The 72,089-nt window shown below is 33.3% G+C and overlaps 1 protein-coding gene across 1 annotated transcript; it reads left to right on the forward strand.

Moving 5' to 3' along the window:
* The first annotated feature begins 28,497 nt into the window (after positions 1-28,497).
* Positions 28,498-52,766, forward strand: LOC140433291 (protein Wnt-4-like). The gene is made up of 5 exons (XM_072521323.1): positions 28,498-28,611; positions 39,976-40,191; positions 43,261-43,520; positions 47,443-47,541; positions 52,392-52,766. The coding sequence occupies exons 1-5, from the start codon at positions 28,514-28,516 to the stop codon at positions 52,751-52,753; spliced, it is 1,035 nt and encodes a 344-aa protein (XP_072377424.1). The 5' UTR covers positions 28,498-28,513; the 3' UTR covers positions 52,754-52,766.
* The last annotated feature ends 19,323 nt before the right edge of the window (positions 52,767-72,089 follow it).

Genomic DNA, 72,089 nt, shown 5'->3' on the forward strand with positions numbered 1-72,089 from the left:
CTCAGTGCCGCCGGCCGACGGGTAGTTTAATGACAACAAATACATTATTCTCCATTCAAAATTAGTTTTAACACGAACTAACTGACCGTACGTTCATGAGATTTGACGTCACGAAGGCGATAACGATGAAACTAAGCGCCAATGATAAGTAACACGTTTCACTATTAGATTTCAGTATTTTTTAGCAATTTTCTTTAAAGTTGAAACACGCTTTTCTCGATTATTACTGGACACAGAAAGGTGAAACAAAAATCAACGATTACAGAAAAAAAAACTCTTTCGAGTGATGGGCGTAAAAAGTTTGGTTATAATAGAACGTTAAACAGTATATTCCAATTTTTCAACAGAAGTTTAAAAAAAATAAAAAAAGTAAAACCATCAGTTTAAAGGCAACATAATTTCGAATAACGTGTCCAAATTTCGAGACATTTTGTCAATAAATAACAGAGAAAACACTGTCCCTAGGTTTTGGTGCACCGATAAAACAGCCTTCAGAAACATGTTTTAGTAATTATATTTTTCAAACTTCTATAATACATTTTTTGAACACGATAACTCTTTATACTGCATGATTTTCGTCTTTGTTATGAAAGTCTAAATAAACGCTTATTTTATTACTCATCATTGTCAAAATATCCCCTTTCCTAAATTACTTCATTACCCATTTAGTTCCTACTCCTTTATCTAGAACTATTACTCATGTATTGGCCATGAAATCACCATCATTGTGATTTCAGGGTCTGAAGGACAACAGTATCTAACTGAACATCTTAAATTATAATCATTTCTTATCCACTCATTAAAATTCTGTAGCATATATATCCATATATTATACACTTGAGTGCAAAATAATCGACTCAAAAGCGATATTTGAGATTACACATTCTGTTTCAATGCAAGAAGTATGAAAATAAAAAAATGTTATGTGCAAACAATAACTTTATTATTGAACTTACGAAAACTGCTATTGCATTATTTGGAAGACGCATTATTAAAACAATACGCAATAGAAACAGAGTTTTCTAAATATTCATCAATCGATTTCTCATGGATCGGATGACTTTTCTAATAAATTCTTGAGACATTGTTTCCCATTCATCATTAAGCGCAGCTCTCAATTCTATTATGCTCCTTGGTGCATGATTTCTGTCCCGGACCCTTCGTTTAAGCTCATCCCAAATATTCTCTATTGGATTTATGTCCGAGCTTAACGCAGGCCAATTTATTGTAGGTATACCGATCTCAGATAGATAGGTGGTGGTGACTCGTGCATTAAAATAAAGGCATCACCAATAAATCCCGCGTATAAAACCACATGTTCCTCCAAAATGTCTCTGATGTTACGATCTGCCGTTAAACCTCCCCCACGTCCTCCACCAGACACGAAAGTCAACTCGGTTTTCCCATTCATAGAACTGCCTGCCCAAAACATACACGTATATGACACAATTTCTCATATAAAAAATTGAGTAAATCGCTCTCCTGGCCTTCCATAGACTCGACGCCTCTTGTCGTTGCCATGTTGGCAGATCGTACTTTCATTGGAGAATAATACCTGACTCCATTGATAGTCGTCCCAATCCAGATGTTCGCGAGCAAATTCTAATCACCTTTGCTGCAGTTAGCTTGAGACCCATAGCTGACCTTTTTGGTGTCAGGTTAGCTGCCGTTAGTCTCCTTCTGACTGTCTAAATGCTGGTCATCACACCTTGGACCTATCTAAGCTCTTCTTTGAGTTTAGCACCACTCAAATGTCGATTTCTCAGGGATTCCGATACAAGAAATCGATCATCTCTCTCCGTTGTTTTTCGTTTACGGCCTCCTCCTTGTCGACGGATATAATCAGCAATATCTTGGTACCGACGATACACTCGGAAGATAGCAGATTGGCTTAAATTTAGTCGATTTGCCACGGCCCTCTGGCTCAGGCCTTCTCTTAATAATGCTACTGCTTTAGTTGCGATGACGGATGTGGTATCCATTTTTAATGCAGTTGCAAACTTAAGTGACTGATGTATTAGTGGGTTGCTATGGAAATTTATGCGTACGATGTTAACCGAACGCGTTAAGTCGGTGCATGTCGATTTCAATGAGTCAAATTCTGATCCCCTCTCTACGTGTTGCATTATTTATTTGTAATGCGTCATCCAATTCACCAAAAAACAATTTATTTTTAAACTCAATAATGAGGTTAATGATTGTACACTAAATATTTTTACATTTTCACTTTTTAGATTGAAGCAGAAGACGTACTTTCGCAAAATAATTGTGGGTCGATTATTTTGCACTCAAGTGTATTTCAATTATAGATCTTTAAAACTATTGATTTTCACAATAATAGAAACAGGAAAACTTATGATACTTCTGTTTAAAAATCTATTTTTAGTAAGAAAATAATTTCATTACCGCTCAGGAATAAATCCTTGGTTATTTACCTTGCGTATTTGTTGAAGCTCTGCTTCGTTTGGTGGGTTTTTACAGAAGGAGATTGTCAGCAATTAATTTCGAAATGCATACAAATCTAGAAAATGTGTTTTTCTACACCTCAATTTAGCAAAGGCTTATCAATAGCATAAAATATCATTGTTATGGTCTATTTATTGGATCTTACATAAGATGCATTAGAAGCAAAACCAGAAAATGTCTATGTAATTCGGGTATATATGCCTATGACAGATGATTCAGATGAAGACATTGACGACATTTACAACAACGTACAAAACATCTTGAAGAAAATCCCACAAAAAGAGCCAATATATTTTATTGGAGACTTTTTTGCCAAAGTGGGAAAAACTGGAAACTAACCACATTTGAAAGATATTGTCGGGACACTTGGTTTGGGCCTTAGAAACAACAGAGGAGAACATCTTCTACTGTTTACCAGTGAAAACAATCTAGCAATAACAAATCCACTAAATAAACACCACCCAAAAAGGCTCTCAACATGGACTAGTCCAAATAAAGAACACAAAAATCAACTCGACTACATACTAGTGCGGAAGAGATGGAAAACCTTAGTATTTAATATAAAAGCTATGCCTGGAGTATACTGTGGATCAGATCATAAACTGCTAAAACTGAACTGCAGGTTCAAATTACACACAACTAGAAAAATACATCAGGAAAAACAGCTAAGGGTAAATAATACAGAAGAATTCCAGATGAAAGTAATAAACAAAGAAAAATTCACAGATATTAGAAGAAATAAATAAAACGTGAAAACAAAAAAGAACAAACATTGGAAGTCAGCGAAAACCTTAGAATTAGTGGAAAACATAAGAGTTATGCTAAAACATGCCACAAAAACAGGAAGTATCACTCAAGAAATAGCGGAACTGAGCAGAAAAATAAAAAATATGTGCACAAGAGAAAAAAGCAACCAAATAAATTACGTGTGTAAAGAACTCGAGCCATGCAAACTGCCAGGTAAGTCATGAACTCAAGACCATAAGTGAGAAGTAAAATACGACATAGAGAGCATTGCGGAGACATAGAAAAATTATTGCTCAGAATTATACAAAAATACTTCAAAAGATGCATCAGTCTCAGAATACAAGCTACATGCAATCAGCAAGGTAGAACTAATAATTTTACAAGCAAAAGTAGAGAAGACTCTCAACCAACTAAGAAATAAAACATCCCCAGGGATCAATGGCATACCAGCGGCGACTCAAAAAGTAAAGGGCGAGATTGGCGTAGATGTAATACTGGATATGTGCAACATGACATGGATCACAGGTGAATGGCCCGATGAGTGATGCGAATCAAACTTTATCCCTATCCATCAAAAAAATCACTAACGGTTTGCGGATAACAAGGCGGATTCGTTTCAGGAAAAGGAACGTGGGAGCAGATATTGGACACTAAACAGATACTAGAAAAAGCGAGGTAACAACAAACCAATGCTGCTTTATGTCGTAGATTACACAAAGATTTTCGATTCAGTAAAATGGAATCTCCTTGAGGTATAATAGAAAATATGAGGTTACCTAGTTAACCTAATAAGAAATCTGTAAAATAAACACTCAGCCAAAGTTAAAATACAAGGAATATGTCAAAGAAAGGAGCTAGACCGGGCTGCATACTATCACCATTATTATACAACATATATTCTGAATATATATTGAGAAAAGTCATAGACGAATCAGGTGGAGGAATCAATATAGAAGGCAGAAAAATCAGTAACCTACAATACGCAGATGACACACTTATACTAGTAGCAAATGAAGTCGAAATGATTACCATCATCATCGAACGAACCATACACCAAGTGGTAGACAAATTTGTATAGTTAGGCTTCCTGATAACTATCAATATCGATTTCTCCTCAGAAATTAAGCGGAGACTAACAATGGCCCGAACGGTAATAGCTAAATTAATTAAAATATGGAAATACCGAACAATAACAGGGAATACTAAGCTCAGGTTGATCAGTGCTTTTATTTTTCTCATTGCTACATACGCAGCTAAAACATGGACTCTCAAAAAATCCATAGGAGTAAGATCAAAGCCCTCGAAATGTGGGTATATAGAAGAATTCTACACATGGACAGAACATACAGGCTATTAAAAGAAAACGAGCATACCTAATTTACTTCACCCACATAGCTAGAAGAACAAGGACCATGGAACTATTGGTAGTAGAAGGAAAGGTAGAAAGCCGAAGACCAATAGAAAGATTTTCAAGACGAGGGGTAGATGAAATGAAGACTCTAGTAGGAAAATCCGTACATGAAGCCGTCCGTATGGCAAAGGATCTCATCCAATGGAGGCATCAAGCAAACAATATTTAGGTTGTCATCATGCCCTGACAAGGGCTCAAGGAATGAAGAGAACATAAGATCTATAAATACTAAACAAAAATCATATTTGTTCACACGTCTTATGTTTTCATTTTAAATTCTGATTGACCCTGGTCTCGAGAATTGTATATAGTTTTTTTCCCATCTACGAGAATTGTCTTTGTTCCCGTTTCCAAAAAAATTAGAACCAACTATTCTTTTTCTTAAGGTGCCCTCTCCATTATTGAAGGTTGGCTATAACTACAGTAAAATTCTCTTTATCTTGAGCTGTTCTTGGCAATGGCCATTAAGAGTAAAGTGCTGGAATAGCTTGGGAAAACAGATACGGTAAATGACTACAGTAAAGTGAGAAGCCAACAGTAAAGTTTTGGTGCAAGTTGGAGAGGGAGTACTAGGAAAAACATCTGGTAAAGGTCCTCCTAGAGACAAAGAAACTTGGTGGTGGAACGATGAGGTGCAACAGAAGGTTAGACAGAAAAAAGAGGCTTGAAAGAGGTATGGCAGTTTTAAAACAGAGGTAGATAAGGATATATACAAAGTGAAAGTGAGGTAAGCAAAGTGCGCTGAAGGTACTGCAAAGGAAATATCGTCTTCATAGCTGTATGAAGAGTTGTAAACACCCGAAGGGATAAAAAGGTTATACAGCATTGCTAAAGCAAGAGACAAGTCATCAAAGGACTTGTGTTTGGAAGAGTGTTAAGAACCGATATTGAAATAAAGTAAAGATGGTATAAGCACTTTAGTAAGTTAATAAATGAAGAACACCAGAGGAAAGACAGAGGATGCGGGATCCCAAATAAGAATTTAATACCACGGATCGAGAGAATAAGTTGTCGATGCGTTAAATAGGACGAATAACGGTAAGGCAGTAGGACCTGATATTTTGTTACAAATGATGAGAAAATTTGGTCAACATCGTGAAGAGCCGTAAGCTGCAGTACTTGGGACATATAATAAGAAATCAAGGCAGATACAAGCTACTTCAATGCATTTTGCAAGGTAAAATTAAAGGAAAAAGGGCCCCAGGACGAAGAAGAATATCCTGACTTGCTAACCAGAGAGCATAGTATAGAAAGATCTCAACACAGCTATTTCGTATAGCAACCAACAAAGTCATCATAGCCAGAATGATCGCCAACGATCGGAACGGACAGGCACCCTAAGAAGAAGAAGATAATTAGGATATATGAGAAAGAAAGGATGCCCAATGCATGAGAGAGTATGATGATATCATTGTATAAAGATAAAAAAAAAATTAATGTAAGAACTGTAGAGGGCTAAAGTAAATGTCGCATACAATGAAAATTTGGGAGACAACTGTAGAGCAAAGGTTTAGGAGAGAGACATCGATACGAGAAGAATAGTTTGAGTTTATGTCAGAAAGGAGGACAACGGATGCCTTGTGTGTGTTGAGGCAGTTAATAGAAAAATACAACGGGAAGGAAAAAAGACTATATTTAATATTTATACATCTTAAGAAGGCCTATACGTTTACAAGAGCTATGGAAATAGTACAAAAAAAATGTATAAAATTAAATTAAATGTACTTCCTGAGAAGTACGTAAGGCTCGTGAAGAATATGTATGTGGGAACGTACACCAAAGTAACGACTGCTGTCGAAATGACCGAAAGTTTTCCAGTGACGGTTGGTTTGCATCAAAGCTCTTCACTGAGGCCTTAACTTTTTAATCTTGTTGTGGATGTACTGACAGAGAAACTAATGGAGGGCCTCCTTGGTCAATGCTCTTACTAATGATATCGTGTTCGTAGAAGAAAACAAAAAATGTTGGAGGAGAAGTTGGAGTGTTGGAGAAGGGTTATTGAAGGGGGAGGACTTAAAGTTAGCAAGTCGAAAAAGGAGTATACATGGTTGGGAGGAAGCGGAATGGTTGGAGACGTAGAATTGCTTGGAGAAAATCTAGGGAGAGTAGGAGAATTTAAATAATTTAGTTCCTACATAACGGAAAATGGGACACTAGATCAAGAAATTTCCCACAGCATTTGATGGGTTAACTGGAAGCAAATGAGAAGGGTACTTTGTGATCGAAAAATCGGAGAAGGGCTGAAAGAAACGATATACAATAATGTAGTGAGACCTGCGTTGGTGTACGGCGGTGAAGTGCAGTCTCTAAAGAAAATCCAGGAAAAGAAGAAGGACGTAGCTGAAATGAAAATGTTAGGGTGTATGTTGGACAAGACTAGAAGGAACATGATTAGAAACGACTTGATTGGGGAAAAAGCCGGGGTGACTACAGTCTTAAAAAAGATTTAAGAATAAAGCCTGCAATGATTTGATCATGTCAGACGTAGAGATGAAAACTATGTGGAATGAAGGATAGAGCTATAATAAAAACTAATAGAAGAAAAAGAATAAGAGGAAAACCGAGGAGAAGATGGAAGGACCAAGTGGCAGGGGACTTAAGAGAGAAAGGTTAAGGTGAAGAAGACCCGATGGACAGAAATAAGTGGCGACGAAGAATAAAGAACAGCAACCTCTGAAAAGGGAAAAGCTCAGCAAGAAGAAGTAAAAATGTGTTCTGTAAACTTTTCATTGCAACTTTGGGAGTCCGAGTTTGGGGTAATATTATAGAGTTGGATTAAGTAGTTTGGTGAACTACAAGATTATGCGTTCTTTCTATAGGTACTCAGCTGGGAGATAACTCCAAATAGAAATAAAAAATATTTTATCCTCGTATTTTAAGTCACTATTTACTATTAGTTCACGTTAGTAAATGTTTAATCACAGAACAAATATTGTAGAGACAAATCCACGTCTACGACAAGCTCAAACTAATAATTCACTTCGTAAAATATAAAATAATTTTAAAACAATATTTAACACAGATTAAACATCCTCTAAATGGTCATTCAAGGTCTTAAGTTATTGAAGTGCATACATACGGCTGTTTTTCTTATCTAAAATAACAAAAAACTCTCTCTATAGACGTGTCTAGTGGTTTGGATTCTCTCGGCGACAACTCGTCATGCTCCTATTGTACCTGTTGTCATGTTAACTTAAGAACAGTGACGTTACTGTAAGAGACGTGACAACTTCGTGGCGCATGCAATTTTTAACTATTAAGTATAGTAATTAGAGCACATTATACCAGCGGTTAAGATATATTTTATTATATTACCAAAACTTTTGACTTTACTACTAGAATGCATTTGTTAAACAAATAGTCTAGATATGGATAAGAATCTGAACATAAATATTCTTCTTTCTTGATTTTAGATAGGCTACCTACTTTATTTTTCTATACCTGTAACCTCTATGCTTTGGTTACCGCTGCACCTCTGTCGGCATCTGCAATGCTACCGGTCATTTATATGGCATCATAGTTTTCTCTCTTCCATTCTGTTTATGTATTCATTCTAATCTACTCTTTTTACTCTTTTTTCTTTTTATTACCCAAAAATAGGGTCTTCGACTTTTATATATGTTTATGCCTTCGCTTTTTCTCTGTCAACGAGTATATTTTTAGTTATTTTACGAATTACCTTCGTATCTGTTGTTTTCACTAGTTTCTTGTTTTTGATATAACTGTCTTATATATTAATAATTTGATCTTAATGCTAACCTTTTTGTTTTCTCATATTAATTAGATACCATGCCATATTTACTAGTGTTATTGTTTTTTTCTCATACTTCTGTCAAATTAACGCCAAAACCTAATATATTTGAAATTCTTGCTTAATAATTACAGCATTTACTTTAAGCTTGTATCTCAAAGGTCTTTAATGTTTTTATACATTATTTATTTTAACGGCAGAAATCATCGTGTTGAAAGATTTGGCTGTTCTACTAAATTGGTGTAATAGTCATTGCGGATTCTGTTGATTGTTCACTACTAATAATACAATTCGCCGTGAGGGTGGCTACTTAAGAAGAATACACTCACAGGATCTCCTTCTTGTCGTAAAATGCGGTGAAACAGAAGCAACTGAGCACTGTCCTTACCCAACATTTCCTCTTATTATTACCCAATTATTTATTATCAAACCCATCTCACCTATACCCCGAAGGTCAAATGTGTCCTTTTAAGCGTGTTTGATTATAAGGGGTCCATTTTGCGCACCATATACACAAACTGCGTAACTTCTTGTGCCTCTCCCCACTCGCCAACCCGTTTGGCTAGTGTGGCGAGTCATGGCTAAGTACCCATAATAAAATGATGAATTTTGAAATAAGCGGATAGGGAACCCCAGATGGATAAGATAATGTTTAAGTCCACCTCTATGGGAACTCCCATTGATTCTGCGGGGACAATAATTCACTATAAATACGTAAAGTAGAGACAACCAGAGAGCTAAACATAACTAGTTTGAATATACAGACTATGAGATCCATAGATCACCTACAAGATTTGAAAGAAGAACTCTTTTCTATCAAATGGGATATAATGAGCCTACTAAAAATTAGTATGAGTGATGAAAAAACTACGATACTTAAATCAGGACTTTTATTTCAAAAGAATAAAGACACTAGATCACATACAGGTGGGGTAGTTATCTTGATCAATAAAAAAAATTTCTATCATTTACTAACAAAAACACATGCCTTTTTAGTGAAGTTATATAATATGTATTACTCCTTTAGATTTCAAAAAGGTACAGTATACAGATAATTCAAGGCTAGTAATTCTAACTATATCAAAATAGAAGAATTATGTAATCACATAAATAAAGCAAAAAAAAATGGAATAGATTTGTTATTTATTGAGTGATTTTAACGCTAAAATAGACGATAAAAATACTCAAAATGTGAAGAGCAGAGGAGAGTTTGGTATCGGAAAATCAAATAAACGTGGAAAAATGTTTCTAACTGACCTAAAAATGAAAAGTAAACATCTATACTGCATGTACTGTTTAAAACCGTCATTTAAAGCTAAAATTAGAAGGTGGATATAAATAAGCCCGGAATATGTAAGGATGTGTCAGTTATAAACAAATTTAGTATAGAAAAAGACCACTGTTTAGTCAGAGCCATCCAAAATGGAAAGGAATAGGCTAGTGCTTAAGAGGGGCATCCTACGACAGAAGGAAGGAACTGAAACAGCTTATCCACCCAAAGAATCTAATTTCACTGAAATTAAATAAACTTGAGCAAAAAATAAGCACAGAAGTAAAAAAAGAAATTAAAGAAACCTGTACCAACATAAAATCGAATAAAAATAAATTCAAACAAACCATCTGAGAAGCTATTGAGAAAAGACAAAACTTAACAAAAGAGACCACCTAATATTACAGAAGTAAACAAAAAAAATAAGAAAGATGATCAGAAATTATGTACTTGACCAAAGCACTAGGCAAGATAAAATGACAACCAAGATGACTAAAATAAGTGGATAAATCACCCTAGATTCAATGAAAATCCTGTTTGACAGTTGAATAATTGTCCAGTTGGGGAAAAATTCTCGAGGAAAATGTTGGAATGTTCATTCAAGTCCACGATATTTATTAACCAATCTCTCAATAGGCTAAGAACAACTCAAAGAGTTGTTGAGAGAATCACAGTAAATGTAAGCTTAAGAGCTATCGCCAAATAAGTGGAAATGGGCAGCACATGAGAGAATGAAAAGAAGTGGACAAAGAGACTAATTCAATAGCGATCAAGAGCGCATAAACGACGTAAAGAAAATTCATAAAAAAGATGTTTCGACGACAATAAAAAAAGGCAAGGAAAAACTGACACCATGTAGTTCAAGACAGGCGAACATGTAAAACAAAAGGGGAAGCCTATATCTAGGAGTTGATACGAAGAGGCTGCTAAAGAAGAAGAAGTAATACATAGTCTAGCATAAAGTGCTAATAGTTTTCTTCTATGTTATATCCTTTAATTCTAGATAAGTTTTTAAATTTGGCCACTATGATGATATTGTATACACGTGGGGTCAATTCATCTTCCTGACGAATTTTGTTAGTAGCCAATATTGGTTGATTTGAGTATTAATAAATTTACATTTAGTAAATGTCATTTGAGTTGAGTATTCATTAATGAATATTTGGAAAATGAAATTTAGAAAAATTAAAAGTGTTGATTCGAAAATTTTCAGGAAAAGTGTCTTAAAACAGAATGTGTTAAAGTTAAAAAAAGGATGACAATAAAAATAATTCTTGTTAAAATGTTAATAATGTTCGTAATAAAAGATGTTTTCTTAACAAATAAGGATAATCATTTTAAAAATTATATTGATTCTTGGAAATTCTTTCACCCACGTCACGTGGATTCTTGCTAAATGTAAAATGAGTCAAATTAGTATGGGAAAGAAACATATATTGGTTTTAACGATGGAACTCATGTTGTGTATTCTCTCTTGCAGCACAGTGTACAAATTAAGTCCATGCTTTAGTATTTAATCCCAAACTTAGTTATTTTTACTGTTTCATAACCTCGATATATAAATCTATACCACTTTTTTTGGAAGCTATCTGTTATAAATCAGACGCTAGTTGGCGTATTGTAGATCTTCCATTCATTGATGGTACCCATTTCAAAAATCTGAAATTCTGTACAAGCTGGTACAGGTCTAGTTGATGGGTATCATTGTGTTTGGAGCCGCGGCTTGCGATCTAATTAATCGCAGTCAAACCCGATATGGTTGAGTGTTTCAGGTTGTCTGCTACAAAGTATCCAAATTAAGACTTCATTAAACATTGTATTGTATTGGATGCAAGTATTTCTTGATTGGCGCATATCCAGTAGCAAAGTCTGTCATGGTTTAACATATAAGCGAATTTTTGTCCAATATACTTGTTACTATGTAGTTAATCAGGTATACTTTCTTAGTGGGAGTTATATTGTGTTCTGACTCAGGCTTTTTTCCTGATGATTTTTGGCACCTCTGTGGTTGATTCTGGATTGTATAATTTTGTAGCTATTCCTCTTCTGTCAGGTTCATCAATTCTTTTATTTTCGTCTATTTTTCGATGACCTGGTACCAATACCAGTCTTAAACTCTTATGTTCCGCCAGTCTATTGATTTTTTATCGGTATTCCCATATTAACCTAGAGTCCACCTTAAGAGTCCCCATGACCGCTTGAATGTCTGGGTATGTTTTGATTCACTTCAGTTAGGAAGTCCCGATCGTAGGATGTGGAGGTTTTAATAGTAAGAAGTGTCTGTGCATCAAATACATTATTTATTTTACTCATAATTATAAAATAAATTATTTATTTAAGGTTTCGATTTTCACTTGGATGTAAATTAAAACAACTTTTTAGACAAGCAAACTATCTTGTTTTGTTACGTTATATGATGTCGAAAACGTCAAACAAACAGTTTATTATCATCATCAAGACCTTCCATTCCTGATGGAATCTTTGCCGCTATTACTTAGAGCTCTTCGATTAACTTATTGAAGTGAATTACTCCGCATTCTTGTGAATTGTCAGTTTGATGTTTGACTAGGCGCTCGTTACAATTTTCTTCCACTAATTTCAATATGTGTATAGTTTCCTCCAATTTCTCACATTCAGGATTTTGATATCTCTCATGACCTGGTCCTGCCATCTCTCTCTAGGTCTTCCGCTTAGACTTTTAGTCCCTGGCTTCCATCTGGTAACCTTTTTTCAGTTAGGTGTCAACCCAGACTGACATCTCAGTCTGGGCGTTTTAATAAATCTAACTAAATCTTCTCCCTTTATTATGTCTCTTAATTTACAATTCATTCTTCTTCACCTTTCTTCATTTCCCATTCTTATCGGGCCTATAACTCTTCTGAGAATTTTACTTTAGAATATTCTTAATTTTTCTTTATCTTTATCTGCGAGGTACATTGTCTCAGTGGCGTATGTTACTACTGGTCTGATTTCAACTCTGTATATTTTTAGTTTTGTATTTCTGGATAAGGTTTTGTTTTTTATTAGCCTATGTTATCTTCAATACGTTTTGTTGCTTACAGGAGTATTTGCTCCGTTACTTCTTCACTTCTCTTATTTTTGTCATTTACAATTACTTCCAAATATTTAAATTGTTGAAGTATTTTAAAAGTGAAGTTTTCTATCTTGATTTCTCCCGTCTTGTTATTTTCTCTTCTAGAAGAGAGTAGATATTTTTATTTTCCTTCGTTACATTCTAGACCTCTTTTCCGTGCTTCATTTGCTAGGATTGTGACTACTTCTTTTAATCTTTTCTTGTCTCTTCTCATAAGAACTATGTCATTACTACATAATACATACTATTTGTGTTGAGAAGTGAGCCACAATTCCTTTAATTTCGCTGTGCTTGACTGTTTCTTTTACTGTTATGTTGAATAGTGTGGTTGACAGGGAATCGCCCTGTCGCACTCCTGCTTCTATTGCAATTGAATTTGTGCTACCTTCTTCTGCTGTTTTTTTAGCTCGAGATTCATCCATAAACATTTTTTTAAATCTGATTAGCTTTGCCGGTAGGTCTTGATTTTTCACTTCAATAAATAGTTTATTTTTCCCAATGCAGTAAAATGCTTGTCTAAAGTCTACGAAGGGGGTGTGGAGTTCTATGTTGTGTTCGTGGCATTTCTTAATTGTTTGTGTAATTGTGTGCATCGCATCTGTAGTGGATCTGCCATCCCTGAATCATTGCTTGTAGTTCTCAACTTTGTTCTCTGTAAATTGAGTGAGTTGTAGATGCTTGTTAATAACTTTTCCTCTCCATTTTTAATTAGCTTGTTGGGAATTTCATCTGGACCAGGTGTTTTTTCTGTTTAATTGTTTTAACGATGTGTAAATATTTATCTTATGTTGGTATGTCTATTTCATTATTTATTATCTCTCATGTTTTCCATGGTGCATTCTTTCTCTTCAGAGCTTTCTTCGCGTCTATATAGTTCTGTCAGTGTCTATTGTCAATTTTAATTATTGGTCTGCATTTCTTTGTGAAGCTTTTAGATATTCAAATAGTTTAGCGCAATCATTACTATTCTCTTCTAGGTCCTTTGACAACTCTTCTATCCACAGCGTTTTTTTATTTTGCCACAACATCTGTTGTGTAAGATATCAGCCATATTACTGTATGTTCTCTTTTGTACATAAAGTTGGTGTTTATAATGTAGCTCTTTGTTATCGTTTGTCTCATCAAGAATAGTTTCTTTTTATTCTACTTCCTTACTTTGGTTTTTTTTACCTCCTTTTTTATTGAAGTCATCAACCATTAGCACTTTGTCATTTCTGGTAATCCTTAATATAATTCTTCCAGTTGTTTATACCATTAAATGTTATCATTCTCTGGCACATTTTATGTGAGTGCATATACAATACGTAAATCTTTCAGCTGGACATAGGTAATATACATTGACGTTAGTGTGACAAATGCGTTTTATCGCTTTATCCCACTGCTGTCGTCAAGGATCTCCGCTGTTGTCAAACGTAGACGTTTTAAGCTTGAACTTTGGATTTCAATTAAAACTGTATTAGGTGTGCATCAAGGGAGTTAATTGTGCAGCGTAAATCTACGTTAATAATTAATAAGTTATTATTGCAATGCAGTTAAAAACCTTTGAAAATTTTTATTGTGGGCGCTGCCCACCGAAAAACGAAAAAATATTCTAAAAGTAGTGAAGCAGAAATGATAATTTATTTAAAGAAATTGAAAAACAAACACTACATTCTACTGTACAAAATAACAAATAAACTAAATAAAAGGTTCAAATTTACTATCTTCTGTTGACATTAACCTGGTCTATTATAAAATGCTTGTCCTAAGTTTGCAAGCTGTTAAGGCGTAATCGTAGCACATCCTATTCGCATTCATGATTGCCAAATCAGGAGATCTCGCAGGCTATTTAATTTTGCTTGGGCCGCTTATAATGCGATCCTGAAAAAATTAAGCTTAAATGATTTCTCACGATACGCGCATTATGAACGGACCGCCATCCTGTTGATACCAGACATCTTCTAAACGTATATCTAGGAGATTCTGAATAGCTGGAATAATGTCATTTTGTAACAGAGCATGATATTTAGCTGAATTCAGAACTCTCTTAATGAAAAATTGACCAATTACATGGTCACCTAAAATAACGGTCCACACATTGTTTTTGAGGGTGTTGGGTCTGAGGTATAATGCTTCGATGTTTATTTTCCTGAGACCAATACCGCGTTCTGGAAGGATTGTGATGACCCCGTACTGAAAATGACAATTCATCGGTGAAAAAAATATTTTTTATAAAATTAGCAAATAAATCTACACATTTTGAGAGAGAATTGGCTTGATAATACCATTTAATTATTTGAACCTTTTCTGGAGAAGTTTAAATAAACATTTTAAAATTTCTCTTTGCTTCACGTTCCAATTCAAAATAAATGCATACAGCTAACAGATTCTAAAAGGTGGCAATTATCGAGTTATCAATCCCATTGTAGGCTATCGCTTAGTGTGTTGAAATATTGGCATGGACTCGAGAAAGCGTAGTTGCCACACTTACGTCAATGTATATTACCTACGACATAGGTAATATATGTTTATGATTATCATATTGGGTTTGTTTTCTTTTTTTATATATGGCATTCATCCATTTATAGCTTTTTAATTCTATAACTTTGTCCCTTATCTTATTGCTGACCATAAGTGCTGTACCATATTCCCTGGTATATTTTCTTCTGAGCAGTATATTGTGTAACTTTTCCTTTTAATATTTCCTTCTCCCTTTCGTCTTACTTCTTGTAGAGCTAGCATATTGATTCTGTATCGTGTGTTCCAGGTACAGAATGTTTGCACGTTCCGGGTTCCTAGTTTTACTCTATTTTTATCCTTGTTTTTTTGTTTTATTTATTTTTCTTATGTTTGATTCATTATTCTCTTTAAGTGCTAGATTGGGCATTATATTTCCATCATCGTTTGTTTTATGTCTTCGCACTAGTATTTTTTGTGGTCTTGGTTATTTTTGCCATGTTTTCTGATTAATTTTCATCACCTACTGGTGATCTTTCAGTATTGTTCTCCTTGTGGTGCTTTAGTATTCACAGTTTCGCTCAGTGTCTGCTTTCTCCTATTTTTTTCCTAGAGTACATGTTTTTTACAGTATGATTTCTACAGTATAAGCTTTCTACAGTATATGTTTTATCGTCTGTTTAACTTATTATAATTTAGCGATGCCTTCTGGCTCTTTTCTCTTACTTCTTTTAAATAAACAGTTTATTATATTGTGGTTTAATTCCAAAAAATATATAATAAGTATGCATTATCAATTTAGATACAATTATCGATTTGTGCTAAAAAGAGTTAAAATAAAAAATATTTTCATTTCAGGGCATATTATATATTATTATGTTTACAATATTTTATCCAATAAGCCCAAAATTGCCTTCCCGTTTTAAATGTTGTGGTGAACATCCATGTCTGAATAAACAAACGCTACAAACAATACCATTGACAACCTAACCATCGTGAATATCCTTAACAAATATGTGTTTTATGGATTATTGTGTTTTATTTTATTTACTGAATGTCACCACAGCCGGTTAAAAGGGCAAACAATCGTAATTGACAGCTCCGAATTTTCTGGTTCTTGTTCTTCCCAAACGTTTCGTTCTTAGCCGACTGTTGATGTGAGTGTGAGTTTATTCTCGAAGGTATAGGATTTTTATGGTGTATCGAATATCAAGAGATTTAGAAAAAATGCTTTTTCTCAAGCCATTTATTAATGATTTATAATTATAGAATGCCTTTGATTATTTCATTAACTTGACACAAGGGAAATAATTTATTTTACCAAATAAAAGAAAACCCGCCAATTGTAAAAAACTATCAAAAAATTACTCCTTTTACTTCGTGAGTAATTAAAATTTGTTTTTGTTTTATTATACTTTTATTTAGTATTGATAATCTGTTTATAGCAACCTACTACCAATTATTCCCAATCACTTTAATAGTTCAGTTAGCTCAACAACTCAGCAACTTAGCAGACTCACTTCTTTGTAGCTAAGTGAATACTTCCTATCGCTCGGTAATATGTTATAATAGTAGTATAAAATACTCAGCCGATAGAGATTAGGTCACATAGCTCATTGACCGGTCTTCATTTCTTTAATTTAGCTATTTGAGTCTGACTCTTCTTACAGTATTGATGACTATTTGTTTTTTATGGTAATATTATTTTCTTTTTTTGATCCTGGTACAATCAGTTATTAACTTCTACTTCACACTCCATTATGATTTTAGTATTTAACTAACATTCTCAACTAGACAAAAAACTGGGGGGAAGTTTTCTCGTATTATACAATTAATTTACTTCCAGTTTTTCCTGAACCATTAGAAAAATACCTACTAATAATCAATTGGAAATTTCTAACATAACACACATAATCCAAAAGCATTATTCTAGCTTTCATATTACCGTTAACTCACGAGTACATAAGATAGCGTACTTGCACCTTATCCTTAGTTTAGGCTTTATGGAATGGGATCCGAAGTTGGAATGGGCTGGGAAACTGATTTTATGAAACTGAGGTTGAAACGTGGTGAGTGCTCCGGAGAAGTAGTCGGTGTTATGTTGACTCCTCGAGACTATGTCGAAGAACTCTTCAAGAAATATTGAGTTGTTAACTCAATATAAATACACAAATTTTAGATATATCATATAGTCGATGCTTTCTTTTAGATCTTTTGGTCTTTCTTTAGAAAAAATCGCGTGAAGTGTAGCTGTGCTTATTTCCTCACCTATGCATCCTTGTGCAGTGAGATTGGGTACCACAGAAAATCAATCTCTCTGTAATCTACCTCCAAACTTGTGTCTTGCTCAGGATCTGTAAATGTCTAGTAGCCAATGTTGTTGTAAATCGACGTAGAAATCGCGTGGTAATACATACCATGGCCAATATCAAGAGTGTAAAAAGACAATATGTCAACAATGTGAAGATAATCATGGACATGAAGTTCATTATGGACTTCATGTCCGAAGGGAGTAAGTAAGTGGGAGATTGTTTGACAGTCGTAACATGTTGTGTTTGTTGAAAAGTGGCTGGTTGGTGGGACTTTTTGGGTAGGGTATTTGGCAAAGAAAAAGGCACGGAGGCTATTGGGAGTATTTGCTGTGGGGCATGTAAAATATTAATCATGTTGCTCGCAATTAGGACAGATTATGAATCTTTAAAAATTATATACCTGCTCTTTCTTTATATACTAATCCCTCGAAAATTGTATAAGGGCAGAAAGATTACAAACTAAAACCAAAAACTTTTAAAAAACTACAAATATGGCTATCAAAAATAGTTTTTGAGAAGCTTGATGAATTAAGCGATTTTGTGTTGTGTGTGTTCAATATCGTTATTTTTTATGCTGGCATGACTGTTTTTTATTGTTGTAATTTATTTTTATTTGATCTTATAATATACCTTGATCTTCTAATATACCTCTATAATAGAGCTAGAGTCTCTATTCGGAAAAGAAAATCTAGTCAGATATATAAAGGCCAATAGATTCAGATGGGCAGGGCATGTGACGCAGTAACGGCAATCGCCTTATAAACAATGTGTTCTGGGAAAGGCCAGAGGGAAGAAGGTATGTAGGGCGGCCTAGAAAAAGATGCAGTCAAAGAATATCTAGAGAAAATAGGAGTGCGACAATGGGAATTACTGGCACAGGACCGACAAACATGGAAGGCAATAGTAAACGCGGCAAAGACTCACGAGGAGTTGTAGCGCCATTGATGATGATGATGATAATATACCTTCGAGTTGTTAAAATACTTACGGCGTATTAAATATCAAATTTATGATACTTTTCTGGTTTAAAACTCTTTGTAAGGGGTTCTGTTTATCGATTTGCAATGCCTACCTATGCATCTTCTTCTTCTTCTTCAAGTACCATGTCCTTTCAGAACATTGGTTACCATATCTTAATTTTATTCACTGCCACCCTAAATAGCATGCTTGTATCAACACCATACCAATCTCGCAAATTCTTTAACCATGAAGTTCTTCTTCGTCCTGGACTTCGTATGCCTCATATTTTGTAGCAACCTATATTTGGGACCTCTCATTACATGTCCGAAATACTCCAGCCTTCTCTACTTGATGCTTTTTATGATCTCAGTAGTCTTCTACCGATACATATCTATATATTCATAAAAATGTAGGTTTGTACGTTTTAAAAGGTAATTCCCTTATATTCATGTTGGGTTAAATTTGTTTTTCTTTATGTTAAATACATTGCTTTCATATTTTGAAGATACTTTCTTGTGGCATTTTTTACTTTCATGATTACGTGTGATCAATTTTTAATGACCAATCACATGCTATAATTTTGCTGGCGGTTATTCTCAAGTTGTAGCTCACAATAAAGTCGTCCCAAGAATGCACCTCAAAAATATTAACAATAATATTTTAAAGTCATCTACTTTAAAATGTATGTCAGATAAATTTATATTTCAATTGCCAATATGAAGGAGGCAGTTAAAATTTATTTATAATATTTGTATTACCAAGTAACAAAACAAAATAATTTGTTTAATTTATATTTTGAGAACGATTTCCGAAGTGGAAATTGAAACGTCAAAATAAATTAATTTCAAACTGAAATTATGGTGAATTCCCAATTAAAAATAGTAAATAACATTGTTTTCATTTTAGACGCAATAAATTCCAAGCTCATTTTGTGAGTTTCGTTGGTAGTATGTTCGTTAATGTGTTAGTTGGTCTTTTGATTATCTATATTCCTTCTGCTAATGGAACAAGTCTGTCCTGCATTTATTATTAGTAATGATTATTTTATTTTATTACTGAAACTCATCAAATGGTAAGGAAAACAAAAACAGATTACTGGGAAATATTCACATAAGGACTAGAGATGGATTTCTATGGACAACAGAAACAAGTATGGCGCTTCATAAAAAAACAAAGAAGCGAAATGAAAGAACTAGTTGAAATAGAACATTTACAAGAGGATACATGGGTGGTCTTCCTGACAGAAATGCTTAAAGAACAAACGAAGAACCTTTACTAGGAACGCCAAATATAATAATTAAGGAAAAGACCGAAATCTCCCAAAACGATGTGAAAGAAGGAATAGACAAATTAAAAAACAGAAAGTCACCAGGAGAAGATCAAATACCAAATGAACTCTTAAAATATGGAGGTCTTGACCTTGTACAACAACTGCAACTTCTTATTAATAAAATAATCACCACGAACAAAATACCAGATGAATGGAGGACAGCGATCATGGTGATGTTCCTCAAAAAAGGAGATAAGAAAGACCCCAATAATTATCGAGCAATAAATCTATTAAATACAACACTCAAATTAACAACAAGAATAATAGCGACAAAAATAAACGAACGAATATCTCTGCAAGAGGAACAGCAAGGATTTCAGACAGGAAGATCATGCACGGATGCAGTTTTTGTAATAAGACAAATTAAAGAAAAGTCGCTGGAATACAACAAACCAGCATATATGTGTCTGATAGATTTGAAGAAAGCGTTTGATAGAGTGAGAATTCAGGACGCGATACATTTATTATATGAAAAGGGAATATCACTGGATTTAGTAAAAACCATTGAGAATATATATAAAGATAACATAGCTATGGTAAGATGTAAAGGAAAACTATCGCAACCTATCAAATATGAAACTGGCATTTGACAAGGAGATTCGCTGACCCCATTAATATTTAATCTGATAATGGATGAAATCATAAAGAAAGTTAAAAAAAGAAGAAGATATAGAATGGGAGAAAAGGAAATAAGGATAATATGCTACGCCGACGACGCCATAACAACAGCCGAAAATGAAGATAACCTACAAAGATTAATTAAAGAATTCGAAGTTACGGCGCTTATATACAACATGGAGAACTCAACAGAGAAAACTAAAGCGATAGTGATATCAGCGGAACCGAGACGATGTAAACTAGTCGTAAATAACAAAATAATAGAACAAGTGATGGAAACTGAATACTTGGGAATAAAATTGTCAAACTACGGAAAAGTGGAAGAAGAAATACAAAAACAAGTGAACATGGCAAACAGAGCAGTAGGATGTCTCAACAACACAATCTGGAGAAACAAATACCTCACCACGGAAACGAAAACCAGGATATATAAATCAACAATAAGACCGATAATGATGTACACAGCGGAAACAAGAGCAGATACGGCTAAAAAACATAGACTACTGGAAACAATAGAAATGAAAGTCTTACGAAAAATAACAAACCAAAAGAAGAAAAGTGGAATGGAATCAACACATCGAAAGAATGACAGAAAATAGAATAGTACGAATAGCAAGAGACAAATCTCCAAATGGAAGAAGATCATTGGGACGACCGAGGAAAAGACATTCAACACATTGTGTGTAGTTCCAATAGACGTTGCTATTGATGGCTCAATCGTATCCTCCTAGTTTCATGTGTTTTTTTGAGTTTAATGTGGTTTAAAGCTTCTCTCCAATAAATGTAGTCTGTGTTTAATCTAGAGCTCTAGAGATTAATTTTTTAAGTTCTAGATATCTCTGGAATTGACCCTGAAACGATTCCCTTTTGAAACTGCACTTACAAACTTTACGAACCTTAAAACGAAGCTAATTTCGAATTTTCTCACTTCTGTAGTCAATCTGAATAAAAATAATCAGCATTAAGATATTTGACGTACAGTGCACCTCAAATGTTTTTGTCTTATCAATTTTTGAAACAGCCAGCTGATCATAGTCACATGACTGGATACATTTATGTTGAATAAGCAAATTTTCTATCCCTTTATATTTGTTATGCATCCATTTTTCCTTAGCAGTGAAAGATTGTGTTTATATGGGATTAAGCCACAACTGATTGTAATGAAAATTATATTTTTAACTAAAAATTTGACGTTTTGATTTCCATTCCGGATATCGTTTTTAAAAAAAGAGTACTTAAGAATTGTGTTGAAAAGTGTGTATAACCGCCAAAGTTGTTAAAAAGGTTATGTCTTTACAAAATTGAAAGTTGACTTACTTGGCTGTGGCGTTGTGGACAACAGCCATGCTTTGGTTAAAAAGATGAACCTATTGAACCTTAAATTCTGATAGTTTGTTTCTGCATATGTATTTCTGCATAATTTGTATATGCTTTATGCGTTTGTATGTGCATGAGTGTTCTGAGTGTAACTGAAATAATTGGGGGGGAGGCCATTTCGGATAACAATAATTTCGGTTAAAGATGACATTGTTTTTCCTAGTATCCTTGGTCAAAGTCATCATCATCATTGGTGCTACAGCCCTATAAAAGAGCCTCGACCTTCCCAAGTCTATTACGCCAGTCAGTTCTATCCATTGCCAACTGTTGCCAGTTTGCTGCGCCTATTTGTCTACCATCCTCATCTACACCATCCCTCCATCTGAGTTTTGGTCTACCCCTTTTTCTACTTCCCACAGGTTGTGACATAAGGATTCTTCTAGGAAGGTTGATCCTTGGTCAAAGTATTGGTATTTAAAAATACGATGAGGTGGTTTCTAATGTTTTCTAATAATCAAATACAGAATAAAGTAATAAAATTAAGGAAAATGAACAAGTTTAACAAGCTTTTTTAAATAAATCTTCTGATTTCATTTGACAACGATGTTTTGCAGCTATATCTCCATCTTTCATTTGCAGAACGTTATGATTTGCCTCATTCGATTGTTTGACGAAACTTAAAACAATCTGAAAAGTACAAAACTTTATACAATGACAACAAAAATTAAGAACCTAGTTGTGTCCCCAACTAATTAGGCCTACTGTATAAAATTCTTACCTCTAAGACATTGAAAATATCGTCGGCGGTCTCGTGCTGCCTGTTGTCTGTTGGGTCCTCATCTTCGTCGTCTGATACGCTCAGGTTGTCTGTATGAAGAACCATATCAAGGATGTCCTGGTCGGTGAATTAACTTTCTGAATCATCGGCTGTTAACCACTCACGCATCTCTTCTTGGTTAATTTCGTCACATGCCGGCAAATTTTTTATTAAAGGTTTAATTTCTTCTGTCGTTTCCATACCATTTTCTTCTTCAGGATCGTCAATCAAAATCCCATCAAAAAGTTTGTTCCAGCATTTTTTCAAAGTTGAAAATTTGATCTTGGCCCACGACTTAGGACACCAATAAACAACATGTTTCATTGTTAAAGATTTGAGAATTTCGAGAACACTTTTGGATTTATTCGTCTCCTGTTATAACAGATGTCTTAAAAATACTCCTCTATAATGTCTCTATTACTCCCTGGTCTAACGGCTGAATTAAGCTAGTGCCATTCGATGGCAAAAATCTGACAATTGTCACCATTTCGTAGATTTTGAGGGTGAGTTGGTGTATTGTCAACAAGCAACAATGCTTTGATGGGAAGGTTTTTTGATTTTAAAAAGGATTTTACACTCGGAACGAATTTATTTTCAAACCATGCTGAAAAGAAAGTGGTCGACATTCATGAGCTTATTTGGCTTCTATAAAAAAATGGAAGTGCTTTTTCGGAAATATCTTTTAGAGCTCTTAGTTTTTTTTTTATTTTCCAACACAAATTTACTTTTTTTTAACGAAATTATTGAAACTCTCAGCCGTTTCGGTTAAACGATGTTTCGGTTTAAAAGGTTTCGGTTAAGGGAGGTTTTACTGTATTCTTATTGTTAACGTCTTCTTTTAGTATTGGCAACCAAAGCCTGCTACTATGTGATGAATTTAAGAGTAGGATGTGGGCTGCTTTTTTGATTTTCCTCTTTTTCATGTCTATTTCTTTTATGATTATTGATGCATATTTCTATTGTACTTTGTGTTTATTGTCCCAGGCATGTTTGCATATCTGTGATCTGTCGAAGTCCCTGTTTTTGATGTATGTTTCATGCTCGTTGATCCTGACATTGTAAATTGTAAATATATGATACATCACACCAATTCGACGATTGTAGCTTACCTGCAGAATAACTTTACGTTATATTAATTTGAGTGATACATCACAGGGCTGAATATTACAATACTCAATACAACTGTAACTGAATGATAACTATAAACTACAAAATACTACTACTAACAGTCAATGACATATGTTTATATATATTTTCTGACGTTTCAGACTTTAGTAGACATTTCATGAGTTTTCGTTGGCATCTTGAATATTCCAGAATTTTAATACTTCTTCTTTTTTGTCAATGGACTTTTTCTATGTGGGATAAATCTCACGAAAGTTTCGTAACAATATTATGAAAAGTGTTTTTCAATTATTTCAGCGTTATAGATAATATCATAATATAAATATAATACCTAACGATACAAAATACTCATATCGGAAATAATCGGCAGTGACTTTCAACTTATTCGCCGGCAGTTTCCCATGATCCCACCAAAGACCGATAAATCTCTATATCTATATTAAAATAATAATTTGATACAGTATCTGGCTAAAAGCATTCCCGAAAAATAAGTGATTCAAGAAAAAATAATTGAGGTAGAGAAAAACCGAATGAAAGAGCATACTATATAATTAACAATATTAAGTGAGGAATATCACACCGGTATACCTGTCATGGTCATTATAAAACCCACCTTTGAGCCATAAAGACAGAGTCGTTTCCTGAAAGGGGTAATAAGGGAAGCATTATATTTAACAAAAAGAGAGGAAAAGTACCTATCATATACATTTATACATTTTAGAACTAAATAATATGTCAAAGTTCAATAACTAAAATTTAACAAAAAAAAAAATCAAATATATGTTCTGTACAGAAAAACTTATTGAAGGTGATGCTTTCTGATAAATAATATTTTTGACCTCTTGTGATACGTAAATATACAACGAGCGCGGTTTTATAACGCGCTAATACGCGACGTATAATTGAGTCCATCTGCGAACCATGCTAACGATTGGCTTTATGATTTTTCATCGTCATTACAAAGCCAAACGCACGGGAAATTATAGACGCTTAAAATCAAATGGTAAATCAGTTAAAATCATCGGTATACGCGGGATCAAGACATCCTCTCCTTTGTATTTTTCTTTGATGTTTTTTACAGTCAGTCTCGTTCCATTGCACAGTCGAGGTTAGCAAATATTATGCAGTATAATGACAACTGATGCTACATTTAATTGTAAATTGTGTGGGTGTTAAGGCAATTCCAATGAATTTAAGGGGATAGTTGACTACATGATCCTGTATTATAACTGTGTCAACTGATTTGAAACCAAATTTTCTAGAAGAAAATTTTGAATAGTCGCATTACTGCCAATTTTAAAATTTTAAAATTTTACTGCCAATATTGCTTCTTTACTCCATATAAAATACTCTAATACTCTATACTATAAGTCAATTATATTTATTGAACTCATGTGCTGTGTTCGAAAAAACACGCCAAATAAGCTTTTTCTTCGAGTTTGTAAAGTAACAGAAATCTCTAAGGAATATAATGACTCTGGTCGAGCTGTCAATGGCAACTTTGGCGACAATTTTCAATGTCTAATAACAGCTTCGAAAATAAAACTGCAGTTACTCCTTGTTAAAAAAACACTTGCATGTTCGTTGTCAATTGAAGTATCTTTACGTGCCGCTACAAATAGGGTGATTTAAGGCACGCGTTTAGTTCATACACAGTAGTTGATCGGGGAATAATTGAAACAATATCTCGAATATCACCTGATAATAGACTCATGCCTCCTACAAAAATGTTTTGGTTATTATGTCTATCTTTTAAAGATCTGTCCAGTGCCTCCAATGACCTCTTGTGGGCCATCTTACTTTTGTTTCAAACGATTTAATTGCATACTTGTAAAACCTTCGCTGTTGAGCTATTTTTTTATGTTTCAAGTTTGTATTTCCTTGATTTGCATGTTCAATAGTCATTTCAAGAAAGAATATGCAGTTCGTCCGCCATCTATCAAAGTAACAACTATTCCAGATGAAGCCAACACTAGGGCTACTTGAATGAAATTACGTATGTTTTTCTCGTCCCTTTCAGGGAATCAAGGAAGTAAATTCCACCAGATCCATTGCTACTTTAAACAGTTTGCATAAATCTTTTTTTTTTGTGAAGAAACGTTACAAATTTTGGACTATAGTTCGGTGTACCGTTGGATTGTAAACAAAACGCCCATTAACTTCTGCATCTATATTGCCCATAACAGCCTTGCCATGCATCTGATATTGGAAAGAGCTATCCCAGTAAATGATATATTTGTCCTTGTATCTGCAATTATTTAATATTTTAAACAAATAAACAAATTTATTACTAAAACAAAGTTAAATTTTACCTAAAGGCAACTATGGTACTATACCTTGAAAGTTGGCATGAAACTTATTGGCAAGAAGTGTTTAGAATAATGTTCCATCTCATAAACTAATGAACGAAATGGATCAATTGTGGCAATTCTATCTTTCCACCAGCACAGCTTATTCCAGTAGATTCACCACTGTATTTTAACGCATTACAATATTCACAAATGGTCGTCATTTCTGTAATCATCACAGATTTGTTACCTGTAGGTATCGTTCAATTGAATTTGGTCTTCCTCATTGCTGTTATATTTGATTTGCCCGAACTTGTTCCATTCTAAGCGTATCCACTTCATTTTAAAACGAAATTCTGACATGTCAATATGACTATTACCATTCTCTTTGTCTCGTTGCCCATCAGTGCGGTTAGCACGTGACGTAGCGTCCCACATTTGTTTGACTTCTACAATCTTGATCAGGTCATCTTGTCCTTGGCAGTGTAAATTTAAAAAGTTCTCGCACACTAACTACTAAACTATTTTAATAATGCCGACAAAATAATGCCACACGACAAAAAAGGTAAATAATAATACTTTAATCGAGTCTCAAAAAAAAATGAATAAAATATTTATTTACTGTTTATTGCAAAAAATGTTAATAGTACGTTCAGAAATTTTGCTTAGATATTAACAAGCTACATAAAAAAAGTATGTCTTGATGATAATCTGAAATAGAAAAAAAAATAAAAATAAATGACATATCAAAAAATTTAATGATATGGATCTTTGACAGCTATGAACTGTTTGAACATCAGACAGTCGTTCGATGAACAATTGCTTTTGCTCAAAAATATTCACAATTGATCAGGTCTGCTCTTAAATCTCTTATTAAAAGTCAAGAAGCATTATTCAATCACCAAATTGCACATCGCCTCAATCTGGTACAAATTTGAAAAGGTATCATTTATGACTTTTAGAAAATTGAAAGACCCGTTATTTGACGAGTTAAAGTGACATCAGCGAGAGAAAATAAATATGGCAATCAATGGGTAATTTTATCCGTAGATATCAAGGTATAGCAATAACTAACCTACGAAGTTATCTTTTGAAAAAAACTAGTGTAAGAAAAAGTCTTAAAATTTAAGGGAAAACCCCCTTTAAAAGTATCAAAATTCTACATAGAACTAAACGTAAGGAATGGACCGAAGATCATTAGAAATAGTCACAATAGCGTAATGTTCGTTTTTTTACGACGCCTGGTTTAACCTATATGTAGTTGACGGGAAAGAATCTAAAATATTTCAGAGTGGAACGCCTCCCTTTTGACAGAAGGTAATTCCGATCCGATCAGTGATTCTCTAGGGTGATGTAATGCATGATTGTCCTTGATCGTAAGGGCAGAAAAAGTATTAACGGAAGGAAATTTATTGAATATACATATAGCATTTTTCCACAATTTTATTTAATCCCGTTATTTTTCATTACTTGATTGACGCTAGTTATGAAGAGGGTTAAAATATTCATTAATATTTTATTATTAAAATTAAAGTTCGTGTAACCTTCTGGCTTAGTTCTAGTGTTAGGGTTTTCAGAACGCCCGAATTATTTAGAAAACAACATTTAGAAAAGAACATATCTAGAGTGTCCAGGAGGTTTAGAAATATGTGTAGTGAAGATAAAGATAAGCTAAAGCGAATGCGTACGCTCTTTGGATTCCTTGTCATAAAGGTTTGAAATACACTGACACTATCAGTACTACTAATATTAATGACTATTTTAGCATGAACAAAAAAAAACTACACAACATATGGTATATCGAAAAATATCTGAAAATACTAAAATTGGTTCAGATAAGAGTTTACAAATTTTATTTTGAAAAGTACAGAATCTCTACGGCTACTCCTGAGCTGCCACCTGCAGCAAATTTGAGAGAAGAAGGAAAAGCATTTTGAAATCTAAAGTTAAAGAGTTTGATTTATCAGAAAAAATATGAGTAAAACAAGAACGATATTACCTCAGAATTAAGAAAAAAGTAGCGAAAAAACAGAACACTAAGCAAAGTAGATATTATAGGTCTAATTATGACTTTCTCTAAAAATCAATAATGTTCATACCCTGGGTTCTATTCTATATCGTGATTCTATTATACTTTTTCTACATTTTAACAGTGTAATAGGTACAACTTATTTATCTGATTAATTAAATACTAAATTTTTTAAAGACGTCCTTAAAAAAATTTTTAATACTATATTAAAAAAAAATCCCCTTGGCGCTTGTGAAATAATTTTTTTAATGATTTTAAACTTGTTTTCGTGGGATACCGTTTATTGATCTTGTATATTCATTGTTTTATTTATTATTTTACATTTTTCATCAATAATGCAGTAAATACTACAATATTTTGGTATGACGACGTGACTGAAACTGCATTTCACCATAAATTTTTATCTGAAAATTTACTGTGCTTTTTTTGTTGGCCACACCTTCGCAGCAGAACGGAGCATATTTGTTTTGAGTAATAAATGGCATTTAAAGATTTAAGATTTGTTGATACTTCAGTCAAGTGAAGTTCGACATGTAGCACCAATGATGAGACTTTTGACGGTAAAACACCTGACATGTCTGATGGTGACTATTTTAGTTTATTGTTTGATAGATAGTGATAGTGGCACCCCTAGCAACAGGTGAGTGACGCTTTATCAAATCTAGGCGGGGTCCTTTTTGGGACAATAATGCAAAGAGCGGTGTGGCTTTATTTAAATTAAGAATGCCATGAGTGTTAAAAGATCAACGACTCCGTATTTTAAAAAATCCCAATAAAACGATCCGTATTAACGTATTCCGTATACGCAATCCGTATTTCGTTGTAAATATTTATTTTTTTTTAATTAACAAAGTTTAAAAATGTCAACAGACTATATGCGAGTCTAGAAAAGAGTTACAGGGAATATGAAAATAGTAGGCACAGCCCTACTTTATCCACATTCTTCTATTAGAGTATTCTCTAGTGTTCAATGTATTGCGTGGAAATGAATATGTCAAAATCTTTATCACACTGCTACTCACAGTTTAAATTTCAATAATTAGGCTGTATATTTAACTAGATAAAGCCATGATTCGTTTATCAATTTGGATCTAATTTTTAATGATTTGGTAGGTATATTGAAATTGTTTCTTAATTTCCCAGCTTTACGGAAAATCGTATCGTGTTATTATATTACAGATATTTCTACTCTACATCTCAAATACTGCTTCTTCTTGTTTCTTTTCTTCGGCTTTTTCCCATCAGGAGATCCCCGGTTTTGTCCTACACAGCACTCTATTCTCCCAGTCTCCCAATCACCTTCTTTCAGGTCTTTATCTATCATAGCATTTCTTATAAACGTCTTCCATTTTGTAACAGGTCTTTCTCTCCGTCTTCTTTCCGGCGGGTCCCAGTCCAATATTCTTTTCGGTCATAAATGATCTAGCCTTCGTTGTAAATGCCCGTGTCACTGCAGGGCTCTGTTTTCCAACTTTTTTGTAATTAAGCATTCTAATTCCATTCTGTTACATATTTCCTCTGTTTTTATTTGATACTCTCTGGTGATTTGTAGACATCTTCTTATAAAGTCCAAATCAACAGTTCTTATTTTATTTCGTATTGTTGTCATTGGCCATACTTTCGCTCCATGTAGGGTGATAATATTTAGCACTATAGTCAGAAAAATCCTTTTTTGTTTTCTTTGGTTAGAGTGTTGTTCCATATTACATGAAGTGTTTTCTTGACTAGTTTTCTCTTCTGTTTTCAAAAACTCCTAATACTGCTTTTATTTTTCAAAAGTACTTCTTTTATTTTTCGGAGTATCGAAAGTACTGCTTTTATTTTTATTTCTCTTGTAACCATCTTTTTTAATGTTTCGTTCTTTTATCTGTTTATATCTGTTTTCTTTTTCTCTTCCTTTATATATAATTTGATAATTCTATATTTTTTTTTCAATTTCCCTATTTTTTTAAACATATATTTTAAATACTATGACCTACTTTGATATACTACTCGATTCTGTTCTCTAGGTAAATCATTACCAGTTTTGTTGCCTTTTTTTAATGTTTAAAAATAATGTTTTCTGATGTAGATCCATTTTAATATTTTTTTCTCTTAACTGCTTTAACTCTTACACAATTAATATGATTCTACTGTTGTTTCCCTGTCTTCCATATATTGTATGCGTGCATTATAAGTTCCTATAGATACTAATTATCTTTTCAGCAAAATCATTTTATTTCAAGTATCTCTTGTTCTTCTTTTTTAGCCTGTATCTACCAATTTTTATTTCTTTCATTTCCTTTCATTGATTTCTATGTATCCACTATTACTCTATTTCTCTTCTGTCGTCAATACACCTCTTTTGAGAGCGCCCTATAGTTTTCTTCGTCGTTAATATCTTCATTCTGTGATTTTCTTAGTCTGCCTTTGTTCTGTGTCGCTAAATGTCCTGCCCAGCGTCACTTCATTTAGTCTAGGAAACGACGGTTTTCACCTCGCATTTTTTTCGGAAAAGATCAATTTAGTTGAAAATTTGAGAATAAGTAGTAATATGATGCCGAGCTATACTTTATTATAGGTTAGCTCTTCTTCGTCGAATGCTAAATTTTCCAGATCCAAAGTCAAATGATGGGAAAACTATGCACTTTTGGAGGATAACTTATCGAAACGGTTAAAGTATTTAAAAAGACCTATTTTTCTGGTCTTGTACCAATATATTTTGTTACTTTTTAAAGAAAGAAAATTAGGTTTTTGGAATTAAAAACTCACGCCTCCCAAACAAGTTGATGAGTCACAAGATAGAAGCCAGTTAAACTGATCCAGTTCTGTCTCTTATTATCCAAGATCATTAGTTATACACTTCAATCTGGTACTGAAACTGCTGCTTATTGATTCCAGGAATATTTATCGGGGAATTATACCAGGAATATTTTCGGTCTAGACCCGAAATGTTTTATGATAACAGGGTTACCGCGTGAAGCTCTTCACCATGTATTACGGTCTTGCTTAGTGGGAGGTTAAGGCTTCACTTGAAAGAGCTATATTTACATCAACTAGCCCTTCAAATTTAAACTATATATAATTCGCTTTATTTGTATGTCTAATACATTCCATATTTCTTTCCTCTGATACGTTTATATAGTTATATTCGAACGTAGAGATTGTTTCTAGATTAATATATTGGCTTATAAATACTTTGTTGTCACTTTTTTAGATCTTTCTATTTCTTCTAACAATATATCTATTATTTCTTAAATTTTTTCCCATTGTTTGATATTATTGCTAGATCATATTAGATTAGATCAGAATACTATAACAAAGAGGACCATAAAAAATCAAATTGTGAATATTAAATAATAAAGAAAGTTTATTCAGGTCCAAAATCGTAGAAAAATAAGTCATTAAAATATTTTGAAAGAACTAAGGAAAAAAGTTTGAGAATAAAGAGCCAAACAAAGTTTAGAAAAAAGTTGGGAAAATAAAATAAAGAGCTGAAGAAAATAGGCCGTACACATTTTTTCAAAGCTATAAGGCAGCAAAAAAGAAAGTGAAAGTAGCAGTAGCAAAAGCTAACGCAGAAGCGTATACAAATTAATATATTCGATTAACTTGATACCAGAAATAGATAGGTAAATAGATTCAGTGAGGTGGCTTTTGGCCTATTCCACTTCGACCTTTTCAGATCTATTGTGGTCCTCTAATCCTAGATTACATTCTCTAGCCTGATCCTTTTTAAAAGGTCTACTAGCTTCGATACTGAACCTTTCATGTAGCTCTTTCCTGGCGGCTTTTTTCGCCTAATGTAAAGAACCGCACATTTGCCAGGCTGTCACACTGACACAAAATTTGCTTTGCTGTTTTTTCCTCTAGGTAACAGAATTTTCATAGATCATCATCTGCCAATCCCTTTAACTTTAACTGTATATTCAGCTTACAGTGCCCTATTATCTAATCTAACCCAATATGGCTTTGACTGTTTTTCTGTATTTGCTTATTAGGTCTGCTGTAAATTTTGGCGACTTTTCTATAATAAACTGTTACGTCTGTCTTTGTCCTGGTAAATTCCTTCACCATTCCGTAGATTTATGTGCTACTCACCTTCTTGTAGCTGTTCTTGTTACTGCCTTTGCAACGCCGCAAACTGTTTCCCGGTTTCCGGTCCAATGAGTGACATTAATAAGTTTTGCTTGGCCATTTCATTTGTTTTTTTATTGCTCTTATAACCCCCGTCCCCTGGTATCTATACTACTATAACCTTGCTACAATTTCCTAGTTCGATTAGGGCACCCACTAATCCCATACTAGCTTAGAATTGACCTATACAGAATTGTACTTTCTATTTCTTCCACGCAGTGATGGATCGCCGTTATTTTTACCTGTAAAACTGTAGCATCCTTCGATTGACTTACCGGGAAATGCATCCCTTGCTTTGTTCCCAGTATACCGGCACCCACACCCTCGGAGCTTTTAAAATATCAGTGTACCTTCCTTCCAGTCTTCCCTACCTAATACATTAATTTTGAATTTATTGTCAGAAGTATATCTCGTAGCTGTTATATCGATAGGTTGCCTTATTACGATATCTGCTTTTAGCTTATCGATTAGCTTTCTCTTATCAGCAACATGCGTCTGGCTTACGTATTGCTAACTATGTATTAATCTGTGCATCACGAATAAAGCTTCACTCTGTATAAAGATATAAAGTGGTGGAAGATTCAGCAGAACTTCCAACGCTGCTATAGGAGTTTTTTTATCGTCCCCGTAATACAGTCATGCTAGCATTTGTGTATTACTTAGCAGCTTTATTGCTCCCACTTGATGCGTCTTTGTCCACCACGTCACAAATCCATAGGTTATTATTGGTCAATAACCCTCGTATATAACCGTAGGGTTATTTTGAGATTAAACCATCAATTCTTACTACATTCTTCAAACCATCAAACCATCAATTCATAGTAGATTTCTGTTGTTTTTAGTGTGTGTGTGTGTATTCCATGTAAGCTTATAATTAAAATATATCACTAGGTTTTTTGTTTCTTTAACAAATGGAATCGATGTTCATCCTAGATATAGGAATCAATACACAAACGGTTATGTGATATTCATGCATCTTAAGAAAGCATACGATAAGTTACTCGAGACGTTCTGTGGTGGGCGCTCATGCAGAAAGGAGTTAATGATGTGTGTATGAAGCTTGTGAGGAATATGTATAAGGAAGTAATTATGTATTAGGATAGATGTGGGAGACTAAAAAATTTTTATATAAATGTAGGATTGCATCGGAACACAGTGCTTAGTCCGTATTTATTCTCATTAGTGTTAAATCAGATAAAAGGAAAATTTAAAAATCTTAAATAACTTACAAGATTCTGTAACCCTGTACCAACTTGAACAGGTCTCCAACTTTTCGAGTCACTCAGTCTGCTATAATGCCTTGCAGTCATGCAAGATACGGTTGACTGTTTCAGGTTTTCTGCTACAGAGTCTACAGCTTAAGTCAACATGAAACAGTCCTATTTTATACAGGTGTATAAAATATTTATACATTTTGGCGTTTAATATACATTTTGCCATGTGTTTACTATGTATATATTTTACAGGTGTATATTTTACCGGCGAAAGTTATGTTGCTTTCGGATCACGGTTTTTTCCGGTCGTAAATGATGCTTTTTGGCACTCCCACGGCCGGCTCTAAACCAAAGTATTTTCTAGGTGATTCTGGTAAGCGCATTAGCTCTTGCATTACCGTATATTTTCCAGTGTCCACCTTAGGGCTTATTAGGGCCCCCAAGGCTGCTTGGATATGTGGATATATTAATCTGCTTCAAATCGAAAGTGCTCATGTTAATTTATCTTGCACACTGCAAAATTGAAAAAATCTTTGACTATAATATAGAGATATATTCTCCTAGTGGAATAGAAATGTTTAAATTTCCTCTACTATTGAATATTCTTACTCTCGACCCTTAGTGGTATAACTCTGCAGTCTGGGTCTACTGTTTCCTCTGTCCCATATCTCGTGTGGACAAATTTCTACTTGGAAAAGTCTAAGAAGGCCTAAGTTTGATAACTTAATCAAATAGGATTAAAATTTTGTAGTTTAAGTAAAAACAGCATTTACAGAATAATGCTAATTTTTGATCACTCTCCAAGTTTCTTATGTTTTTTTGATTATGTATTTTAGATCATTAAACAGGCTAATTCTTATCTGCTATATTGGATTTATATCGGAATAATTTTTTACAAATTCCTATACTAAGGCAATTAACCATATCAGTACTCCACCTTTGTATAATGTTCTGATTGATATCATCTCCCATATTACTACCAAATTCACTAATTTGTTTAATGATTTAGCTGATAATTCAAAACTCATAAAACTTAATGATTGCAGTATATGGGATCATTAACACTGATACTGTAAAAACCTAAATATTTTTCATTGCGTTAAAAGGGTTATAAACGGGTACGTCAAAATTGTACGGTAAAATAAGAAAGAAGTTTAAATTAAAGTGTTTCAAATATAATAAAACAAATATTGAGATAAACTAATTTTTCGAAATACATTACTTCAGACCTTTCCTCTCAACATATTTTCTAAACCTTCAAAAAAATAATATTTTTTGATAATCGAACAAAGGTACCTGTTCATAGATAATTTTAAGATAATTTTAAATAAAACCATATGGCAATTAATACCTCAATTGGAGGTATTATTTCAAGTTTTTTTTAAACGACTTATTTTATTTTGGTGATAGGTCTGTGAATGATGGCATTGCTGTCTCAGGTTTGATCTTTTTTTGTTTAAAAAAAAATCCGCTTTAACCTAATAAGATTATTAGTGGAACAGCAACAGTTATTTACTCTTTGCTTAAAAAAACAAAAGTAGATTATCGATAGTGTTTTTTAAATTTAAAAGTATTTAAACAAAACAAAACTGGGTACTTATGTCCAAATCGTAAAATGGAAATAATTATTTACTTGGGTCTGGATACCTGGGGTGGTTGCCATGGTCCAATGTTATTTTTCTCCTGAACCTTTGATGGGGTGGATTTCCATTCATTGTTTCAGTTTTCGAACAGGTGCTTTAAGAACTAGGTTTTTAGATCCATACTTATTTAGTTCTTCCTTTATTAGTTAAGCTAATGGATGCTACGTGTATATTTTCCTGATTATATGTAGTGATAACATAGAATCTGTTACGATTAATATGTTGTTTTTCATATTTGCATTTCTGTTCAATATTGTTTGATAAATTGCATACAGTTCTAATATTAGTTATAGTATTCCACTATAATATAGTGGAATTCTAGTTAAGTAGATCTATGAAGTGCTGCATAATAAGATTAGTTGTTGCTATTTTTTGGAATTGTAATAGATTGCAATTCACATTGACTATTAAAATTTTTGCAATCAAAGGTGTAGATCGAGATATATTTTTTTGTTGATAGAAGGGTGGAAATTGCTGCTAGTTAAGTAGTAATTGAATGATGGATTCTGTGGGCATATGGGAGACTGAACTTTGAAGAGTCATCAGTCATGGATATATCTAAAATGTTATTTATTGGAATTCTTTTATTTACAGTTATGTTAGAACTCCCCGATACAACGTGGAGTACGCCAGGGGGGGACACCATACGAAACTGTTCACGACGCTTTTGGAATATATATGTAAAAGGGCAAAACTGACCGACAAGGGCATAAACATAAACGGAGAAAAGCTTAGCCATCTAAGGTTTGCAGATGATATTGTACTAATAGCTGATAGGATAGATGAGGCCAAAGAACTTTTATATCAGCTCTACCTTTCCTCGCTAGAAGGGGGATTGAAAATAAATATATCTAAAACCAAGATGATGACAAATCTTGTAGTCAGCGAAGATATATGCGTAGGAACAAGATCCATAGACCAGGTAATGGCCTATAAATACCCAGGTCATGAGATTCGAATAGGAAAAGATAACCAAACCGTTGAGCTTCTCCGTCGTATAAGACTGACTTGGGCAGCCTTCGGCAAGCTGAACCATATTTTCAAATCGTCTGATACACCAATATGCCTTAAAAGAAAAACGTTTAATCAGTGTGTTTTGCCAGTGTTAACTTACGGTGCGGAAACGTTGACCATGACAAGGAGAATAGTTCAAAAGATCCGTGTGTGTCAAAGGGCGATGGAGCGTGCTATGTTGGGCGTTTCACTACGAGACAAGATCCCAAATCGCCAGCTACGACAAAGAACAGGAGTGGCTGATGCAGTAGAGAGAGTAGCAACACTGAAATGGAACTGGGCAGGTCACGTGGCTCGAATGACAGATAATAGATGGACAAAGCGGATACTGGAATGGAGACCAAGAGATGATGCCTACCGAAGCAGAGGTCGTCCACCAACACGTTGGACTGACGATCTAAAATGTTGTCATAGGAATTGGATGCAAGAGGCACAAGATCGAAATAGATGGAAAATTATGAGGGAGATCTATGTCCAGCAGTGGATAAGCGAAGATTGAATGATGATGTTAGAACTGTAATTAAGGGTTAATAGCTGCCTGCTTTAGCGTTGACTCACCTATTTATTTTAGTTGTTCTGTAACCTCCAAGTATAACTCTTAGGAGGATGTTATGTAACGTATCCAAAGGTTTTAACGTTGTATTGACAGATGTATTTGCAACACATCTGTAATCAATTTTGGAACGAATTAAGGATCTATATTCCATGAGCAGTATTTTACCATCGACATCCCAAGTTTTGTGAGCTAGGTATTTTAACAATTGATTTTAACATGAAAGTCCATAACTGCTGGATATGACTTTTCCAATTTAACTGTTAATTAAATATCATTCCTAGAAATTTTATTTCGTTTTTATAGGAAAGATTTTGTTTCTCAAGCGTTAGGTTTGGTTTTTCCTCGATAGGTTTATTTTGAAAATATTATACATTTTGTTTTATTAGAACAAAAACTAAAACTGGTACTTGGAACTAATTTAAGGTAAAGTGAGGTAAATATGATAATAGGGAAATGTGACGATGACTTACAGATTTAGCACATATTAAAATATAGTGCTGTCATCTACATTACAACGGTTAAAGATGCGTAAAATTGGTCTGTAAGCAGCGTGTAAGCAATGTATTGTAACATAACCCAACATTCACAGTAGAAGTGATTTTACTAATCTTTAAGTATAATTAATATTTCACAAGGTAAGTCTGATTTAGTATTTGTTAACTTTTTCTTTATAGTTATATTGTGTGTATGTACAACAACATAACTATATTAAAAGTACCACCACACAGCAGTCATCTTTTGCAAACATTAGACCTGTTTGTTTTTCGGTCATTTAAACTAAAATCAATCACAAGTTAATATCTTGGCAAAGACAGCATGTGAGCAAAAAACTGCCAAAGAGAATGTATTCGCAGTTTCTCTGCGAAACTTGGAAAAGCTATTTTAATAGAAGTTATAGAGGGTGGATTCCGAAAAGTTGGAATTTTCCCAAATAAAAAAATGTTCTACCAAATGAAGTACTAAAAAGATGGAACGATTTTCGAAGTACTATCCGTGTTAACGGGAATTCGATAGCAGACAATACTGTAGTGGGTTCTACATCAGCAGATAACACTGCAGTGACTTTTACATCAAAAGAAGAAAGTACTATAAAAGAACCTAGTGTTAACGTATCATTTGAGAACTTGTTATAGTCAGTAGCCAAAATTAGCTAAAATAAATAAAAAAAAGATCAACTTCGTCAAGCAACACAGATTTGCAACCTGCATCTCCACCTTATATGGATTCCGAAAATTATGAAGAGTTTTGGCTTGAGTTTCAAGATGATAATACCATTAAAGATGTTGACCAAATTGTAATTCCTAATTCTTGGGTACCAGTAAGATATTGCACCAAAAAACTAATAAAGCATTTTGTTGGAATGGTTACAGAGTCATGCGATGATGGTTGGATAGTAAAGTTGACACGATTTGCAAAAAACGCGTTTTCATGGCCAGTAATGGAGGACAAGGACACTGTGGTACCAAAGTGATATCGTCCTGATTTTGCCAGAACCAACTGTCAATAGACGCGGTTCTTTTATATTCTCTGTTAATTTTAAAGGTTACAATTTATCTTCGTAATTCATTTTTTGATTTCAATATTTGTTTTATTTATGTACCAATAAAGTATGTTTTTGTAGATAATTAATTTTTTTAGAATATTGGTTTTCTGTACAATTAATCTTTATACTTTAAATTTTATAGTTTTGCTCCGTAACATTTTAAATATCGTACTTATAGGTTGGTATACAGGATTTTTACATTTACCCCAAACTTCGAGGTAAATATGATATACTGACATAATTAAAAAAAAACACATGCATAACATTTTTCAAAAAAAAAGTTGCATGTATATGAAAGATAAGATCAATTAATAACTATATTTGAAGTATTGGACATTTTTTGTTTTATCATTGTTCCATTATAATGTAAGTTTTACCCGCATGAAAGTGAACTATTTAAAAATTATATCACATTTATTCCACTTTACCTTACTGGTTTATTTAAAGTGTTCTTGAAATATGGACACCATACGATTAACGTTTTTGCCTTTGATGTAATGAATTAGTTCATCAGCATATAGGTATAGTCTTGCCTGAGCATGATTTTTATTATATCGTTTATTTCTATTAAAAATAGAGTAGGACTGATAATTGATCCTTATAGCAGCATTCGCTCGTACTTGAAATTTCTTTGGGTTAAAAAATTGTTTATGTAGGTCAAAATATTTTCTTGATATCCCAACTTTTTTAGATTGTTTAATATACAGTGTTTCCATACTATATCAAATACTTTAGTTATGTCAAAGTAAATTGCCAAACATTTTGGATTATTTTTAAAAGCTTCGTGAATAGCGTTTTCCCGATCTATGATGTTGTTTATAGATCTACCTGGTTAAAAGGCAGCTTATTTGATAGTAAGTTGATCATTGTGTTCTATGTTCCACATTAATCTTTTGTTGACTGTTTTTTCCATAAGTTTACACGAAGAACATGTTAGTGATATAGGACGATATAATTCTGGTTGTAATTTATATTTATTTGGTCTAATAATAGGGACAACAATGCCACTTTTTCAGATTTTTGGAAATGATTTTTGTGACCAAATATTATTAAAAATTTGGAGTACAAACTCTTTTACTTCTATGCAAAGTTTTTGAATAACTTGTATTTGTATGTCGTCTGGACCTAGTGAAGTGTCTTGTATGCTATTAAGTTCTTGAATTATAGGGTTAAATCGATGATAGATTTGTGCTGCTATTAATGCTAGATACGTATTTCTGTCAGGATTCTTGTTTGCCTTTTTTATGATTCTCTTGGCTTCAGCTCTACATTATTTTACTTAATTTAATAGCGGCCTAAAACTTTGTGTATTGGTAAACCTTTGTGTATTGTGGTTATTTGAAATTATAATATTTTTATAATAATTATTATAATATAAAGATAATATTTTTAAATTTATAGTGAAGCAATTTTCACAACAATCACTTAAAATGAGCAGTTCACGAGGTAAAAATGGAGTTCCCAGGATATTGTACTAATCCAGTTTCTAATCCAAATTCGGCCTACCCGCTTATCATTTCTTCTCTTTTCCACACGGCTAATCATCTCTTCTCTTTTCCACACGTCTAATAATCTCTTCAACAATACTACTTTTTAGAATTAAACGACACCCTACAGGGACAGTGGTGTAAACGACCACTACCAGTCGGAATTGAAAAAAATATTTCACTGTGCAAATTTAAAAATGGAACTGGCGTGCCAAAATATTAATCTAGTATAAACCTTTACTGGCATGCAAACAGGACTGGCGTGACGACTGGCGCCAGCAAATCCATGCGTGTATAAACTCGCCTTAATAGTAACATTCATTCATGTTAATTTTTATATACTCTAATAATCTAGTTCTAATAATTAATCCTATTTAAAATTATTCCATTAGTATTAATGTACTAAACACTGTATTTTGATTCTGTTATAGAAAGATACCAAAGACTAGCAGGAGAAACTCTTTTATAGCAGCTGTATATACAAAAAATAGCACTAGATACAGTGCTACAGCGAACAAAAGAGAACTTTGTAGATGGCTAAGGAGCTTTAAGCATCAGAAGCTGCTGTGTCTGAAAAGAACAGGATTGCCTGAAATTATTAGAGACTATAGAAAGTTGACTGTGCTTTCTTGCATAAATCATTTTAAGTAAGAAACATTTTAATATTTTATATTATACATATTAAACTTTAAATATGTTTTAAGTATTTTTCTGTCTATGTTTAAAAATAAATTAAGATAAAGTCTAGATAAAGCCTCTGGTCTATAAGGTTCTTGTTTTATATCGTTCTCTACTTAGAGATATATTATTTTGCCATTGTTTTGAGTCACCTATTATCAAAGTCACCAATCTCTACCTTGAAAAAAGAACCGCGAAATTCTGTGGTAGCTTTATTTCGGTTACGATTTGCCTAATTATTATAATTATATATCCTCATTATATATTATAATATATAATGAAGATTTTGTTTCACACACATTTTTTATAGTCTGTCAAGTATCTATTAAGAAAAATCAAAAAGAAAAATAAAGATTGGCGATTGTGATACTAATACTGTAACTTTGGTTAATTTGATACAAATTTCGCTGTCTTGAAATCATTTGAAATGAGTCTAGTTAAATCAAAAGTCATTCTTGTCAAAATTAATTTTATTTTATTAAAATTACACAGATAGTGCTATTTTATAGTACAGATTTTCATTATTTGTGGACCACATAATGAGTCTTCGTTGTTAGGTACGCTTGATAGATCCATGTTCTGTAAAGGTGCTTTGTAGTAATTCAACCTTGAATTTTGGAGCCAACTGTCTCCAAAATAAAGTTCAAGAAAATTCTTGACGTCTTTTAACTTCTCCCGACTGATATTTTGTATATTGTTGGCTTTAAGTATGGTATAACTGATACGAGATAACCTTTCTTTAATCTTGGTTAAGCTTCGAAACACTTTCGTTGAAACGTTGAAATTTGGATAACCCTTCACCAAAATGTCTCCAAGTTTTTTGATGGATCGCTTCAGATAAAGTCGTTTACTATCGGTAAGTTTAAAATGCCACTGCCTTATAGCTTTAATGAACTTTAATGAGTTTGTTTGTTGACTTCTGCAAGTTCACTTAGTTTCAATTTTCTGTACTTAAAAGCTGTGGATTTGTGCTGGCACTGCTGTTGTTTTGATACTTTTCCGATGTATCTGAAATAGAAAGAAAACTGTTTTTGGATCTATTGAAAAATTGGTGGGTCAACAAGAGATTTTAAATTCAAATAGAGGTTTAAGCCATACTGTTACAAATAGTACACTTACCTGAGATGTTTCTTAACATTGCATTTCTAATTTTCAGGTTGTCTAATCAAAAACGTTGTATTTACTGGGATACATTTAATGTTCTTTCTCTTAATAAGTATATATATATTTATATATATATATATATATATATATATATATATATATATATATGTGTGTGTGTGTGTGTGTGTGTATTTTTTATCTTTCTGATTTGACTGCATATTTAGAATCGATGAGATCTACACTCTATCTAGATGCAGACCCTCATGTTGTCGTCTAAAGTTAAACGAGTTTATTTTTATTCCGATAACCTCTCTGACTCTATAATGAGGATCTGATAAAACAAAACAAAAAATAAACTAAAATATATTGCAGATGATGAAAGAGTAAAGGAAATTAAAAAGTAGAATCACCAATGAATACAAAAAGTTATAGTTGAAGTATAAGAATATATTACGGGAAATTATTAGTTTTTGTGTTGTCGGTTTTGCCGTTTAATATCAGTTGGTGAGCTACCTGGTTGACAATTATGTTGCTTATGTCTCGTCGATTCTTTGGATCTACACTTAATTTTTTTATCGTATTTCAGACTATGTTGCTGCTGTACGTCATGTCCATTCTACCTAAAGTCTCTTTCCATTTTTTTTTCATTCTTGCCCCGCTCAGCACCCGAGCAATATTAAGCCGCATTTGATGGTATTTCACTAAAATGTTCTTTTTCAAAGAGGCATTTGTATTCGGCCTCCGGTGTTGTGTCGACTGCATTAACTTTTTTATCATCAGAGAATTGAGCTAATGTGGCCTGGCCTGCCTGAAATTAAACCTTCTTCTAAATGGAACGGTAGGGGTTCTAGCTACCTTGATTCCCACATGTTAATGTGATTTAGGGAAGGGGTCAAATACCATCTTGATACAATTTGACTTAATATTGTCGGATACAAAATATAGGTCTGGGTTGTAACTTCAAAGTCTTACTGTTTAGGAAGAAAGGTAGTTTTTGCAGGGTGAGGTTGTTCTGTCCATTGCTCGACTAGTTTGCCGTAGGAATATATATTGTTATATCTCTATCGGATATAATGGCTGTTAAAGTTGCCCAGAACAAATTTTATTTTCTGAGACCAAAAGTTATGTGCCAGTATAAAATTAAAGACCGCCCTGGCGGTTTATACATGAACGTGACTGTATATTCTCCTAGTTCTGATGTTATATTTCTATACCACAATGACTTGTAGTGCCAACTAAGGTTACGATGATGTTTGTATAGATGCCATAAATGATTAGGCTTCCGAGGTTTGAATGGGGAAGTTCCATTAGTAGCTGCTTTCCTGGATCTGAGGTATATGTGCTAATATGTATATGATTTTTCTTGACGTAGATTACATTGCAATTGCATTATCTACAAAGGTGTCCAAGTATTTCTTTTTTGTTTTTGGGGATGCCCTCTACGTTAATGGTGATCAATGTCAGAGATAGTCCTGACAAGAACCCTTTCTCTTTTTTTGGCAATACGTGTGCCATTTTGTTGAGTCCGGTCGTGGAAGAATTAGCCATTTCTTTCAAGATTTTTTTAGTGGACAAAACCTTTTGGTTCTTATTATTATCAAAATTGCGGTAACCTCTTTGTCTCTGTCTGTATAGATATATATCGTTTGTGTCATTCAGAAATTTGTTTGTCTTATCCTTTGCTCTATTCATATTCACATTTCATTTCTTTTCCGAAATATTTAAGTTTACATATTCAAGTCTGTTTGTGATTCTAGTTGTAGTTCTAGTCTACGCTTACACAAATCCTTTTCCAAATGCAGCTAGTTCCCTTAACTGATAATTATCTAATCGTCTATGTGCTAGAATTTTAGTTAATAATGGAACATAAACGCTAGGTTTCTGAGTCTGTGGCTTCTACTGTTTAACCTAAATTAACAAAATTTTTGTTTTAGATATGAACAGTGGCCATGTTTACGTCATAGAAAATATTTTCGAAAAATATATCGAGAAACATCTTTTATGCACTCTTTGTCCGCGTCAGCTTTTATGAATCTGGTAGCGAAGGCGTGTGCTGCCGGAAAATTAGAAAACTGTAAATGTGCTAGTCATGGAAAGTCTGACAATTCTTCTAATTGGCAATGGGGAGGTTGTGGAGATAATACCAAATTCGCGAAAAATCTGACATATAGATTTTTTCAACTTAGGAGGAAAGGTAAGAAGTAATAATGACTTTTATGATTGCTATAAATAATTTTTAATTAACAATAGGAAAACAATAATAATAACTAATTTAAATAAAGTGCTTTCAAGCTACAAAAATTAAGAAAAATTCACGAAGAATAACGATACGTCTTTACTTTACCGAGTCTTAGTTTATTCTATTTTGTAAATCGATGTAAAATTGATTATTGAAATTACGCTTTGCTATGCAGAACGTGTGGCTATTAAATAATCATAACAATATACATCAGTGTTGTCCAAACATTCTTATATCGGGGACCCCTTTGGACAAAAAAAATTAATCGGCGACCCACTTGTCTTATCATACCCAGTTCACTCGCCATTTAATAACATTGCCATATCAAGGAGAAGATCTAATACCCGTCTAAGATTTGCTACAGTTGTTTAATAGAGAAGAATGTTTTTACTGGCGCCATTTATAAACCAGTGCGCCACCTGAGACACAATTTCTTCTTACGTTTTCCTTCCGTATTTAACCAAGAGAATGCCTTGATTTTTCTGGAATTGTAAATTCGACTTTATTTAAGCGGAAAAAGATGATTAGATAACAAACGTTGCGTTGTCCTGCTGTAGTAAAATGGTTGGGAAGTTATTTGTATTATCTTCGTTTTTTCATCTTTACTATTTTATTAGACAGGGATAAGTTTTTAAAAAGATCGGTAAAACCCTTTACGTATGGAAATGAAAATAAGAAAATTAAAAACAGGTTGTACAGTGATGAGTATTTTAAATACGGTTTTGTTGGTTATTATGGATAAACCACAGTGCGTTATATGTGGAGAAGTTTTGTCAACAGAAAGTATGATGTGCTCGAAACTATTTCGGCATTTAAATAGCAACCATAAAAAAAACCGGGAGTCTGCAAAGTTTTTTGTAAGGAAGCTAAGTTCTCTTCACAATCAACAAGCGATTTTTTCATGCTCCACCGTTACAAACAAAAAAGCCTTACTAGCAAGCTCTAGAGTTGTATATCGCATTGCAAAAACCAGTAAGCATAAAATTGGTAAAACTGATTCTACCTCTAGCTGTTAAGATGGTGAAAATATTAATAGGCGAAGAAGAGGCTGCAAAAATAAAAACCATACCACTCATGGCAGAGGATATTCGAGAAGAAAATATTGAAAACATCACAAATTCTTCGTACTTCGCTCTAGAGATGGATAAATCTACAGAAATTTTCAACTATGCCTATAACATTTATAGGGTACAATGGAAAAAATGGCACAACAGAAGATATTTTATTTTGTTCTTCCCTAGAAACCGAGACTGCCTGAAAGTGTTTGTTTGAAACTTTTATGGATAGGACAGAACATTGATCTGGTCTTTTGTTAAATTGCAAGAAATAATACCAAATGCCAAATAACTACACTATTTTTTACACCGAGAAGCTCCCAAAATTAACCTCCCGAAATTGATTGTCTTTTAAAGAGTGATATTAAAGTTGTAAACTCCATCAAAGAAAGAGCGTTACAAACTCGCATTTTCAAAAAAATTTGTGAAGACATAGATTCTTTTTATGTAAATCTTCTTTATCTAGAGGTACCATCTGGAAAACAGTTTTTCAGTTTAGAGCAGAACTTTTGATGTACTTCAAAGATAATAATTCGGAATATAAAAATCAATTTTTAAATTTCCTTTTTTTTTTCTCAGGTTAGCTTTCCTTGAATTTATTCGAACACCTAAATATTCTAAATAGTGACTTACAAGGCCGTGATGTTAATATAATCACCGTCACAGATAATGTTAACATAGATGGATAAAAAAGATAGTAAAATGGACTCCGTCCACTAGAAGAAAACAAGGTAGACCGAGACAATCTTGGAGTTGAATTATGGCAGATAAATTGGAAAATTGGAGATTCAATTGAAAAAAAGAATTTTGAATTATTCCAGTGCATTCAAGAACTCATGGAAGCCAAGTACCTATAATATTAGGATCAATTTTGAGCGGGTTTCTACAGACACGCAAATTAATTTGAACAACAGCTCTGTGAATATTTCGCCAAAAAAAAAAATGGAACTAGCCATGACAAGTACAGATGGGTATTGAATCCTTTTTTGGACAATTTTTTTCAACAAGATGACATTCCAACATAAATAAAAGATGAGAGAAGAAACATGTAACGAGATATCGCACAGAATTATCGCAGAACTGATAGAACAATAAAAGAACACAAATACATAGATACGATTAGCTCGAGTTATAAAACAGTGAAAGAACTTAATACAATGAAATTGTACAAACCATATGTGTGGCAACATAAGAAATTACGATGATAAGACATACAGTATTATGCGAATCAATGGAATCATTGTGACATTTTTCAATATTTACAGTTGGCAACACTGTCCACACATTTACAACTAACCAAGCAATGAAAACATAACCTTACTTTTCTCTGCTTCTTCTTTTATTTGAAGGTGTTTTAGGACATTTCCCACATCTCCCAAGTTTGTGTTGTTTTGTACTATTTTGTGTTGTTTTCCGTAATTAGTGAGTTTGTTTCGATTAATTCCCTCATAGGAATTCATCCTTCACTTCCTTTTCATGTCTAGAAAGCGTGAAAAGATTATCACGTTAAGTGAACACACTTCTATGTCACAAAGAGAAATCGCAAAAATGTATGGAGTATGAGCCAGGGGGTAGTAAACAATATTTTGAAGCGTAAACGAGAAACGGGATCAATGGATGTGAAAAGGTTAGGAAAATGCGGAAGAAAAAGAAATACAACACAAGCAAATAAAAGATTTTTATTTCCAAAGAACAAATTGGACCCTAGAAAAACAAGTCAAGAGCTCCAACAAGATCTTAGCAGCATCAGGTGTAGTGATTTTGCATTCAACTGTACAGAAAAGACTTTTGGAGAATGGTAGAAGGGCAATGCGTCCACAGAAAAAAACAGCTTCTAACTAAACGAATGAAGAAACAAAGGCTATTGTGGCCAAAAATACCCTAATTGGACTGTAGACGACTGAAGAAAAGTCCTATTTATAGATGAAACTTACTTTATAGTTTACGGATAGCGGTAGAAATTCGTCAGGAAGTCTGACGGTGAAAATCTTACACCGTTTCATATTGATCAAACCCTAAAACATTCAGTCAAAAAAAAGTTTGGGAATATTTTTCATACATGGGTTAGATCTTGGTACCAATCGAAGGTATGATGAATAGCCAAAAATACAAATCTATGTTGGAACAGCGTTCGGACAAAGAACTTCAAAAATGTCAGCCATAAGGAGGAACGATTCTTCAACAGGACTTTGTTTCCTGTCACAAGTCAAAGCAAATGATAAAATTTTTCAAAAATAAGAACTATAATGTTTTAAACTGGCCCGGTAATTCACCAGACCTTAACTCCATTAAAATTTTATGGACCATTTGCAAAGCTAGACTGCGCAAAACCCACTGTACTATAAAAAGAGAAATGATAGAAGCGGCCATTCGGTTTGGTTTCAAGATGAAAGGATATCTGGGAATTGTCTGAAGCTCGTAGAATCTATGTCAAAACGGGTAAAAGCAGTAATTGTAGCTAAATGGGGACATATTTGTTACTAACTGATTTTAAGTTTATCTTTATAGTTTTGTCAAAATACAATTTTTTTCTAAATAAACTGTTTTTTCATTAAAACACCCTATTATTCCATTAATTCGCACAGTACTGTCATTCTTTAAACAATGGTACTATATTTTGGCAGCATTTGGAAACCTATCTTTGATATCAAAGAATAAAATATACCCATAAACTGTTAAAAAATTCTTTGATCAAATATTATACCTCTTTTATCATGCAAAAGAAATTGAAAAAATCTAGATTTTAAATATTAAATTATTGAGTGTGTAATGTATTTTTTAGTTATTTACATGTTTGTATTATAATTAAATGTGTTTTGTAGGTGATGTTAATCAGAGCCTTTTTAGACATAATAGTGAAATTGGAATAAGGGTTGTGATTAGAAATGAAGAAAAAGTTTGCAAGTGTCACGGATTATCAGGTAATTCATATTATATACGTATTTAAAACTTTTGAGAAAGATGACTGTGATTTTATTATCTGTTAAAAAGTATGAAGATTAGTATTTTTAAAATTCTTTTTCTTCCAATGACGCTCCAACGCCAATTGGACCTGAGGCTCCTGTAATTTCAGCTCCAATTTTGACGGTTATGCACCATTCACCTTTAAGTTTTGAAGTCAATTAGGTTTATTGAAATTTTGACCGCTGAAACGGGTGTTACTTTAAATAGTTAGCAAAGCTTATTGTTATATTTGGATCTCGTTGATAGATCCAAAGATCCTCCTTACAATTTGTCTTTCAAAAGCATTTCATTTACTTTGTCTTTTGTATGTTTATTATAGTCTAATATCTTTGGTTGCTAGTCACCAAAGAATTAAATAGGGTAAGTCCGGGAGAGTTGGACCACATTTCTTTGGACGCTCACTAAAATTATATTTGTCAACTCATTAACATTATTATTTATGCGTTTGGTAAAGAATTTAGTTTTATACCCTTAAGAGTTTACTTTCTAATTGAATATTATTAATAAAGGTTACATTGCATTTTTTCCAATACTTTGCATGGTCTATCTCACCCGGACGTTTCTGGGCGAGATGGACCAGTAGCTTAGGAGAGATGGACCAGGGGTAAAAAGTAGGATCAATGACTACAAACCAAGTATAAAGTAAAAAATATGTATATTTTACATAATAATAAATGTTACAATAACCAAATAAAAAAAAACAAACAAGTCCATTCTTTTGCTTTCTTGACCACAATCTTCCTATTAATGGGAAACTTCCCTTTTTGTGACATTATTTCCCCGGTACCGCAAAAGTCACATTTTACTTCAAATCTAGAGCAACCTTCATGAAACCACCGAGAATACTGTACTGTACACACTTCACACAGTCTTTTTTTTTGTAGTTTCATTGTAAGCCTCTTCACATCCCACACATTCATCTTCATCCCATTCTTCTACTGACATACCGTCATCTTGGACTAGATCTGCTGAATCATAGCTTTCTGAATCTGAACTTTCTAACTGTGTCACTCTGCCAGATGGTTCTTTTTTTGGCTTAAGAAACTTCTTTTTTGTTTTAATTTTTTTTTTCTCAGTTGATCTTGTTTCTTTTTCTTTTTTTGTTTATCTTTCATTGCTTGCTCAACTGCCTTCCTTTTTACAACAGCAATGTTCTGAGCTGAATTTAATACTTTTGAAACAGTCGTCAAACATCTCTTAACGGTTGCTTTCTGCGTGAGAGAAGGGACGGGTGATATATGTTCTAGAAGTTTATAAGGAGTCATTTTTGGCGGTGTAAGGCTACTAGTAGTACTGGGGATACTAGCAAGATCAAATTGAGTTCTTGATACTGCACAGGAGACAGAAGAATCAACAGTGTCACTTGTTGGCACACTAGTTACAGCATTGACGTGTTGGCCGATAAGTTCTGCACTGGAGGCAACAGGATCAACCTCGCCGGTTGGTGCACTAGCGAAAGTGTGCGCCAATACTTGGACAATGGGCACTGCACCGGAGGAATCGGGCTCTAGGTAGGTGTAGGCTGGTATTACAGACATATCTAGAGAGACTATGCCACAAGCTTGAAATCCACTCACACTGTCTTGTACACCTGCAGCTTTGGTCCATGCAGAGTTGAGAAGTTTTCCAAACTGCAGACAATTGATCTTTCTGGATGGATTGTTTGTAATTAAATAATTACAAGCACTATAAAAGTAGGACTTAAGTGATTTGAAAAAGGATCGGTCCAAAGGTTGTAACCAGTGCGAAGTATGGGGTGGAATACTCATCAAAATGATTCCTTCTTGCTCCGTGTACACTAGGACTTCCAAGGAACTGGTGTGTGAAGTGTGACCATCAAGTAAGAAAAGTCCTTTCCCGTCTGGTTTTCTAGGTTGGAAATGACTTTTTAACCAGTGCAGAAAAATTTCACTAGTGACATAAGAAGATTTTTGTGACATTTTTACAACTGAACCAGGAGGCATCCCGTCCATGAACTCAACTTTCAAGCTCTTGCCCTTCATTATGCAGTATGGGGGAAGAAATGTACCTTCAGCGCTAGCACAAGCTAGAACAGAAACGGTTTCACCCTTTTCCCCTGACGTAATGGAAGTTACATTTTTAGAACCTTTAATGGCAACAACATTTCCTGGCTTGTTGTTTAGTTGACGCCCGGTTTCGTCCATGTTAAAAATGTACCCAGGCTTTCAAACAAATTGTTTTCCAAAATAACACTTGCGAGTAACTTAAAGTACTCTTCCATACACCTCGTGTTCATTTCCTTAGCTCGGGATACAGATACACCTTCTAATTTTCTAATAGTAAAAGTAGAATTTCTTAAAAGAAAAGAGTTTACATAACCAGCTTTTCTAGTTTCCTTGTTGAATTTGTGAGGTATTTGAGGAATTTGATCTCCAGCAAGTTCAAACGCCATGATTCTCACTGAATATCTGCAAGGAGTAAACCCATGAGGTTGTAACTTTTTTATGTGGCCTACAATCTTCTGTTCATTTACTCTTCCTAAAATGGAGGAAAACCCTAAGCTGTCCTTCGTAAACTTTTGTTTTTTAATCCTTCTTTTAAGAGTGCTCTTAGGAATTTGATAAGCTTTAGCAGCAGCATTGACACCCATTTCTTTATTTTCCACCCCATTAACCGTTTGTATTAATGCACCTTCCGTCCACGCCCCTCTACTGGTATCCTTTCTTACGTATTATAATTTCATTCAGTCTATTTGTTATCACTGTAGTTGTTAATTATAGTGTTGTGTTTAATAAATTAATTCCTCTGTAGTTTTCCGGGCCCAATTTGTCTCCATTTTTGAAGAGAGGTATTAGGATGCTTGATCTTCATTCTTGTGGAATTCTGTTTTGTTGTATTATTATTTGGATTAGTTTTAGTAGTTGTTTGGTCAGATCTGGTCCTCTTTACTCTCGGACTTCGTTTGGTATTCTGTTCTCTCCTGGTGATTTTCTGTTTTTAAATTTCCTTAATGCTTCCTTTACCTCTTTCTCCTCAATATTTATTTCTTTGTTTGCCCTCACCTCTGGTATTGATAGTTCATTATCGTCACCTTTAGCAAATAGGGATTGAAAGTATTCTGCCCATGTGTCCTTCTGAACGTGTGTTGTTTTTATTAGTTCGTTCATCTCTTTTTTTTTTGTTTTCTCCTCATTCTCGATATTTCTGATATCAGAGAAGATTGCTAGAAATTAAATATGTATTAGAAAACGATAACATGGAGGAAAGCTGGGAAAAACTCAAAAAGAACATAATTAACGCAGCAACAGAATCACTTAGAGGGAGGAAAGTAAGATACACTAACATATAAAAAAACACATGGTTTAGAGAGGAAGTGAAGACAAAATGTGAAGAAAAGAAGAAAACCTTTCTACAATACTTAAAACAAAAAACACGCCAGGCATAAAACCACTATAAACGAACCACTATAAATGAATCATAAAAATTCAAATGAAACGAATGATTTAATTGGACAATTAAAAAGGGAACACTGGCAAAACTTTTTAAAACAGATGGAACACGACTTCTACGGAACACAGTAAGAAATATGGAGACCAAATATGAGGGAAAAAATCGAAGCGAGAATTATGGCTGGCAATCGTTGTATTTTTACTTTAAACAAGTACTTTCGAACAAGTCAGGCTCCAAGTGTGGAGAAAAGTCCTCAGGCAAATATTTGGAGGGAAACTATTGAATGGAATATGGATCAAAGACCAAATATAGAACTAGAGCTAGAAGATGTATAGAGCACCGAATATCATAGGGATCATAAAATCACAAAAAGACTGAGATGGTTGTGACTTATCCAAAGGATGCCAATCATGAGATTACTAACAGAAGAAATATGGGGGAAGAAGAAGAAAGATAGGCCAAAAACTAGGTAGGATATTGAAAAAGGTATAGAAGAACTTTCAATTCCAAATTAGAAAAATAAAGCAGCAAACAGCAAAGAATGGAAAAGAAAACAAACCAAGCCATGGGCCTTCTAGGCCTAAAGAGCTAAATTATTTATGTTTGGCCGCTCTCTTCAGTTGTGTTTTTATTTTCGTCGCCTTCTCCGATTTATGGGACAAAATGTTTCATCATTTTTCCATTCCTAAAGGGGACCAAATTTGGAGAATAAACTGGATAAGTGAATTTGTGCCATTGTAGGCTTGTCTTGTGTAATAATGTCTTGTGAGCTAGTACATTGTCTTGGTCAAACTTTTTAGGACTTTTTAACTTTTTTTCGTTCGCTTTTCTTCTTAATTTTGCAGCCATGTACAAGTACTTTATAATGTACTAAAAACCAAAAATTGCTATCAAATGCGATCACTCATGTTGTACAGTCAATTATTCATGTAGTGCCTGATAGATAGGGCCCACACCTATGATTAAATTGCACAAACTTAGGTTGCCCAAGAAATATATGCAAGTGCACTAAAAAAGGCAGTTAAAAAGAAACTGTAATTGATGCATAAATTGTCGAAATCCATGCATGACACAGTTTTGTATAATTCCACTAAGCAATAATTATTTATAAACAATTTTAAATTTAATTGCTATTTTTTATTGTGAAGAAGCTACAATTTAAGTTTAAAATAAGTTTATTGTTGACATTTCGATTTTCACTTTGGAAATCGTTCTCAATATATAAAACATTAATAAATTAAACAAATTTTATTGAAGAAATAAACAACAAGAAAATAGCTTCAGAACAAGATTTAAAATTTTTATAACTAGTTTGTTGCTCCTCAAACAATATATTTAATTGTACAATTATTTGTAAAACATCTATTGTATTTATTCGTTTTTATTCCAATTTTAGGCTCTTGCACATATAAAACCTGCTTTAAAAAAATCCGTCCCTTCGATACGATAGTCAAAGAATTAAAAAATCACTACCACAACGCCATCAAAGTTGAATCGAGTAATAACTACCAACTCAAAAAGAAAGGAAGCAGGAAAAATTTGTTGTATCTCGAGAATAGCCCGAACTTTTGTCCTTCTACCGTTGGGAGGCGCTGTGAAGATGTAGTTAACTGCGACACGTTATGTTGTGGACGAGGATTCTCTACTAAGACGAGTAAAGTTAAAGAGACTTGCAAGTGTAGATGGCGCAATGAGAGTCTATACCAAATAACATGTCAGCAATGTGAAAGAGATGAAATTATTTATATTTGCCAATAAAATTGTGATTTTTGTCAGGTATTATACGATATTAATAAATAATAATTATATTTTATATAGTTTGTTTATTTTTTTTACTGCAAATTCCAAAAATTAATGATTTGCACAGTAGAGCGGGCGCGTAAGTGCTTTTCCACCATTATCATGAGCCGCGAGTATTATCATCATTAGAGCGCTGAATATATGCAACATTTTTTTAAAAAAATATGCGCATATATATGCTTTTTTTTTTCATGAATATATGCACAAATATTGACTTTTATTACAAAATATGTAATAAAATTTATCGATGTAATAGAATAAAATATGGTGCAAAAAGTACTATGTTCAAAAATTGGTTTTTATTTGGAAAAATACACATAGTAAGTAAGAAAAACATAGTCAGATACAATTATTTACTATTTTAAAATAGTACAAAAAAGTATTACATTATAAAATTTCTCATTTGGAAATACTGTAAAAGGCATTTACAACAAGATATTTTTCGAAGTTTTCCAATAAAAATGATTGTCTTCTATCAGTAAAAATGTTATTAGACATAGAAAATGTTCATTTAACGTCTACTTACGTAACTGGACAATATTGAAGTATTGGCAGTATACTATAAGGCCATAGTACATGTTCGTCAGAAGACTTTTTTCGTAGATATTTTTGAATATTTGAAGAATGAAGGGTTTAAATTGTTAAAAAACAATTTAAACCCTTCATTCTTTGTTAAAGTCACTTCCGCTTGGCGCCTTATTTGATTTCCAACTTTACTCGGAACGTTGCCACACGTAGCCATAAAAGTTTCAATGGTACTAGTAACAGAAATGAGCATACAAATTTTCAAATCAATCGGTATAAAAATATCATAATAAAATCAGTTTGAAAATTGTTACCGAGACCTAAAATGCGCAGGCAAGTGGTACATTTGACCCCGTTTTATCTTTTGGATTTGGAGTTTTTAGGGGCTAAATAATGAGCCATGAAAATGGCGGACATATTACTTATCGTTAATTTTTCCCCAAAAAATTGCAATTTCATCCCTGTCCGCTACCCCTTATGTATCCACTCTCGCATCCGCCCTTTGGGATTTCGTCTAGTTATACCAAGATCTTACTCTGGGTAAATTTTCAGCCATATTATCGATCGTTAATTTTTCCGAAAAAAATTACAACTTCATCAAACTTCAAAATTTCGGCTCTATCTCTCCGACTATTAGGCAAGCTCCTCTTTCCTTTAAAGGAGACATATAGTTGAACGATATTTTATACAATGTCTATCACCGGGTATGGATTTATTTTTGTCCAAGTTTTATATTGGTCCACTATTTCAAATGCAGTTCAAACAGACATATATTAAATTGTATGTTCCGTTTTAAATTCGTTCAATCTGTATATGTATATATATATTATATATATATATATATATATATATATATATATATATATATAATGTATATGTTAACAAACCAAAGCTTTTTGACAAACTGAAAAAACTAACCTGAGTGTAGTTATGCCTACCCAATATGTAATGTGCAAACCAACAACCGTCTTATAAGATCATATGGGATTCTCCATTTAACAATAGTTGAATTATTCACAAATTCAATGTCTCATTCATTATTATTCAAAAGTCATTTAAATAACAGTAATAAAAATAAATAGTCCCTCGTAAATACTCTATTTTTGTCTAATGACCTCAGTGAGATTGAGTTAAAAAAAAAATAACCCAAATGCGACCATTCAACTTGGAAATTCTTTAAATTCTTCGACCTTATCAGAGGTAACTGTTAAATATAATTTTTGGGTGTAAAGATTACCATAATATGCAAATGTTCTCAAAATATGCATTTTTTTTCAAAAACTAACAAAATATGCAAAATATGCACGTATATGCAATTTGCATATAATTGGCGCTCTAATCATTATTTTCTTAATATTAACTTAACCTAGAAAAGAAATTCAAACTGAACCCGGAAACTTTGATTTATACGAGGCTATTGCAATATATGAAGCTTTATTATATGTAGCTGAAGTTGATTTTGCCCATATTATAATTTTGTCGGACTCCTTAGCAGTGTTAAAATCTATTGGTAAATATGGACCACCAAACTTACAAGACTGCCCATACATTTATAGAATTAAACATATTATTCAAACTCTTTTAACCAAAGGAATCAATGTACATTTTCTCTGGATTAAAGCACATGCAGGATTTGAACATAATGAATATGTCGACTTATTAGCCAAAGAAAGCATTTTAACCGATACTGGTATTTTACATAAAGTAACGCTTTCTGACAGTAATGTTTCTTGCAAGCCAACATTGCTTCGAGATTGGATCTACCAGTGGAAGGAATACTCTTGTGTGAACCAAAATAAATACTCGATAATTCAGCCAGATATTCCCAAATTTCCTTGGTACAAGTCTTTTAGTGCTTCCAGGAGGCACATAACCTCCATTATTAGAATACGTTTCGGACACGCATGTTATCCAAAGCACTTATTTAAAATAAAGGTTTTGGATGATGACAAATGTGAGCATTGTGGAGAGGAAAGTGATTCAGATCATATATTTTTTGGTTGTTCCAAAAACAGAGTCTACTCATCCAAACTTATAAATGATTTATTAAAATATAAAATAGCAGCTCCTTGGAATATACTATATTTATTATCACTTGGCTCTGTAGATATTTACAACTCTTTAATTAAATGTTTAAAAGACAGCAAATTATCATTATAATTCTCTAAAAATTATTTAGTTAATCTTGTTACCTTTATTTTAAACCATTTGTATAACTTCCTTCTCTCCGTGACCTAGTGTTGTTGTGTCTTATATAAATAAATGCCTTGATAGGTCCCTAGGCGAGAAGAGTGTGTCCTTGTTCTCCTAATATCGATGTAATCTTTTATTTTGACATGGCCTTTAGGTAAATAATTATAATGATGACTGTCTTAGTCCTTTTGTGTATGGCTTTATGACGATAAGTCTAAGCCAAAAAAAAAAAACCTAACATAAGTTTTTATCTTTGCTCGTACGAATACCAAACCACGTTACCGACGTTCCTGCATAATCGTCTCACTCCAGGTCTTACTCCTTCCAGAAACGAGCAAATTAGCAATTCTTCCTATTGGGCGATTAATGTCCCGACTTTAAACATACCAAAACCATCTTAACCTATGTTCCCTCATTTTGGTATCAATCATTGGTGTCATCACTAGACTTCCCCTAATATCTCATTTAATTTTATCCTTTCATGTTACTCCATTCAACCATTGAAATGTATCAATATCTCCCATATCGGCCCTAACACTATTTGTTACTTCTTACCTCATACTTATCTCCCATAATCTTTACAGATTCACCAGGAACTAGCTTCTGATTGAGCGCCCACCTAGGAATCTCTCGAGTAACTCTATCATAATAATTTCACAAGACCTTCTTCTGACAAAACTGAAAGAAATTAGGGGAAGTCTAAGTTCAACTTAGGTGCAGAAGGCTGGGTGATGATGATAATCATAAAATAAAGCTAAATAATTGACTGTTTAGGTATGGATCGCTTTTTGCTTCATATGTCCAGGTAATAGTTTACTTTTTTAAATTCAATATTCCATTCTTGTAGCTTATTTCTTATTCCAAGTGTTCCAAAATAAAAGGAATAACGGTCTAAAATTATAACGTTTATTATTATTATCACTATGCACATTCACTTAGTTACATAATATAACTTATTTAAATAAAAAATTGTCTTGGATTAGAGGCATTTATTTTAAGCATGCAACTTAGCTTGAGATCCTAAGGAAACAGTTGTTCGTATGTAAATCTTTCAACTATAGCATTTGCAGCTTCTTTAAACACTGCCGCCAGTTGTCTCTGTATAATCGGTAAGAGTTCCTTTAAAAGCATATCGAAATTTTTGTTGACTACGTCATTGATCATTCCCACTGCAACCAAGAAAATATATTAACATTTTTGAAATAAAAATAATCCAAAAAGTTATTAAAGTTTCTAAGAAAAATTCAAGATAAAATATTCAAGATAAAAAAATTCAAGATAATGGTACGGAAAATTGACTACATCATTATTTAGAACTGCTGCCAATACAGTTACGATAGCAAATATGATATCCAACGATCAATAACGGCGATGAAACTAGAAGAAGAATAAAGTTATTTAGCTCAGTTATATACCACATAAGAAAGTGTCTAGGGATAAGGCATTGCAGATGAGAGAGAACATTCGACAAGGGGCACATATAACATATAAGAGAGTTAAGGATTAGCTCGATCTGCGAATTGAATTGTGCTGAATTTTTCAAACACGGGATTAGCGTTTCCCACCATTCGACAAAGGTAGTACTTGACACTTTTAATTGCTGCTCCTCATACAACTCCCCATCTTCCGTTGTGATTTTTAGTCATAAGGGATGATAATTTTTCTTCGGGTAACCAAATTCCGTCAGTTTTAAATCCTACTTAAGCAAAAAATTCGAGGCACTTTTACCACATGCAAGAATTTAGAAATTCCGTAATGGTCAAATCACGAGATAGGCAATCTGCTGCATTTTCCTGATAACGAAAGTGTCTGCCATGAAAAATTTTAAGTCAGGTCCTGAATTTGGGTTACTCCATTTGGGACATAGCTATTTCAGTGAAAGGGAAAGAAATTTTTCCAATATATAGCGATTTGTGAATCGGTATACAAATTAACGGAGAAGAAGTGGATATTAGACAAGATTTGGATGCGATTAAGTGCAGCTGAAAAAATCATCAGTGTAAATGGTGCGAAAATATAAAACAGGATGAGTAGTTGAAGAATTCGTGTATTTCTGTTTTTGAGATTTATTTGTTGTTAAAGAGATTGCGGGGCACTCTAAGAGAGATTGCGTTATTCCATAAGTTACAGAAGTTAATTCAATACACTTTAAGGGTTCATTGGAGCTATTTCCCCAATTTCATATATTTCTCTTAAGAATATTTTGGGGAAAGAAATGAAAGGCAGAATTTACAAAATAGTCATCAGACCAATAATGACATACGCGGCAGAAACACGACCTGACACAGAGAGGTAAAAAAGGATGTTAGAAACAGCAGAGATGAAAACACTTAAAAATTTGATGCTAAGACACTATGAAACAGAGCTAGAAGTACAGATATACGACGTATATGCAAGGTGGAGAACATCAAAAACTGGGTAAGAAATAGAAGAGTAGAATGGAACGATCATATAAGCCGAATGACAACAAATAGAGTAGTAAAGATGGCAAGAGACGGTTCCCCAATCGGAAGACAGGAAGACTATGAAAACGATGGAACGACAACTAACTGGGAGCGCATTGAAAAACAGACATTTATGTAGATAATTATGTCTACATAAAAAGAAGATCTTTCTAATGTCGAATAAATTTGAATTGTCGAAGTCTATAGAGGATATCAAAGATATCCGGTTGGACTTAATAACCAATAAGCAATATATTGTTAAGGGAGTATCCGGAAGTGGACCTGGAAGTTGTACTAGGCGCAATTTAGCAGTCAATGAATCCTTTAACACGCAATGATGGGGTATAAAATAATTATTTTCGTTTAGTGAGTTTTGTTATTATGTTAGGTCAGAATTACTATTATAAGCTCTAACACAGACAATAACCCAATTTTAGCCGGCTCAGAAGAGGATCTCTCATTACAATTAAAGCACCATTAGAAGAAGAAATTAAACATAGATTAATTCAATAAGTAAATAAGAGTATATGGTGGACAGAAGAAATCTATTAAAAAAAAGCAAGCGGACCATGTAACACTACAACAGAACTTATCAAGGGATCGAAACAATTTAATAGAATGATAAAAGGCATATTTAACAAATGTATTAACATTCATCACACACATCAAACTATAGAAAGCCGTGAAGAAGATGCATGTAAGCAATCAATTAATTAAAGCTATTAAGGAGATAGATAAGAATATAATAATCAAAATAAAAACTGTTAATATGATAATGAGACTAAACCAAGAAAACAAAAGGATTACAGAAAAGAAAGAATTTCAAATGGGGATGCTATCTTTTACCCCCCTTAGCTCAGCGAAGGGATATCGCCCTGATATCCAGAATTTTGCTTGTTTACGACCTGAAAGGTCGTGTAGCCTTAATATTATTTTCTTCCCTAACGGATCTTGGTATCCAATATTCGTGATCAAGTAGGATAGTTTTTGTTGTATAAATTTGATAATTATACTAAAGTCCTGATTGTGCGCGCACTCTAATATCTACAAAGAATTTTTTATTGCGCATGATCAGGACATCCTGGTGCATCTGCAACGACGATAAATTAACATACCTAACAGTTTTTGCTTTGACTAGTAATTTAGTGATGTGTTGCCAGTAACCTACGCAGATATTTTTAAGGTCAGAAACGATAAGAAAATCAAATAACCCCTACCGGACAAATTTTTATTAGGTTATAAATATTAAGTTGTACTTGGTTATATATTCAAAAAATACGTTTTTGTTATAACAAATAATAAATATAATAAATTAAATTTATACTTACGCAACACTTTATCTCCATTAAACAAATTTTCTACTCTAGCGATTCCTCCTCCTACTTTAATATCAAGATCAAATTTATCAAATCTTAGATGATTTTGGGCATCTTTTTCAAAAAGTACTCCCATAAGATCTGCTTTAGCACGTACGTCAGCTAAAAAGGATATACTTGTATATAAAAAAAGTTTAGATAATGTGGATCAATATTGGAGATATAAACAAAGCAGAAATAAGGTAGAATATTAATGAAACGCAGACAATATTAGAACAAGTGGAACTAAAAATATTACGCATACATTTAAAAACAAAACTCTTAGAGACAGAACAAGCAGTCAGTATATATGAAAAAAAAAATGATACCGCGGGCAATACAGTAGACCAGAAGGAAGCTTGATGCTATGTTTTTGTATTTTTAAAATTTAAATAATAATTTTAAAATTAAATAAAGTAATTTTATTATTTATTTATTATTTATATTTTAAACAAATTATATTTTAATAAAATAATGCAATGTATTACTATGTTTGCGCCTAACACCACCTACTAACGTATTAACAAAGCATACGTTGTTTACTTCTGACCGACCTGTCAAATTTAGACCAGATATTCAATTAATAATATAACTAAAATAAATATCATTTGATATTAAATTTAATTATTATGTAAACTAAACTAAAGGTGTTTAAAAATAATAATTATATTTATATGAAATTTTTTTAACACAAGTGTCATAAAAATTTACACAGATGATTCAATAATTGGATGACATTTATGACTTTTGAATTTTGACAATAGTTACGATTCGAGTTTTTCAATAATAGATATAATTTTAATTTTTACTCGTGGCGGGACAGAGAAAAAACAATATAACGCCAGAATAGAATCTTAGCTTCAAAAATAAACAATAAATCCAAGTAATCCACCGACAAAAAATAGAAAAAAGTAGCAAATTAACTTAAAATTAACACAAATTGTGACAATATAAAAGAAAAAAGATAAAATAAACAAGAAATGAAATATTGAGTAGCGATAAAAAAGAAGACAGGGACAGACAGAGGACTCTAAATATTATTAGCTTGCTGTCTCCAATGGGTGCGATTCTGTGTCATATGGACGGCTTTATATAGAGATATTCCCACCAGAGTCGTCATTTGGTCTTCCCATCGTGTTGGAGATGGGCAGTCCTCTTGTTCTTAGGCCTTCTACCTTTTTTTCTACTGCCAATAGTTCCATGGTCCCCGTTTTACTAGCTATGTGGCGAAGTATATTAGGTATGCAGTTTAGATATGAGAAATATGGAAATACGTGCTTGGCGGAGGAAGGCGATGGATAGGGACGACTGAACAAAAATTCTTTGGGAGGCTAGGACCTACACAGGGTTGTAAAGCCAAAATTATGATGATGGTGGTTTACTTTTTTTAATAGCCTATCTTCTATATGAAGCTCGTCCAGAATTGACAGGTTGATTCTATGTTCTGTCCAGGACACGCGTAGAATTCTTTTATAAACCCACATTTCGAAGGCTTCGATCTTACTCCTATCATTTTTTGAGAGTCCATGTTTCAACTGAGTATGTAGCAATGGAAAAGATAAGAGAAAGAGAGGGAGAGGTGATTGGAGGGAAGACAGAGATTACAAGCAGTAATATAATATATAAATAAACAATTGAAATTGTAGTCTAATACAGTACAGTTTTACTTTTTGACACTTCTGGTCTAGTTTTTATATTATACCTGATGATTGGACTTATAGCTGTCCAGTAGATTTTAAATTTGACCTCAATTTTAGTATTTTTTCTCCGTCATAGTGTATAGTAATTTCCTATGGTAAGATGCCTAGAGGTATCTTTGATCATCATTATTGGTGCTACAGCCCTATAGCAGAGCCTCGACCTTTCCAAGTCTATTTCAGCCAACATTATTCATTGCCAACCGTTGCCAATATGTTGCACCTATTTTTCTAGAATCATCATCCATACCATCCATCGGAAGAAAAGATAGAAATGGAACACCGGAAAAGGTATAAACCCGTCTTATACCAACAACGAACCGAGCTCAAACCGCAGTACTGATCTGGCAAGAGCTCCAACCCGGGTCTTTGAGTATTGGTCAAAGACCAGCAGTTCCAGTAGTTCAACTCAAAGTACTGATCTAATAAGAGCTCCCACCCAAGTCTGAGTGTTTATCAAAGACCAACTGCCCTACCCGTCTGCTCTCGAGTATTGATTGATCGCTTTTGCTGTTTGTCCGTTATTCAGTAGTGATCGACCGGTCACCTCTAACCTAGACTAAGTGTTGATTAGTCTTCCCTGGTTAAGAATTTAATAATACGTCACAAGATATTACTTCCTTACCACCAGATATCTGTTTGTATTTGTGATATATCTCATAGTTGTACCTACTACTACTACAATTTTCACATATGCCACCGAATATTCCTCTCATAATTCTTCGTTCAAATATGAGCAAGAAGTTTTCATCTGTCTTGGAGATGATCCGTATATCAGCACTGGCAGTATAAGAGTTTTTTATATTGTTTTTATTTTCTGGCTTAAATTTCTATTTTTATGTGTTTGTCATTAACATCGCTGACCCTAGCAATGCAAATTTGTCCACCACTTCAAAAATAGAGTTATTATTCAGTGAATTGGGTACCGATTGTGCTCTGTTGTTGGGCGTTGGTGCCATCATTTTGGTTTTTTCTTTATTTATTTGTTGGTCCATAGTTTTTGAGGCATTTGAGAAAGTGGTGTACATATCTTATAGCTTGCCTGCTGTACAAGCAATTAAGTCTAGATTATCTACATAGGCATAATTTGAGAAGAATTGTTAAAAATATTTCTTCTCTTGTAGGCCGCAGTCCGATATAAATTTCAAACGGTTGTGATTGTTTACAACTTAACGCATTATAGCCCTTACCAGTCTTATTAGTTTATCGGGAATGTAGAATTCATCCATGGCTTCATAAAATTTACTTCGTAACACACTATTATAGGCTAATTTAAAATCTATGAAAAGGTGGTGGTTATCGACATTGAATTCGTTGATTTTTTCTAGTATCTGCCTCAGCACAAAAATCTGGTCCGTTGTTGACCGGCCAGACCTAAAACCACTATGATATCCACTCAGAGTACGCACTTAGGCCACCATATAAGATATCCGAACATATTTTGTGTACTGCACAGGTATTTTTGATATCGTCATGAATTTTATTTTAAAGATGGAAAAAATTATTTTGTTGAAAGAATTAGCCAGTCTATTAAATGGGTGTAAAAGATATTGCAGATCGTTTTCATTATGTGCTAGTAGTACTTTTTTGTAGTAGTACTGCGTCGTCGGTAGAGCATAAAATATAAATTTCATTAACACACATTTTATATTCTATCATTTTAAGAACTTAAATTAGTATTTCATGCAACTGTATTGGTGTCGATTATATTGATTTTTAAATTCTTCACTTATCTTCATTTGGATTTAGTTTATCTTCACTTGGATGGGGTAACTGAAGGACGATATTAGCAGTACCAGTAACCTACGTCGGAATACGATCATTTAAAGTATCGTTATTTGTTGACATCTTTTATCACAATATCATTAAGTATAGTTCAAGGCAGCTTTACATTGTTTACCATCTTTATAATATTTTAATATGAACTAGAGTAATCAAATTAGTTCATACCAATTTTATTGTAGCAAATCTATACTTACTGATATTTATCTCTATGTTTCCATCCCCTTTTATGGGCACTACAAGCAGCTTTCCATCGACGTTGTAATGAGCTTCAATTCTTAATTTAGGAATTTCAATAAATAATACGAACTCATGATTATCTATACGAACGCTGAAAGAAAAGAAAAAAATATGTTTTTTAAATGAAATGAAAATGAACACTAAAAAAGTAAAAGAAGAAATTTAGTTTATTAAAAAAATTGATAATAATTGAGGCTTGAACAAGTGAAATTTATGTCATTACCAACGATTAAAAAAAAGCCAGCGGAGCCGACGATGCGAAGACGGGCCAATGCGAATTATAATCATTGGCCAACCTAGTTCATCAGATAATAGTTGCTGTGTATTTTTCGAGTGTTTTATTTTGGTTTTGATTACGTTGTACGTAGTTGTGATTTTTGCTAATTATAATCGATTATATAAATTATAATTCTACGTGTTTTGCTGAAGCAAAAAGTGATCACCACCTTTTCATATTTTTCCTATTTGCTTAGCTTCTAAAAAGTTTCTATAAACTCCAAAAATAATTGTGCCTCCCAAGTTGATTGTCTCATAGTTAATTTGCCAGAAATTTATTTGTATTATTTCTCTTTTTTTTTAAATAAACAGAAAATGTTTTCATCATAGTGACATTCTATTTAAATTAAACATTACATACAAGGGCGGATCCAAGACCAATATTCGGGGGGAGGGCCATGAACTTTTTTTGGGAGGTCTGGGGGAAATTTTTAAAAAATTATTGGTTAAAATGGTGAATTTTAAGGCACTTTTCACACATTTTTGAGTGCCATAATGACATTAAAAACTTATCGTTATTAAAGTATATTTATTTGTCATTGATATGACATTGAAAACAGCCTTACTCGCCAAGTTAGCATTAAGAGATTTTGTTTGTAGAAGCCGGCATAGTGGTAATGGTAATTTTAGTATGTCAATCAGTGACATCATTGACACTAGGAACTCAGATGTGCATAAAAATTAAGCAAATTTGATGCAAATATAGTAGTCTTGAGATCCTTCCATATTGAGATGGATGTTAGTGCTTCAATCATATGTAAAATGCCAGATCTAAACTGAATTACGCTTTCCTGCCGCTCAACCCATCTTGTTTTGCATCAACTTGTTAAATTTTGTCAGAGTTTCAATTTTAAAACTTCACTGCTCTTGGCTAACATGTTAAAAAAATTATATTACTGATTTCATTGTTCCCACTTTGTATGTGATGGACTATACAATAATAGAAGTTAAAATGGAGTTGATTAATATATGATTTAGGCAAGGACATCTAACTGCATTTACTGCAATATTTTTTTGATTACATACAGGTATAGAAGCCTGTGAGATGTGGGTTTTTCGAAGGATGCTGAAGATCTCTTGGACAGAGCACATGACCAACAACGAGGTGCTAAGAAGAATGGGTACTGAGAGAGAACTCCTAAATATTGTAAAAAATAGAAAAACGAGTTATCTAGGACATATTTACAGAGGAGAAAAATACAACTTCCTACGACTTATAATGGAAGGGAAAGTGGAAGGAAGAATAGGTCCAGGAAGAAGAAAATGCTCCTGGTTGAAGAATGTTAGAGACTGGACAGGCATGGACACACAATCGATACTAAGAACAGCTCAAGATAGAGAGCAATTTGCTGTAGTTATAGCCAACCTTCAGTAATGGAGAAGGCACCTTAAGAAGAAGTACTTGTCTGAATTTGCTTTGACACAAAATAAATTTATACAAAAGAAGAAACGTTAATATCTTATAAACTATCAGGACTTGCCTAAAATTTAGCTAATATTTTTCAATTAAAGTTATTTTATGTATATTATCATCAAATATGCCACGAAATTGTAATGTTTACGAATATAGGTAAGTAGAATTACAAGAGAGGGGGACAACAGTCTAACATAGCAACTTTTGTTTTGTCTAAGAATCAACATCAAACAGCTTAAATAGAGGTACGAAGGGCAATAACCAAAAAGACAAACTAAAGCTGGAAGAAAAACTGGTCCAGAGTTAACACTTACATGGGAGGTTGCAGAAATACCGAATACTGAAAAGTACTTAGATCTCTTCCAAAAGAAAATACTAAAGATATTATCTCTCCTATTAGCCTACGTGAATGAGGCGAATACTTTGGAAAACTGCTGACAGTTGAAAGGACAGAATATCCACAAACACCACAACAAACGAATCCTTATGTACAAGTAAATACAATAGCATCCCACTTAGAATTGACAGTAGAGAAGTAAAACAAGTATGTCCAATACAGAGAAGTCAAACAATGCCGGGCCAGGTAATATCACACCAGAACTACTAAACTACGAAACTGACAAACTACACAGGCAGCTAACCAGCATGTATCAAAAGTGTATAAATGGGGAAAATATACCGGAAGAGTGGAGAACTTTGGTTATTTTAACCATACATAAAAAGGGAGCTAAAGAAATATTTGATAACTAGGAGGAATAGCACTATCTCGGAAGTATACGGAAAATTAATAAAAAAAGGGAATAACGGAAAAATACAGTAATATGTAGGTCGAAGAACAGCCTGGCTATAGACCAGGTAGATCGATTATTGACCATCTCTTTACAATCACCCAACTTATAGAAAAAAACGGCATGAAACAAGGCAATACACCTCCTATGTGTAGATCTTTGAAAAGCATACGACAGTGTACCACAACCAAAAATTCGGGAAGCTTTGGAAAAAACAAACATCCATGTAACTTTAATCAAGTGTAAAAATAAGTGTAAATAAATATAGGCGAAGAGATATCCAAAGGGTTTGTGATAGACAAAGAACACCAAAAAGGATGCTGTCTGTTCCCGACTTTGTAAATTTCGCAAAGATGCATAAAAAGTATTTTATTTTTAATTTCGTATTCGTTATATCCCATAGAACTTATTTAAACAAAAGTTAATTTTACTTACTCCATTGACCTAACAAAATAGTCAGAACATCCCCAAGCACTGACATTCGAAACCGTGATTTTCATCCCTGCTGCTTCCTCAGAGAAGAAATCTTTCATAATAAGTGGCTCTAACTTAGGAATATTGTATTCGGGAACTCCTAAGACAAGAACAAAGTTATGTGGTTTACAGAAATGTTGTACAGTTTTGGACTTACCGTCTACTAAAAAGGGTCTCACGTCTTCTACTGATGCCATCAAACATTGTACCAAATTTGGGTCGTTTTTCTGACACACGTGTATAAAAGAGGCTAAAAAAATTATTAATATATAAATAAAAACCCAATATTAAGATAAATATAAAAAAAATTACAGGTAAGGATTAAAAAAAAATTAATAAATATTTAACTCAGTTACGTATAAAAAACGAAATCCCAAAAAAAAATGGCAGAACAAAAAGAGTTGTTCTCCCATTTTTTTTTATACTTTTGATCTTATTTACCATTAAATGTAATTTACTTACATAAAAATTATAAAATTACCACAATAACTAAATATCGGTAATGGATTTTGGAGGCAGTGTGGGTTATCGATGCTACAAAATTCTCAGCAATATTCACTGAGTGCCGATAAATAGGTTGGAGCTTCTAGAGAAATGGAATCCAACTCTGCCAAAAAATCTTAACCTAACGTCGCTGAAGACTTATGTCCATATAACCACGGTGTGGGTTTTTTTAATATTCAGTGTTCATAAGCAATGTTTAATTTTTCGCTGTATAAATCCTATATTTTCAACCTCAATATTAAATATCATTACCCTAACCTCCTCGGACCCCAGGTATTATAAAATGAATGAACGCCACTCCACGTTTTGTCTAATCGCTTCTTTATTCCCTCAGTTGATTTCATAAAGTAAAGGGGTGTGTGTTCTACACATTACAAAATACAGCCCAGAAATAGTTGTTTTATTTAAAATTTCAGAGCAAAACTGTACATACAGTATGATGCAAATGAATGGAATAAATTCATTATTTCAGAAACAGACGACTTTTAAAAAAATCTTAAAACACGTCAATTTTAATTTTTGAATGACCATCAACTGACATATATGTGTTGGACATTACGTCATCAGTGTCGGCGTAATGACGTAATCGACGATTTTTTTAAATACAAACCGAGGTCACGCGACAGCTCATTTGAAAGGTCTCCTTATCGTCTTTGCAACGATGTAATCACTTGAATATTTATTTCTACAGAGTTCACCAAAATTATGAACTTTGTTAAGTAACATGGAATTACAATAAATATTCATTCACTGAACTAAAATACACTAAGAAACGCCACTGGGAATAAAACAAAATAGTGTTTTTTGCACGTTTCAAAAAAACAATACATTGATAATAAACAATGCTCATTACCAAACTGAGAGTCACGCAGAGAAGAATGGAGCGGTCCATGTTAGGAATAACTCTGCGAGACAGAATAACCAATGAAGACATCAGGAGAAGAACCGGAGTGACTGACATCATCGAGAAGATAGCCAGACTAAAATGAAGATGGGCAGGACACATAGCCAGAATGACAGATGGACGATGGACAAAGAGGTTATTGGAATGGAGGCCAAGGGAAGACAAGAGAAGCGTCGGTCGACCACCTACAAGATGGACTGACGATTTAAGAAGACTCGATAAAAACTGGATAAGAGCGGCGAAAGATAGACGGGGTTGGAAACATGAGGAAGAGGCCTATGTTCAGCAGTGGACTCTTGAGGCTGGATGATGAATGCTACATTATAATCTGAAATTAATTATTGTAGTATTCCAAGTAATTTTTCAAAAATATTTAAATTATTATTGTCATTGACTTGTCTTTGTTTGTCAATAATCTGTGATTCTGTCAAATAATAGACGTCAAATTTTTACTCTTGGAGTTTTTTGCCTTAATAACAGCATTTACAAAAATGAAACTAACAGAAACGAAACGTATCGAGATTTTAATCATGATTGGTTATGGAGATAGAGCGAGGATTCGAGCATAAGTTCGTAATTTATTTAATGCTAAATACCCAAATTGCGAACCAATTACTCAATCAACAGTAAGTAAAATTAAAAAAAATAATAAAAAAAATTGGGGTTAAAGATCTTCCGAGAAGTGGTAGAAAATCAATATCCGAAGCCAAGAAACTGGACGTTGTACTGTCATTTCTCAAGAAAATCACCAAACCAGTTCTAGGCAGGTCGCACTAGATAATAATGTCTACCAATCAACTGTTGTAAAAGTAGCACTGTTGCAAAAAGGAGAAGTGGCATCCATATAAAGTACATCTGGTCTAGAAGCTATTAAAAGATGACTTATATAGAAGAATTGAATTCTACGAAACCGTTATGGAAAAATGTAACAGAGATCGGGGTTGCATACAAAAGGTACTTTTTTCTGGTGAAACTACTTTTATGCTGAGCAGTCACCTAAATCGCCAGACATATCGATACTAGGCAAGCGAAAATCCACATTGGATGAAAGAGTATAGGACACAATTATTATCTGTTGCCACAGCTGAATCAGCTATTACCAAATAGAAATGTTTTTTGGTACCAACATGATGGGGCTCCCCCACACTACGGCGTTGAGGTACGAAATTACCTTAATAACGTTTTCCCAGGTAGGTGGATAGGTAAAAGGGGGGCCATCGAATGGCCACCAAGGTCTCCAGATTTGACTCCGTTAAATTTTTTTTGTGGGGATATTTAAGCAGAGTGTATCAAAATCGACCGAATAATGTAGAAGACTTGAGGAGCGCACCAGAACGGAAATTGCACCTGAAGTCATCGAATTTGGTTAACCCTGTAGAAACAAATATTCATATTATTATATCGTTGCAAAGGCGATAAGGAGAGAGTAATGTCTAACACATATATAGTTGATGGTCGTTCAAAAATTAAAATTGACGTGTTTTAAAAGTAAAAGTCGTCTGTTTCTGAAATAATGAATTTATTCCATACATTTGCATCATACTGTATAGCCCAACACTGATATTGAAAATAAAAAAAATAGTTAACAGAATGGCAAAAAGAGTTGTTAAAATTGCTCGAGATAAATAGTTAGTGGGACATCGGAGAAGAGGTTGTCGAAATAGACCTAAATGAAACTAGAAATAGTGACCTAAATTAATATGGTGAAATTAATATGGGTATGGGACCGAAATTATGGGACGATTATTATAAAGGCATAGAAGACTAGGTTAGACTACTATTAAGGCTATTGCAAAAATTTCTGAGAACATAAGATTATGACATTTATCATTAAGCTATAATATATATCTATATATAGGTATATATATATATATATATATATATATATATATATATATATATTTGCTATACATATTTGCTAGCAGTGACAGATCTAGACATTTGCCTTAAGGAGGGGGGAACTTCCAATGAAACACCAATTAAAATATATAAAAAAGATAAACCCGAACTTAAACGCAAAGGCATAAATAATCGGTTTTCTTTTGCGTTTTTTTTTCTTCTAATTTTCTACCTTGTTGGGGGATGGAGATTCCCCAATTTCCCTCCCCGTGTATCCACGTTGGTGTACCGAAAGTTTTATTAAGCGCAAATGAAGGAATAACTGCCAACGAAGAAGTGGTAAATAACATTCTCATCATAAGTGTGTGGAAACATGAACTCTCTAACAGAATAATATAAAAAGCAACGAGAGTTTTGAGATGTGGTGCAATCGACGAATATTAAGAATAAGTTGGGTTGACCTAAGTCACAAATAAAAAAGCATTACGTCGAATAGACAAAGGCCCGAAAGTAATTATTATCATAAAATTGGTAAAATTTGCATACTTGGGCCATCTAACGCGAGGAGAAAAATACACATTCCTACAAAATATATTGCAGGGAAAAATTGAAGGACAAAGGAATCCGGGCCTCAGCTAAATGTCCTGGATCAGAAATTTAAAAGAGTAGTTTGGTTGCATACACTAAAAATTATTTAGCATAGTTGTAAATAAAATTTGAATAGTCTTGATGATATCCAACCTCTAATAAAAAAAGAACAGAAAATAAAGGGACTGAGAAAATTGAAGGTAAATTTGAAAATAATCAGAGATATTGTTTGCAACGCTTTAATAGTGTATACTTATATGCTGTTTCATTATTAGATATAAATCACAGAAAAAGATTTATCATGACGAGTATTTTGTAATTTTGTTTTGTCAGTTGAAAATCGCTTTAGTCGAGATTATAGCATTTTTATTTGTATTTAAAGTAAAGATAATTATGTTATATTTCTGTTATATAAAACATAATATACATATATATTTCCTTTTATAGAATATAACTATTATTACACTAATATAAAACATATAACTTACGTAGATCTTCAGTTGAAGCTTGTAATACGAAAAGAGTTAACACGGAAAGGAAAACTCTATGCATTGTGGTAACACAACTAACCAAGCGGTTTATCCAGGCAATCTAGCGGAAAAAAATTATAACTTTACTTTAAATACGCCTATAAAGAATAATTGACATCAATCACTTCCTGAAAATCTAGAAAATTGATAACAATTAGTCCACGGGGTACTATTTTTCAAGAAAATTATGGTTTATTTTCTTTTATAAAGTATATATTTAAAAACTTGATGCTAAAGTATATGTAATATCTGATATACTTTGACAATTGTTTAAATTTAATTACACCAGAATATATTTAATCGGTTGTAGTTTTCGAAGTATTTAATTAGGTTTATAATTATTTGATACAATAAGATTTTTTGTAATTAAACGCATTGTCAAATTTCAATAACGTCTAAATTTTATGAATAAAAATCAATCAACTTCTTTTATTGTAAAAACGAACTAAAAGCACGGTATTACATTTCAATGAAAAAAGAGAACATTTAGATTTAGTTAATCTAGACTCTTCTTCTAATAGAAGTATTAGTACTTCTTAATATTTAGTACTTCTTAATCTTTAGAAGAACTGTTACTGTTTTGTAACAAACTGTAACATTCTATGTTACTGTTCCAATGAGTGTCTTAGCTAGGTGGAAAAACAAAGTGTTGCTTACAGAAATATAATACATATATTCAGCAAATGTCGGTTTGCTGCTTGACCTAGAGAATTCATATTTTAACATATGTTCTAATATTTTAAATTCTGTAGAATCACAGAAACCATGTATCAGGCCTTCCAAAAACAAGCCATGGTTTGATTATTTATGCTTTAATGAAAAGCCTTTTTTTATGTGCCTGTGCGGTGTTTGTATACTGCTATCTGGTCACAAATGACCAATTATCAGTTATTTTCTGACCTAACATAATAACAGCAAATGCTTAAATCTAAGGCTTGCCCTATGGCTTACTCTTATTTTATCTATTAACTAATGCACTACAACTAACATGCAATAACTTCACAGCACGATACTCTGCTTTTTACACTAAACTGTTACACATTTACATTAGCTCAAATGGTTTTGTTCTTATGAGTCTTCTCTTTAGTTCAGTATTGTCAAGAAGCTGGATTGCCTCGATATTCACATGACTATGCAGCCTCTGCTCGTGACTTGCTGCTGTTCTCTTAATTATTTCAATCACAGTTTCCATACCCAGGTCCTGGTGGAGGTTGCTGTTACGGATATACCAAGGAGCATCAACAATGTTTTTCAGTACTTTGTTTTGAAATCTCTGGATAATATGTATATTACTAGCTTTGGTACAGCCCCAGAATTGGCACTCATATACCCATACTGGCCTCAGTACTTGCTTGTAGATGGATAATTTATTATGAATTGATAATGTTGAATGTTTTCCAATCAGCCAATACAATTTCTTATATCTAATATAAAGCTCCCCTCTTTTCTTTTTGACATAGACTTTCCAGCGCAGCTTCGCGTCTAGGGTGAATGCCAAGTATTTTGCTGATGTTGCGTAAGGAATTTGGGTATCATTTATTCTAACTGGTAAATTTTCTATTTTTTTATTTGTAAAGTTAACGTGTGCAGATTTAGTCTCATTTAATTTTATTCGCCATTTTCTGATCCAGTTATGTATTTTATTTACTGATAGTTGCAGCTTATCAGTCGCTTTTTCACTAGTGTCTCCTATCGCCAGTATGGCTGTATCATCCGCGAAGGTGGCAATAGTATTTTGTTC

The sequence above is a fragment of the Diabrotica undecimpunctata genome, chromosome 2 (assembly GCF_040954645.1).
Source record: "Diabrotica undecimpunctata isolate CICGRU chromosome 2, icDiaUnde3, whole genome shotgun sequence".
NCBI lineage: Eukaryota > Metazoa > Arthropoda > Insecta > Coleoptera > Chrysomelidae > Diabrotica > Diabrotica undecimpunctata.

Excerpts from the sequence above, each read along its gene's own strand:
- LOC140433291 (XM_072521323.1), top strand. The coding sequence starts at position 28,514 with ATGATGAGACTTTTGACGGTAAAACACCTGACATGTCTGATGGTGACT. Across the intron at positions 28,612-39,975 it reads AGTGGCACCCCTAGCAACAG|AAAGATACCAAAGACTAGCA; the intron begins GTGAGTGACGCT and ends ATTCTGTTATAG. Across the intron at positions 40,192-43,260 it reads TCTTGCATAAATCATTTTAA|ATATGAACAGTGGCCATGTT; the intron begins GTAAGAAACATT and ends TTTTTGTTTTAG.